This window comes from Amblyomma americanum, chromosome 3, assembly GCF_052857255.1.
Source record: "Amblyomma americanum isolate KBUSLIRL-KWMA chromosome 3, ASM5285725v1, whole genome shotgun sequence".
NCBI lineage: Eukaryota > Metazoa > Arthropoda > Arachnida > Ixodida > Ixodidae > Amblyomma > Amblyomma americanum.
In genome coordinates, this window is record NC_135499.1 from 151813250 (window position 1) to 151885100 (window position 71851).

The 71851-nt window shown below is 47.4% G+C and overlaps 2 protein-coding genes across 2 annotated transcripts in view; one reads left to right on the forward strand and one right to left on the reverse strand.

Annotated features, from left to right (window-relative positions):
* The first annotated feature begins 9803 nt into the window (after positions 1–9803).
* Positions 9804–35373, forward strand: LOC144125200 (guanine nucleotide-binding protein subunit beta-5-like). Its single transcript, XM_077658403.1, has 10 exons — positions 9804–10168; positions 14840–14976; positions 19698–19739; positions 20472–20548; positions 21348–21474; positions 22566–22709; positions 23647–23787; positions 26926–27022; positions 29680–29846; positions 32975–35373. The coding sequence occupies exons 1-10, from the start codon at positions 10039–10041 to the stop codon at positions 32984–32986; spliced, it is 1074 nt and encodes a 357-aa protein (XP_077514529.1). The 5' UTR covers positions 9804–10038; the 3' UTR covers positions 32987–35373.
* Positions 35374–45121: 9748 nt separating this feature from the next.
* LOC144125198 (chondroitin sulfate proteoglycan 4-like) overlaps positions 45122–71851 on the reverse strand; it is a 48119-nt gene continuing 21389 nt past the window's right edge. The window contains 10 exon segments of the mRNA XM_077658401.1: positions 45122–47887; positions 48692–50264; positions 51612–52424; positions 54338–54527; positions 57921–58121; positions 58856–58958; positions 61072–61323; positions 66679–67124; positions 70135–70638; positions 71438–71704. Of these exon segments, the coding sequence (XP_077514527.1) occupies positions 47014–47887; positions 48692–50264; positions 51612–52424; positions 54338–54527; positions 57921–58121; positions 58856–58958; positions 61072–61323; positions 66679–67124; positions 70135–70638; positions 71438–71704 (5223 nt within the window). The 3' untranslated portion in view covers positions 45122–47013.

The following is a 71851-nucleotide window of genomic DNA, read 5'->3' on the forward strand; positions in this document are numbered from 1 at the left end:
AAGTTATTGTGTGTCGACCCCCCATGCTATAATGTCCTCGGGTGCTGCAGGTCTCTGTAACAAATAAATAAATAAATAAATAAATAAATAAATAAATAAATAAATAAATAAATAAATAAATAAATAAATAAATAAATTGTTCGTCTTAGTCACGTTCTAACTCACTAATGAAAGCTGCAGCACTAAACTAGACACCGGCAAAGGCCGTGTTCAAAAGTGTAAGGACACCAGCTCGCCCAGTTGTACACATGCTGTTGAACAACGTTCTATAGTTCACTGCATCTCGGGGCTAAAAATATTTCAAGTGTGTGGTTCCCCGACGAATACGCATTTTCTGCAAACAGATAAACCTGCGTGATCATTTTTACACGGGCTTTAGAGCGTGCGCGGCCACTGCTCATGCCTTAAGTAGTTACGAGCTCAATAAATTCCGCTTATCTATGCATACTGCGTACCTGTTATCATCTTGGATAAGAAATCGATGGACAGACCGTTAGAATTAATAGGAAGACTTCCTGAGCGAGTTCCAGTGTCTCTGAGGGGCTTGAGCGAGGCCAGGAAAGATCGTGATCTTCGATAGCAACCACGGTTTAAATGCCACTCCGTATTAACCCTTTCCTGAATTTTTTATGTTGAGGTTGTTACAAGCTGCAGGTGGGGTTAGCCTTGCGGATACTGACCAGCGGCGAGGTCGGTGCTGCGATCTGCCGAACCGTTTGCCCACAGTTGACACCAAGGCGTTGTTAAGGCTCATGCCCTTACGACTACTTTTCCGGCCAAACTTCGGTCGTCACAAACACAGCAGAAGCTCACAGCTCGGCCTTCACTCACCCTGACCGACGAGAAACAAGTGGACGAGGAGCAGGCCCCTCCAGAGGCGATCCCCGTCCATGGCGACCGTCTAATCCAGGAATGTATCCTCGGAATCACCGCCAGACGAGCTCTGTGGTAACGTTCGTTACCCGTCTTCGGTACGGTCTTCACTCCGGCCTGCAACTAACACGGATACGTCCCGCAAACCTTGCCTCACCGATTCTTCGCCCACTATCCTTCTGGCCTGCGCTTCAGACGTGCTCCGGCGCAGCAGCGCTCTGATCTGGCGCTGCAATGCCTGCAACCGCCGAGGCCACCGTCTTGCGGCTCCCAGAGGACCGCTTCCTGTGCCGTGGAGTCGGTCCGGCCTCGTGGAAGAAGAAGAGCGAGCGGAACAGCCCGTGCTGCTAAATATAGGGGACGAGAAAAATAACGCCCCGCCGGCGCGGCTTGCCTCAGCCCGGCGGTGATTGCGTGCATCGCGCGCGGTGGCATGCTCTTCTTGGCGATGAGTGGCGGGAATCGGCCAAGCAGTGGCCGCAACCGCGGAGCAACGCCATCGAAAGGGCACCGTAGACGCGATGCTTCACTGTTCACCTGCCATTGTCTGCGAGCTTTTTTGGAAGACAAATGGAGATGCCGCTTAGTTGGTGGCGATGCCTTTGGTGACGGCATTCGTGTACATATTTCATTGCGATTTGAACAACAGAGAGGACAGACAGAGGTGATCCGAGCACAAATGTGCTGGCACGCATCTCTTAAGGAAGCCTTTCTGGCCTTTTTCACGAATTCTTTAGTGTTCCGTCCGAGTACGTATGGCTGAGTTTGAGCTCGGCCTTTCTGGTGCTTCATGAGCTTGCTTTCCAGGCGATATGTCTTGCTGTTCGCTTGTCTTTGCCCCACAGCTGCCCCTTGTGTGCACATAAGAATGAGAAAGTGTTACGGTTGTTTTCTCGCCTGATAACGGTCCAACAGTGGCAGTCTGTTGTATTTTTGTGCACAAGAATAGGTGTACAGGTGACTTTTTCGGAGGTAAGTGGTGTGAGTGCCTTTGTCATAGAATGTGGTAAATGATGACTCCGGCGTTCACGAGATCACCAATAAAAATGCTACCCTCCTGCATTACGGGGCGCGCGCTCTGTCGAATATGCCTAATATGAACATGCATGGGATACAGGCGACCGTTGGAGTGGGGGATCTTATGGAAAAGGGCGAATTTGCATGATTTAGGTGACATTATTACAATTAACTCCAGGCTCCAGAAGTGCTGCTTCTTTGTATCTCAGGAAGTCGAAATGTCTGGGAGACATTCTGATGTCCCGCCATGCCTGTATTTCAGCATCTGCTCGCAGTAACACCGTACCTAGGCGATGATGTTTCGGAAGTTCGCGGGTGTACAGCTCATTTTATGCGTTATTTTGCACTTTTTCGCGCATGAGGTGCTCAGAACTGCTAGTGGCACCCTGTCTGCTGTAATGCACCTTTTTCTGCGTGTTTGGCAAACTGCTATTATTTCTTTTGGTCGAGAAAAGTTAATCCGTTTGGTTTACTACTTGCCGAAATAATCTAAGCTCTCGGCTGAGACACACAGGAGAGATTCACGATTGCAGAGGGCTTGCGGTGCTTCTGAACCGGTGCTCTCGCGTTGTGACTGAGCGTGATCCCTCTCTTCATGGTTCGGCAACAAAGAGTGCTAGAATGTATGAATAACCTTTATTGAGGCATAGGAAGACCTGCGTGTTTGGGAAAGGGGAAGAAGAGGATCCATTATATGAAGTAATAGTTCAGCTCCATGTCATCGGGCTGCAAGACGGAGAACGGACATGAGTAACCCGCTAAGTGGGGTGAGAAGCCCCCCCCCCCCCCCCCCCCCCCCCCCACCTTCCTCACACAGCTCGTATACAAGGCCACTTTGTCTACCATACGCACCAAGGCCCTTCTTAATGGTGCGGAGGCCGAAGGAAAGCAGTTGGCTGAAGGCGTTGGCGTCTGTGGGTGTGGCATGTTTGGTTTGCAAGGAGTCCCTGCTTTGATCAAAGGAGGAGCACTGCCACATTAGGTGAAATAGATCTGGCTTCGCAATTAAGGGAACAGCGCGGGCATTTCAGAAACCCGCGTTCATGCCGGATTGGCGGCGACAATCGTGGGCGATGGGGCGCGATCCATTTGCAGGAAATGTCGAGGGCGTAAGCGGCATCAGCACAAAGCTTGCTAATGAAAACTTGGTCCGCTCGAGAGAGCTTTGGAGGTGTCAACGAGAAAACCTTGAGGGGTGGTATCATGAAGACGGCGACGACTGGCGTTTATGAGCTGATTTAATCGAAAATGTGCGATGGCAGTGTTGTCATCACATGGTGCTTCAGGAGACATGCGAAATGCCCTCGTCCGCAGGGTCCAGCGGAGGTGTGGAGGTAAGGAGACGCTCCCCTGCCGCTTCATGAGCGGGCTGATTCCCTGTGCCGGCATCCGTGTGGCCTGGAGTGCGAGAGAACGCCACGAACTAAACGAAGCCGTGCCATGAGGGCAGCATGGTGTTTGATCTCCCCTCTTAATACTCTCAGAAGGTGCCACATTTCTCGGTTAGCAGTATGCGGAATTGTATGCTTTGAGGCCGTTGCAACTCTGGGAGGACGATACTGACAGGAGGAAGCGTGAGAGGAAGAACAAAGAAAGTGCGGGGGGGGGGGGGGGGGGATCACGATGCCTAACAAGTTCAGGATTCTTGGACATCAATTTTAATTGTCAGGCAAGTGTGGGATGTGGTGAGGTACTCTTGTGGCAATATTTAAGGTCGACACAGGTCCGTTCTTCCGATGCGTAGCAAAATCTTTCCTTTAATATTTGTCCATCGATCGCATCGAGTAGTTAAGACTGCCACAAAAACCCAACGGGGAACTTTTTTGACGATAGAAAAAAGCGTTAAGGGTTGACTAGGTGCCCAAGGAATTTGATGCTGGCAACATCAAAGACACTTTTTGCTGTGTTTTTTTCTTCTTAAATTGCTTAGCGTTTGTGATCAAGGTGTCCTTGCAGACTTCACAAGAATTGAGTCTCAAGACTGCAACGTATTTGTTGCGTTGAAAGGAAGCGGCTCTCAATGCTTTAATAAATTAAGGCCACATTATTACACAAAACATTCTGTTCTGCTGGGAGTTCTCTATGTAAATAAATAAATGTGCTGCAGTGGTTGAACATGAGAGGTGCTGAAGCTGTTTTCGAAGAACCACTGCTGTAAGGAAACAATGCCTATGTTATTAGTAAACATATATACGCTTCACCATGTAAACTAATAATTTGATTACAATGCACTTTATTTTCATGTGTACTCATGTTTGACTTGTGTTTGTATTCTCCTGTCGCACCCATTTTTTTAATCTTTATTTTTAATCACTGCAGCATGTAGCTGCACACTGCTTGCCATGTATTGGGGCACGGGCCTTAGTCCTCATAGTAGCCATTTCAATATCCGTGGTTTGAAGACATAATTGTACGACTTAATTTTATGGCAGCGATTGGTCGAGGTTGAACATTTATGTGCTGTCTGTTGGTTTGAAAAACGCGCTATTATTTTAAAGATTCAAAATAAAGAAGGCATGCCCTGGAAGGTCTGCGGATATATTGATTGTTACAGTGGAATCTTACGATATATGAAAACACTGCGTTGAAAATTGGTTTTTGGGGAAAGGAAATGGCGTAGTATCTGACTCACATATCGGCGGACGCCTGAACCGCTCCATAAGGGAAGGGATAAAGGAGAGATTGAAAGAAGAAAGCAAGAAAGAGGTGCCCTAGTGGAGGGCTCCGGAATAATTTCGACCACCTGGGGATCTTTAACGTGCACTGACATCGCACAGCACACCGGCGCATTTGCGTTTCGCCTCCATTGAAACGATGCCGCCGCGGTCGGGTTCGCCGCGGTCGTGGTCGATACAAGGGAGTAGCTCTGTCGCGCGTCGAGTCTCGTGTAACGCAAGGGAGGTGCAAAGGTGCCCGAAGTGCAGAAAGGTGCTGCACCACTAGCTGCAAAGCGAAGTTCTCGTCATTTGGGACAGCCCCTTAAGATGGATAAGAGCGTGCTTCGTGAGCACGAAGGTCTGACACCGTGTTACCTGCGACTCCAACGCCAGTTGGTAACCACTGGAAGCAAACTGTGAATCCTTTCAACTGTAGTTTCCTCAGCCAGATGAGAGCTCAGAGGATAAATTTAGCATCGGAGTCGCTCGTTGCAGGCGCTCTAGCGCAGACTTGGAATAAGACAGAATGACGACTCTCTGTGGTTTGCAGAGAAACAGACGTTTAAGCGACCTTGCGATGGCCAATGATGCAACGGATGTGTTCGACACTAGTATTTGCAGGCGCCCAGCTCAAAATATATTTTAAGGTCAGGCACTACAATTACTCCTTTACGATAGGGTAATGCTGTAACTGATGCCCATGTGTGTAGAATTGGTCTTTCTCGATTTTGCACTCACATATCCCTGAGAGTCCTTACACCACTCTCGATGCAGTGGTGTAGCGGTTGAGCAATGCGCCACTGCCCTGCGATGGCAGGTGCTGCCACCGGTGGGGTTTGTGCGACCCAGGTTGCTCTTCCTGAGCAACCGATAATTAATCTAACTGCCACTGTTGTCTGTTTACTCGCAATCCGGTCAGCAGGTTGTATCTGCATGGTATGTCAATACCATGCAGATGGAACCACTGAAATATGTCTTACCCACAATTTGTCCCTTGCTTTCTCACATCTATAATCTTGCACTGGAATGCGGGGTTTTCCCCAACGGAATGGAAACGGCAAAGGTGTCTGTAATTTATAAAGGGGTCGACCGAAATGTACCAGCAAATTATAGGCCCATTTCAGTACTCCCTGGGTTTTCGAAGGGGCTGGAAAAGGTTATTTCGTCAAGAATAACAAGTTTTTTTTTTGACAAACATAGGGTAATAACTGAATCACAATTTGGTTTCAGGACTGGTAAACCCACAGAAACAGCCTTACTAACAATGAAAGAAATTATTTTGAACAATAATAATGAGAACTTGTATACGATGTGCCTTTTTCTTGATTTCAGTAAGCCGTTTGATTCCTGAAACCATTCAAATGTACGGTATCCGTGGTAAACCACTCAGTTTGCTTAAAAGCTACCTCCAAAACAAAATTCAGTCGGTGTCTGTAGATAATGAACTTTCTTCCGTTTTGCGTATCAGCTATGGTGTCCCACAAGGGAGCGTACTGGGACCCCTTTTGTTTAATGCATGCATAGATGATATTGTTTTCATATATCTTTCCATTGATTTTGTAACATTCGCCGATGATAGCACAATACTTATTTCAGGCCCTAACCTTAACGATTTAATTGTGAAATGTAGTGATATACTCAATAAATTATCTAGGTGGTCAATGATGAATAAATTAAAGATAAATCCTACAAAGTCCAAGGCTATAATATGTCGCACAAGAAACAAACCGACAAAACCCAATTGGATGATCAACTTTAAAAATTTACTAATACAAATTGTTGAAGAGCACAAGATCCTTGGAGTATATTTTTCGTGTAATTTAAACTGGGATGCCCACATCGAACACCTCTGCAAAAAACTCTCTTCGGTCTGCGGAGCCCTTTCGCGATGCCGTGAAACTTTACCTTTGAAATGTAAATTACAAATTTATTATGCATTATTTTTTTCTGACATTAACTACTGTAGATTAGTATGGGCCACAATGACTAAGAATAACATCAATAAGCTTCTAGTATTGCAAAAGAAAATTGTTCGAATAATCGCCAATATTAATAACATGACTACCACAAAATACGCCTTCCAAGCACATAACATTGTCCGCGTTGATCTTGTGTATAATTTTAAATTATTGCAAAAAAATGTTTTTCCAGGGTATAAGTTGTCCATTTTACTCTACCCTAGCATCTTTGGGCACCCGTCGTGCTAACATACATACAAGAAGTACCAACTCATGGAATATACCCCGTTTCGCACCGATTATAAATTACAAACGTTGTCTTATAATCTGCCTCATGTTTTAAACACACATCAACATACAACGGGATATACAAAAGCTTAGCTGCGGAAATATTTTGTTCAAATCCCCATTTTACGTCTCCACTTGTTGATTGTTCAACATTTGCTTGAGTCTTAATGTATTTTTCTTTCAACATATGTATGACCATTTCAGTGTTCTCATTTTTAAACATTTTTCGAGTCAGTGTATATATGTGTAAAGTGTTTTCTTTATTTGATGTAGTATTGCATGTGTGACTACTTTTGCAAAATGTCCTGTACCGCTCGTGTGTTACTGGTTGTAGCGGTTTCTTGGGCCAAGTCAAGCTGCCCAGGCAGCTTTTAGTCAGGAAACCCTCCAGTTGAACCTGGAAAATAAACTCATTGACTATTGACTTGCTTACGACACAAATTCACGTGACCGAGGTGGTGCGACTGACTGCTTTTCCGGGGATTTTTCACTCGCAATGCCAAAGACGCAGATGACGCCGACGAAGCCGGATTTTCTGCACAATGGGCGTCATAACGCTATCGCGTTAAAACGGCTGATCAGGACTGCTCATGCTTGCACTCAGAGCCACCAGTGTAAACGTTTAGGTAGCCTCCATTGGTGCCGTTCAGATATTCAAGAACCAAAGATCTTACTTCCTTCAGCTGTAGCCATCGTTTTGTACGTAAGCCTGGGACACTGAGGCGGCAATTAATGTCATCCTAAAACCATGGCGGGTTCTGCAGATACCTGTGTCCAGTGGGCCGCCAAACCACTGCGCTTAGGGTGCGAAGGGCTGCAGAGAATTGATTTAATAAAGATCATGGTAAATAAATATCAGTTCAGTTCAGTTCAGTTCAGTTCCGTTTTGCGTCCTAGCTCGTAGTCAACGAAACAGGACCTGACCTGTCCGGGTCTCTCCAAGGCGAACTAAAAGCAGACGCAATTTTTTGGAGGAACGGAAGGCAATGAGCTTCTTCTAAGATCTTGTTAGGCCTTAGAAGAAGCGCGTCCTGTTGGTGATCTCAAGGCTCTTATACTGGCTATCTGATGGCGACAGAAAAGGCAGTGAGTAAAGAATTATGCTGTTCCCAATAGTTGAGTGCATGTTGAACCACTGCTCCATGTCGCGCCTGTCAAACGCTTCAGTAAGTTTAGCCTTGGCAGCGAGGAGCAAGCAATGCTGTCCACCGCTCTCTTCCACGTCAGACGTGAGTGAAGGACGACGTCCAGTAACCTCGCATGGCATGCTTGACGAATCTGGGCACCTTGCATTCGTAGGTCTAAGCGCATGCAGCGACACCTTTCGCCCCGGAACAGCACAAAGGAGGACATTTCCGCTGGCAGAAAGAGACCTAACGTGGCCAAACGGGTCTGTATTGCAGAGCACGCTCCGCTGTCATCGCTAGACGCTTACGTTGCTTGTCCAGAATTTCGGTTGTGTACAGAAGAGAAAGTAGCTGAAGTTGTGTACGGGAGGGAGGTCGCTCTACAGATTAAGAGGTCTGCCGCTTCTGTTGCGGAGGGACATCATGACAGAAAAAGCAAGACAGAAAAGGGAGATGGGAAAGCAAAAAACTCGTGGGCCACTTAAGCTTACCCATAAGTTAAGACACGATAGCGTTAATGGGGCCGTGCCCATATATGCGGAATTGATCATTATCTACTTTACATTCATAAGTCCTTGGGTGTTCTCATACTGCTCCTGGCCCAGTGGTGTAGCGGTACGTTAAGCGATGCGCCACTGCCATGTGATGGCAGGTGCTGCCATCGATGGGGCTTCTACGACAAAGGCTGCTCTTCTCGAGGAAACTCTCGCGACCAACCCTTAAAATTCAACTGCTAACTGCCACAGCGGACACTTTGCTCACAATCAGGTGGGCAGGCTGGCATGACATCACAAGGCCACGTGACCTAGGTGGCCCACCTGCCACCTGGGTTGCTTCTCTGGGGATTTTTTTTTTCGTGGGTTGTTCACTCTCTGCCAAAGAAGTGGACGCTTTTATGTTACGCGGGACCTGTAGCGCTTTCTTGTTAAAGCTAGAGGTGGAGAAAAGGAAGCGTCAACGACGAATGTATTAAATCGGGAGAACTCATTCACGTAGAACATTGTACATATTGCACTTGACAGTACTTTCGGAAAGATAGAAACCCTGAAAGCAGGTTTGTAAGTTATTACACAAACGTTATTTCAATACCTCCAATCTTGAATCAGCGGTGCGATGTCAGTGCACGTTAAAGATCCCCAGGTGGTCGAAATTATTCCGGAGCCCTCCACTACGGCACCTCCTTCTTCCTTTCTTCTTTCACTCCCTACCTTATCCCTTCCCTTACGGCGTGGTTCAGGTGTCCAACGATATATGAGACAGATACTGCGCCATTTCCTTTCCCCTCAAAACCAATTATTATTATTATTATTATTATTATTATTATTATTATTATTATTAGACTGATGGATAGCTGCGTGTGCAATTAATTTTTAGAATACTGACATTTTTTTAAGGAAAAAGGGAGGGGGGGTGGATCTCGAAGTGCTATCCCATATATGGGTCACCTTTTTCGGAGTACTTTCTTCCTAGAAAAAAAAAATAGGGGGTGGGGGCGGAGGAGTGCATGCAAATGATTCTTGTGCTCCTTGGGTTGTTCCAGGGACTTCGCGGCCTTGGTCATCCACTGGAGCTTACAGTCGTACGCGAAGGGACACACTGCGCAGTTATGATGTCATTCAATTATTCGTTCATTCGTACAGACAAGGCGAGGAGGGCGGGTGTCAGTGTAATCCTGCAATCGAAATCTCCCCCTCCCCCCTCTCCTCCCCTTTTCCGCATCTGCACTTAAATAACCCGGTGTCTAAATAGGCGAACACCTCTACAAAAGGGAGAGGAGGCGAATCGCGGCATCATGGCTGCGATCCAGAGCACGGCCATGTCGCGCGCCGTCGCCTATCGAGCGTTCGGGTCCACCTTCGAGGTGGAGCAGCCATGATTAAGCCGCGGCTCGGCGCCCCGAGGCGGTCAGCCTGCAGCAACCCGGGCTAGAGCGCCCCGCCCCGGCACAAGGTGGCGTCAGCAGCAGGAACTGCGGCTATCGATCTCCCGGCGCTGGCGCGCGCGCGCGCCGTCACCACTGCGGAGCCTCCGCTGTTCCGCCGTTGCCGGCGGCCGCGTCGGCGGCGGGCTCCTTCCTGCTGCTGCCCTCCCGGGACGGGGGGGAACCCGGGGCACAACATGGCGGCCGAGGAAAACGCGGCCACCAAGGTGGACCACCCGGCGGAGACGGTCGAGTCGCTGACGCGGGAGATCGAGCAACTCAAGGCACGACTCGAGGAAGAGCGGAAAAAGATCAACGATGTCAGCGGTGAGCGTTGTCTTCACCCCCCCCCCCCCCCCCCCCCCCCCCCCCCCCTCGATGGCGGAGGTGGCCGCCAACCCCGCACTTTCTTCCTTCCCTTCATTTTTCTTTTTTCTTTTCCAATTCTTAAATAACTCCCTTATATACGCATCGGGCTCGGAACGCGGAACCGGCGAATATCTTCTTTCCAGCGACCTTCAAACGCTCCGCGGGCTGTGCTATATATCTCCCGATGTGCGCCCGTTCATGTCCGCGACTGCGAAAAGCTCTGCCTACACGCCGCTTGAATTGTTTACAGCGAGCGTTGTTTTCAGCGAGCGCTGAAAAGCAGCGCCCGCCGAGCAGCAAGTTGTGTCCGACTGCCCAGCGGCACCTGTTATTCCTTGGCGGCGTTGCCGCTGACCGCTCCGGTCAACAGCTCGTGTTGGAGCGTTGCGCGGACGAGAACTAAGAAATAAAAGTCTCCTCTACGATCAGATCCGGCTCTGCCGCGCAATGCTGCTTCGCCTGTGCGAAGTGCGGACTCTTCTCATGGTACATACCAGAGATTTATTAAAGCAAATCGCTTTCGCGCAGGGCTGAATTTAGGTCAAGGACAAGGAATGCATAGATCTCTCGGAGTTAGCTATATCGATTTTAATGGCGCAAAAGCAACTGAGGCTATGATGCGCACATCTCTCGGTGTGAGGTGTGACTTATAGTGTGGCTTGTTTTTCGCTAAATAAAGCGACCTCTGCGAAGAAATATCAGCTATAGTCGGTTGAACAGAGAGTAAAGAAATGTGAAGGTCAAAGCGGGCGCTTCTCATGGATATCAGAAAAATCGATTTCTGCGGCAGAGCAATGGCTCCATCAAGGTATCTGCGTAGTTAAGTTGATATGCTTCAGTACTAAGCGTTTAGCGAATGCGTTCACTGTATGATATTTTCCTACACTAGGCGTCGAATAATATTTTCAAGAGAGCAAGTATGGTTTAGCTCCTGCTAAATGCTATTCAGCTGCTCCAGTATCGACCGTAGAGTTACGGTGGCGCGTGTAATGATTTCACCCACGAAAAGATAGCTTGTATTTACTTGAAAAGTTATAGCTATTCAAGGGTGGATAAGCAAACAAGCTGAAAAAGAGCGGGCTTTTCACATTAGCGAGAGTGCGTGACTTTGATCTCGAGAAAATCTGTAGCGCTGAATAGTATTGGTTTCTCTAACACTGGTACCTGTAAACTGGAACCCACCATCTTGACGGCGAACAGTTAGGCTTAAAAAGGCAACTCTGCTGTACTGCGCAATCCTGGCCCTGCTTCCGCTGGCGTCTGTCTTGTAGAATAAATCAGCGTGAAGGAAACAGAACGACACTTGAGTCATGGGCGGTGCATTATGCATGCCGTCAACGTCGTCTTCATATTTAGGCATTCCGTATTCGGGTCGGCTAAAGCGTCTCCTGATCCTCACATGCAGATATTTGCGCGTAGACAACACCGCTAGAAAAAAAAAAGAACAGCCTGAATGCCTCTCCCTTCTCGAAGGAACTAAAAGTCGGTGTAAATAGTTTCTTTATATAATGAGGAAAATGCATTGATAAAAAAAAAACAATTACCATTTTGTGTGCTATCGATTGCTCAGCATCGCGACCGCCGATTTTGTATGCCACCGAAGACTATCACAATCATCAGTTTTGTGTTTTATTACCTCCTCGGTGTTTCCGAAAAACGCTTTTTCCCTCCATAGATTGCAAATGGTCTTGAAGTCCAGTTGTGATGCACTTAATTCTCCAAGGGCCCAACGGGCAATGCATATTCAGGAGAGAATTGGAATGCATCAAATAAGAAAGAAATTGACTTGGCTTATGGGGGTTTGACTTCGCTAAGCGACTGAGGCCGTAGTGAAGGGCTCCGGAAATTTCGACCGCCTGAGAAGAAAGCAGAAGGAAATTATCGCAGCATTAATGAGTTAATACTTGGCGAGATCCCCTCTATCTCGGCCCCACACTCTGTCAGGTGATTGAGGAAGGGGAGGACGCAAGGCACAGCCTTGTTGCAGGAAACGAATACCGGGAGGAGGCAATTCTGTACCACTGTGGCTTAATCCTGCAGGGCCCTGATTACGGAACTCGCTCCGACCGCTCTACAATTGAGAGCGCTCGTAAATGCCCGCTCCTATTGGTCGCCGGCGCCATTTTGAAAAGCTGCGTCGCGGGAAGCTGCAATGGCGTCACGGACGAGAAAAAAACGCATGACGTAGCACACCTAATTATTCGAGATGTCAGCCCTTCATTTGCAGTAATCACTCGTATATACAGTAATTCCAAAGAAAAAAGAAATAAACAGAAAATGGTCGCCATCATGAGAACAACGGCTACCATATATCTCCTATGGTGATCTCCAATTACTCATGCCGTGTACTGGCCACGTTTACTTTACTCCCCCCCCCCCCCCCCCGTTAATTTCGTACCCAATACAATTTTCTTCCCTTGATAGCAATAGCGTCACTCTCATAGTTTGCCTATGGTTACCTGTGTGCGGATTTGTAATAATAATACATTTATTTCTAATTCGGTCGATAGAGAAAGATGGTAAATAACTGGTATGCCAGCTTGACTGGCTGCCTCCTCCACTACAACATAAGCGCATATACAGGGTGTTTCACCTAATATTTTACACAATAAAAAAAAAAAGACTGAGAACAGCGTGTTTTGCGCCATAGCAATGTCAGGGGTGAAATAAATCAGAATACAGCTAATACGTGCTATTTAACAGGCTGGTTAACTAATATTGAATAATTAAATTTTTAGCTATTACTGTTAGGTTCGTTAATTATTGAGAGGCGCGTAGCCGACCGTAAGTAATATCCATATCAGTCTTTAGAATTTCGAAAACGCGATTACCCTCGGCTCTGTGGTCCATGAAATTTTGGCTATTTCGATGCCAGGCCTACGCAAAGGCATGGAAACTTCATCACATGACACGCTTTGTTTTGGAGGGTACCAGGCCACTCGGACGTTGTTATGGACATGCAGCAGCTGACGTCCAGGCACTTTCTGCGCACCAAGAAGATGGGGCCGGCTGCGTTTCAGCCATCTTATGTGCAATTAAGGGTTTCAAGGAAAATTGTTAACTACCACCGAGGCTCATAATAATTTCATGTGGAAGGATCCGGCAATTTAGAGCACAACACCGATAAAGGTCGCCAGCTTACGTCTGGTGAAGGCTACACCATGTGCTACTCATAAAAAATAAAAATGGAGATTGCAACATAAAAAATTTATTTAGACTGTCTATATATTGTTGATAGACTTTTCTCTGTAAAGTCTATTGAATTTCTTTACACAAACTCCATAGACCAGCCTATAGGGAACACATATCCTATAGTCTACAGACAATCTACACATTTATGTCCGTGCACTTTTAGTAGACTTTTGTCTGTAGACTATCGATAGACAGGAGAAAATATCCGTAGGAAGGCAGCAGAGTCTGTAAGAAATTTGTAGACAGTCTATAGAGCATTTTTATGAGGCCGCTCGTGGGATGAATCTGCACAAGACGCAAAACAATTTCTTTGTATACCGACAGCACACTATATGCTAACACTCTCTGGGTGTGAAAGGCTGCTGTACTTGCGGTAAATAGCTTAAAATCATTATTATTATTATTATTATTATTATTATTATTATTATTATTATTATTATTATTATTATTATTATTATTATTATTATTGCCTCAAGGCATAAAGGGACGGGTTATATCTGTGGAAAAAATATTCTGTACCCATCGCGAACACTTATGTTAGGAAATGCGTTTCGCGTGCATCTATTAAATGAGTTTTATGAAATGACCTGAAATGTCGGAAGACTACCATGCATTAACACCCCTTGCTGGACGCTTTGGTAAATCATGCTTACAATCACAGAGCGCAAAGACCATCAAGAACAAGAAAGCAAACACCACAAAGCTCCTTGTGGTGTTTCCTTTCTTGTACTTGTTTGTCCTTGCGTTGTGTTGTTGTTACCATGCATTGCTTTGTCCACGCTTTTGTTTCAACGCATAATTACACTTACAATAATCAGAGAGCTAAAGAACAGTAACTTGGCTCGTGTTTTTGGAGTTGTGTGCAGTGATGCGTATCTTGATGAGGGAAGGGCACTGAAGCTCGCCCTTCAGCATTGGTTCTTCCACAACGTAAACGTTCTTGAGGTTGGGGCCCTAAGGAGCTTGCTTCTTGTGATGATTGCCATGTCTGTCTCTGACTTAGCCTAATTCTACGGAGTCATAAACCGGAAAGAAGAATACTGTCGTCTTTGGTGTCGATCATCTACGGTATATTTAAAGAAAACACAGTCACAAAGAAAAAAATAACGAACCAATTCAAGACCTGGCGCACTCACAGACACTGCAGCAGATCTTGTACAGACTTACACAAAGAACACGAAGGAAGCATTAGAAATGAGCCGACGTGTTCGGTGCATGTCTGCAGGAAGTATTACACTTCGGAAATCATAACATGAGGTATGAGCTAGGGTAATTGTTCATTAGGGTGGGTGTACAGTGAAGCGGGTGCAGCATCGCACGCAACGTAGTCAAAGTTCTGGGAACAATCGGTGCTAAATTTTTATTTCGTGGTTTAACACAACTGCCAAGCCGGGTGCTTTCTTTCCCCTCTTGATCGTACCCCGGTGCTGTGCGCAGTCACCTGTTTGGCCGGCAAAGTGGAACCCATCAAGGACCTCAACATCAAGCTGCGCAGAGTCCTCAAAGGCCACCAGGGAAAAGTGCTCTGCTCCGACTGGTCGCAGGACAAGCGACACATCGTCAGCTCGTCCCAGGTCAGTGCCGTATAACCACGTAAAGCGCCTTAGCACCGGAAGCGCGTCATGAGAGTTGTGAGCGCCTTTCTTCTACCGGGTTTCGCGCCAACAGTCCATTGTGTTTTTTATACCGCATTCATGGTGAACAGGTAAATCAGCCGCATCGCATTCGAGATGATTTTGGACCGGTTCCCCCCCCCCCCCCCCCCCGACGGAGCCCCGCCCCACAAAAAACTTGCCAGTCACAGCGCGAGCTCGCCTCACGTGACCCACGCTTGGTTGCTCCGAGCGAGAGATGGCGCTGGCGAGCGTCGCGGCTTCCCCATCACTGCTTCGGCGGCGGCGATGCGCCGGTGCGTGGGTGCGCGGGCGCAGAAAAAGAAGCCCCCCCCCCCCCCCTTTTTTTTTTCTTCTTTTCTCCGTCGGGAGATGCACGCGTCTTGCGCCCCGAAAAGCTCCCGCTGCCAAGGAACAGAGAGCGGATGACAGTTTTATTTCATTTGGCAATATACGAGTCGTTCCAGGTAAACGAGTCTCCGATGAGTTTTGTGCTTGCACTGGGCGCGGGATATACGATAAGCGAATTTGCATCTGTTGCGCTCAAGTAGCACCACTGTTGTGTATTTGGATTTCTCGCGCTATCTTTTAGAACTTGAAGAAAAAATTACTCGGACGGCACCTTGCTGCGAACAAGAAGTTAATATTTAAAAAGCTAGCTAGTCAGTCTAAACTTATTAATCGACTGTGCAGTGCGAAAAAGAAAGTTAGGCAGGGTTTAATTATGGTTATACCAAAGGTCAAGCGAAAGCATTTTGGCAATGGCCTGGACCAGATGTGGAGGTCGTCATCGTGTCGGGCACGCTCACTTATGGTTGCACGCTCAATATGGTTGGACGCTTAGTTATGGTTGGCCCAAATCGGCCGAGATCAAATTTAGAGACTGCCATCGTATAGAGCACATTGAAATTAGCCTGAAAATAGGTTTTGGTCCAAATCAATGAACGTCAAATTTCGGGGGTGGGATGCGCAACATTTCGGAAACGAACCGGGTCTAATTTGGAGACACCATCGCATTGGCCATAGTCAAAATATGCTTGTCATCTGACTTAAATTGTCGCTATGAAATCGCCAAGTGCGAAGGTCACTTCAATGTCATGTACGCACACCGGACTGAAACTCGAGCTTTGCCTTGAATAGATACTGCAGAGTGGGCCACACGACCCGTAGAAGTACTGAACCCATTTTACGCGCCTAGCACACTCCTTCACTCCTTAAATTGTTAAAAACGTGGTTACATTTAGCTGGACGCCTGTTCTTTTTGCATGGAGAGAGAGAGAAACGTAGGGCAAAAATTAATTAATCCCTGTACTCAAAAAAACATTGCCTAGTTCGAGCACATACAGTAAATACACAACTGTAAAATACAAGCATTTGCGATAGACATGGTTGTACACACAGATGCATATCAGAATAAATTGCATTAAAACAGACAGGAATGTCAGCAAAACGATTCGGTATGGAATGTTACTACTAGCAAGACGGATTTATCTCTTTCAGACACTCATTGAGTTCTGCTATCGAGAAAAATCTGAAAATTTGCATGTGTATTAGCCGATACTGGTAAAATATTCTCCAAACTGTTTTGCTAGCCTAATTCTCGAACGTTGGTATAAAGACAAATCTAGCAAGCCCTAGCAAACCATTCCTGTATTGATAACAGAGTTCATTACCCGCTACATAAGTTCGATTTCGTTCACATTGGCGAGAATAATGTGACTGCAGTGCGCGCAGCGCTTTATTAGTAGCTTGCTATATTCGTATAAATATGTATTGGTGCTCTACGCTTGGTGTTTCGCTGTAAAAACTGTGGAGTTGCGCAAAGTTATTCAACTAACTTCAAACTTTTGCCACCGCTTGCGAGATCGCATTGTTTTTTCTGCGATAATAGTCAAGCAAAGCAACGCGCAAGCAGACGACAGACGACTTTCACCGCACCTTCGGCATCTCCTTCGGACCCCGCCGCCGCTGTTTCTTTTTTCCACGCGAGAGAGAGAAAAAAAAAAAGGCACTGGCGTAGAGTCACGTGGGCGAAGCGAGCGACCGCCACAACTGGTTCGCCGGTGTCCGGGCGCCTCTTTCGATTAGAACACCGCGCCGCTCCGTTGTTGCCGCGGTTTTCGGCTCCGTCTGCGCCACGCCGTAGAGGAGGCATGTGGCCTTAGTCTCTCAGATTTTCGAATGTCATTCTGTCATTTTCTGTTCCGTGAATGTCCCGTGTGTGTATTTTGTACACACGGTGAACGATGCTGGATATCAACAACCCAGACAATAAAGGTCGCCGACGGAGTTTCAGTTTCTAAAGAAAATAAGTGATCGGAACTGGCCTCGGTTAGGTGCAGTCAACTTAGCGTTCGCAGAATCCTCCCCATCTGTCATTCCTCCCTGCTTGCGAATGGAGTTCGCTCTTTCTTAAGTACCGCTTTCCTAGACTGCTCTTTTTTTTTTGTTATGCGCGGTCCATTGTTACTTGCCCTGCCTTGTGCTGAGCATGTCAATGAGTTCGAGGTCCTTTAAGGTTTTGCTGATATTAGCGACTGTCCTTAAGAAGCGCATTGAGGAATGCCTCATCCACATGATGGGAGAGATGGGAAGCATTCCCACTCCAGCCTTAGGTGCAAAGAAGCAGCAGCCAGGACAGGGACAATAAGTAAATAAGTAAGCAAAAAAAGAAAGAAACAAGGAGACAAATAATCATATAAAGTAGATAACACCACAATATAGCAAACAGATAAATAATAAAATAATAAATAAATATGTGATGCTCAACCAACTATTACGGCTCATTTAATCGAAGTTTTACTTTATTAGTGCGTGTTAAGAAAGAAAGGAGAGGGCGATGCCATTTCATATAACACTGCAGGATTGAAAGACAACAGAGAAGATCAGTTTACACGTAGACATTACGCTCGTCAGATGGTCAGTTGCACTGTGCAATATTTCTGAACTAGTTGATGCGCTACAAAAGCTCTGTTAGTAGGAAATGAGTTTTTAGCAGTAGAGTTTGTGTAAAATAACTGCTTTACTACACATTCTGAGTTGGTCAATATCTTTTTCCTTTTTAAATCCAATTGGGCTCCTTTTGTTTTCGAGTCAAAACACAATGTTATCGGTTCTTGCACCTCGAAAATTAACTTAAATATTGGCTTACACGAAAATTCCTACCCTAAATGCACGTTCTAGGGAACATACTTTTTCTAGTGCTCAAAAATGAAAACATCGTACAAAAATTAGCGGATATGTTGTGCCTGTTCCAGAGGGTTGTTCTTGGTCGTCTGCTGGTCTTAAATCTCCTTTAGCTCTTGTTGTTCATGACGTAGATGAAGTTGAGAATACTCGTAAGCTCGACAGGCGAGGTTCAGAAGCGAGAGGCCTACACAGAGGCACTGGCCAAACGTTTTATTGTTATCGTTGTATCAAGCGCTGTCCCTTCCAAGGACAGACGAAATAACTCTATTAGATGAGTAAACAAATTTGATTTAGTAAACTGTTTTAAAGTGCGGCCTACTATTTTCTTGTTTTAAAATATAGAGCGAAAAATGAACATTTTATGTTCTGCATATAAACTACAGAATTAAGTAAATACTATTCGGCTCTAAGAATAACTTAATAATAATAATTGGTTTTTGGGGAAAGGAAATGGCGCAGTATCTGTCTCATATATCTTTGGACACCTGAACCGCGCCGTAAGGGAAGGGATAAAGGAGGGAGTGAAAGAAAGGAAGAATAGGTGCCGTAGTGGAGGGCTCCGGAATAATTTCGACCACCTGGGGATCTTTAACGTGCACTGACATCGCACAGCACACGGGCGCCTTAGCGTTTTTCCCTCCATAAAAACGCAGCCGCCGCGGTCGGGTTCGAACCCGGGAACTCCGGATCAGTAGTCGAGCGCCCTAACCACTGAGCCACCGCGGCGGGGAGAATAACTTCTTCCTATACAAAATTGAAACTAATTTGGGAACTTATTAACAACCTAATTCAAAATTCAATATTACAGAGTATTGAGGCTTTTATCTATTTATTTATTTCAAGTTTCTGCAGGCCGATGCGGCCGAAGCAGGAGGGGCATGTCACATAACAATCACACCTTGATTTAGCTGCGCAAATAAAAATACAACGCACAGCGAAAATCAGTGAGAACTAACAATAACCTAATTGTTTGTAGTGACAAACAATAGCATGCTAAATAACCTAATTTTTACCCGAATTCAAGATAAAAAAAGTGTCGCTGATTTTCACCTCCTGAATTCTGGAAACAAACACAAAAGGGCCTTATATGTGTATAATGGGTCTCTTTTCATGGAGATGTATTTGCATGTTGTCTGCATTCTTGTTTCCTGTTTCTGAAAGCGGTGCGCCCTTTTTATAAGAAATTTTTATTTCCATGCAAATGCAGCTCGGGCCTCGTCGAGCTTCTTTAAGGCTTTTTGCCTCGACTAGTCCTAACAGCCCGCTTTGTAGGAGGTGTTGAATTCACTGAGTGTGACTCTTAGATCACCACAGCTAGAGTCATCATAGATCAAGTGTAACGGTCTCGTAGTAGTGACATGTCTACAGCTCAACTCAAATGATGAGTTCACTGTGCCTCAAACGATTGCCTTCTCTGTACCGATAAGATGCTGCATACTCGTAGTGTTAGTGTCTTCCACGGGATGTACAAATCACCTACTCCTCCTTTTCAGGATGGCAAGATGATCATATGGGACGCATTTACTACGAACAAGGTAAGCTATTGTTGGTTCACGACTCCAGATTCTGAGATACACAGCAAAAGAAAGGAAGAAAAATTATGGAGAAAAGCATTTTTCAAACGGAGATAGTTTATCAACGCAAGCTTTTCATCTGTCGTGAGATTTTACTGTAAACAGTCAATATCTCCCCTAGTCAGGCTTGCAGTTTTAGGCTATTAACTTTTTTTGCCATGGTCAAAAGCGTTCCCCATTGGTTTTCTATGGCAGTCACAACTTCTCCATGCGAGCGATGGAAACACTATAAAAAATATATTTTGCTACTCATCGGAAGAATGAACCATTAGCGTCAGTATTTTCATAACTGTGCCTTACGTTACAATATTCCAATATTCAAAATTTTTTTTTTTGCCCGAGAAAGCTGTATTTGAAATAGTTTCACTGACTAGAGAAGAACTAGGGGTAAATTAGTTTATTGATGGGAACTAAACGGAACTGACGAACTTTAGCTCATTCGAAGACGACCCTAAATATCGTCATGTAAATGGTAGCTGGTGTAAAGGAGTGAATAATACAGGAATAAAGACAGTAACGACTGCGATGAGGGAAGAAAGCAACCATAGCAACAGCGATACTGCGGCAAGAAATAGCAACCAACGGGAATGCGCGCGCGATGGTCAAAGAGATGGGACCGGACTCTGTGTTGTAGTCCGTAAGAACAGCGTTAAGCGAGAAACACGCAAGTGACGCTACGCAATTGCTTCCCAGGAGCACGCAGTGACGATGCCAACGACCTGGGTTATGGCCTGCGCCTACGCGCCGTCTGGCAACATGGTCGCCTGCGGGTGAGTACCCAAGCAAGCAAGCGCGCGTACCTTGTTATGACCTTGCCGACGGCTCAGTACTGAGGAATTCAGTCGCGCATGTAAGAGAGAGAGAGAGAGAAAGAGAATTGGCTGTAGATACATATATTTGCAAGCGTGCAAAATGGAAGGTAGCATCTTAATGTTTTGACTCCAAGAAATTTTATGCGCCAGCCCTGTGCCTTCGCCTTGTACCCCTGTGGGTCCTCAAGAGAGCCCGTATATATTATGATGCTATATTTCTTAAATTTATTTCCGGTAAGGAATTCGTGGCTCACCGAGGCGGTTTCAGCCTGCTCTGTCTAGCACGCGACAGGAATTGACTGATTTGTTTGCCTTAGATTTGTTTACGTGCGTGAGCTGCGGTGAAGAACAGTACACTTTTTACCGACGCTTTTTGAATGAAAGGTGCTTTTCGCTGCGTGCTAATGAAAACAATTGATTTCGAGGCCACCTTTTTTTTTGTACTTCTGCCTTATATCGGCACTAAGCGAATTAAAAGCGAAAACGCGAATAACGGCTAGTCCAATATTTCTGCACACTATACGTACTCTTATCCTTGTCTCTATCGCACATACGACTGATGAAATTTTTGTTAGGCGTGTGTCACATACTGCAGATTTCAGGAACAATAAGAAACAACGACGTAGCAAGGTCGTTTTTCTGTAGTGCTGTAATCGTCGGTCGATGAAAAATGATGTCTGCTGTGTCTTTAAACACTGCACTTGTTGTTAAGGCTACGTTTAAAAGGCTTTTCTTTCTTGTGCTTTGGTGACGGCAGTGGCCTGGACAACAAGGTTACCGTGTACCCACTAAGCTTCGAGGAGGAAGTGTCTGCCAAGAAGAAAGCGGTCGGAACACACACCAGCTACATGTCCTGCTGCCTCTTCCCAAACTCGGATCAGCAGGTTAGATCATGAGCTTACCAGTGAAATGTCTTGATTGTGCACTGTGAAATCAGACAGTTATTGTACTTGCTTATTCTCTAACTACTCACTGGTCGCCGTGCAACTCAATGCAAGTGTGTATAAAGTCGTCTGCAAATTAACAGCTAACGACTGCGCTTCCTTTTCAGACGACATGATCTCTTCGTTACTACTGACATCAGTTTGAATAAGTCAACTTGACCACAGGGCATACCGCTGGCACTTGGACGGCCTCTTGTTTAAAGGAGAAGCTTACTCTCAAGCTTACTTTACGGGCTTCCTTTTTATTTTGTTTCTGGAACTAATTTAGCACGAAAAGACCGTTGGTTTAAACGCGAATGCTATAAATGTCCAAATAAAGGCTCACATATATTGCTAAGCTAGGCATTATGCTTAGACTTCTGCCGTAATTTTCGCAGCTGAAGAAATTTCACAAACGGCACCCAATTCTGAATCTAGCTAGCATTTTCCCCTCGTAACACACCAAAAATAGTTATTGAAGAAAAGGGCAGGCGCTCTCAATAACAGACAGTCCACCGGATTTGCAGCTGGCCTCGTAGTATGGCTTTTGTGGAACCCTTGACACTCGTAAGCTTCGGGGGGGTTGAGGGCTGAAGTTGTCCGAAAGGATGTGGAGCGCTGACGATACAAAATGAGCCTTTTCGTGGTCTGCTGCAAATAGCAAATAAGGCTAAAATCAGGCTGAAATAAGTTTTCTCTACAGAGAGTGATAGCGCGTCTTAATTGTTGCACTCTGCTCTGTTGAAGATGCTTGCCTACCTGCGTTTAGCATACTCCAGCTTCATTGTACTAAGTTTTCCCAGGAAAGAGTTCCATCTCTTGTAGTGGATTAAAAGCCTTCAAATCTATCCATCGTGTGCCGGCATTCAAAAAATGCATTTTCATGCCAGCCAAGCCATTCAAGCCGTAAACGGTAGCGCTTGAAAACTAGTATTTGTCCCCTACCATACTTTTTCGGACATTCGTCATAGGTATTTCGCACTGCAGCTGCTGCCTGATCTGAGTGAGTGCTTTCCTTCGCGTGACGTTGTGCCTACGTCATCGCCCCGCAGATCCTGACTGGCAGCGGGGACAGCACGTGCGCGTTGTGGGACGTGGAGTGTTCGCAACTGCTCCAGAGTTTCCACGGGCACTCCGCCGACGTCATGGCACTCGACCTGTCGCCTACAGAGATGGGCAACACCTTCGTCTCCGCAGTACGTGCTCCAAAGCTGTCGCATAAGAACTATGCCTTTTCTTATGATCTTTGGAAAGCTGTGAGCGAGCAGCGAACGGGACTTTAGTTTATTGGTAGCGGAAAATTGTGACAGGAAAAGAAGTTTTAGTTAGAAACGTTGAAATAGTCTCATGGCACAATTTAAGGGTGTGAAGAGAAGAGAATATCCTGCTACTGTCCATGTACTTTATTGCCGCACTGGAATTACCAGCTGGCAAAAAACAAGCGTAGCTCTGATGCGTAAGGAGTATGCGGAACATTTTTTTTATTTACATGGACATAAAAAGAGATGTTGGTGCCTGATTATGGCGCCGGCTACTTCTTTGCGCATAATTGAAGAAAAACACTTGAACTGGCCACATAGCGCTCAACAAAGCAAACTTACAGCACACACAATCCACAAGACAAAGAATACAATGCACGAGCCAGAAATAAAATTAGGTAATGATATTGCCTAGTGACATGAAATTAGGGTATACCATAGGAAATAGTATGTACTAATCATAGCAAACGGTATAAAAATCACAAATTCAAGAAATTAAAAAGAAACAATGAGCAGCAACAATAAGGATATTACAGACATCAGATACATAATAGAAACACATTTAAATGATTACCAGGATACTAGACAGCACATACCGAGGAGAACAACGACAAAATTTACACAAGCAATATCTAGTACTTCCCGAGGATGCCACTGTCCTCGAGGAAAGATTTCATTAATATGATGGGCATAAATTGAATGAGGGAAAACAACCAAAGAGTCATCCCCCCCCCCCCCCCCCCACACACACACACACACACCAATCCCGTTTCTCTTAGCTGTGAAAAAACTGTACGACGGAGATGACTGCTGCGACGTTGTGACTTACTTGATGCTGACCCTTTCCTTCGTTTCACGTCCCCTTTCCCCGCAGGGCTGTGACAGGCAAGCGCTCGTGTGGGACATGCGGTCGGGTCAGTGCGTGCAGTCCTTTCAGGGGCACGAATCAGACATCAACACCGTCAAGTTCTACCCGAGCGGAGACGCCATCGCCACCGGCTCGGATGACGCCACCGTGAGTGCACGCACTCTGCCCCTCCCCACAGCAAGGGAGGGAGGGTGGGTGGGGAACGAATTTTTGACTGCGCCGAACGAAACTGCGGCAGTCGTGCCTAAGCGAGGAACGTTGCCAAATCAGTGCGGGCTTTATACTGCGGTATGTTAGCACTTCTTACACAATTCGCCACCATCCTCGGACTACGCATCTGTCCTCCCAGCCGGCGCGGAGCCGCCTCCTAGTGACGTGGCGCAGAGCATATGTTGCCACGCATGCGTTAAGGTTCCTGTCGCCGTCACTGATGAATCGTTCCTGCTGCTTTTACGATTCTAAAATCGCTCGCATATCGCTTAATCTTGGTGAATATAAATGAGGTTCGTAGCTTTCGATTTCTCGGCTTTTCTGTTTTACAACGACATAAGGCGTGCCTAGATTCGAAAACGTTGGTGGCGCCTTATCCTGCGGTCACAGTTCTGTCCATGTCACTGATGAGAAAAATCACAGATGCAGCGGTTTGAGGCATACCTCCCTTAACGCGGGAGAACAGCCGTAACATGATTTATTTGTTTATTTATTTATTTATACACCCTAAGGGCCCGAAGGCATTGCAGAGGGGAGTGGGAGGACATACATTTTGGTAATATACGGTCTAGCAAGAAGAACAATAACTGGTGTAATGCGGGGAAAAAAAGAGGAAAATAAAAAAAGTAAAGATTAACAGATTAACAAGGCAAAACAAAAAAAAAATCACTTGCTACCTTTGAGGCCTTTAGTAGAAGTGACAGTGCACAGAAGAAGTTTTGCGTGTCAAACAAGAAGGCAGGTAAGTCATCAGATTGCACAGCCTCAGACGATGCTAGATAAAAAAAGAAGGGATATTTCAAGGGTTCTTAAAAACTTTTTTGCAAATTAGTGCATCCGATCAACACCACCATGGGAAGGCCTATTCATTCACCCCATGACGCCACTGAGCACGAGCCAGACCTTGTCTATGTAGCTATCGAATCAGCGTTGTTCTCCGATTGTCGTCATGCAGCAACACTAGTTTCACGATGGCTGCTGGCAAGGGAGTGATGGCAGCAACGAAATATATTAGGAAACAGTTACTATGGTAACGCATTCCGTGATGTGTGATTTTATATCACATCGAAACTACCTTTCCTTTTCGCCTACTTGCTTCAACAGAAATCTTCACTTTTTATCTGTTAGAGAAAAACGCAGGTACTGCTCAAGTTGTACGTGAGTACTCACGTCTGCGACACATTACTCTTAATGACATTCATATCATCCGCCTCCCTTTTAAAAGCGGTAAACCAGCGATTTCAAAGCGATGAAAGGACAGCTCTACATGAATAAAGAACCAGAATCTGTCCAGAATAACGGAGCGAGTGGGTGGCAAGGGGATTATGTCAGGGTGAGGTAACACGATGTTTTAAGCTATTTGAAAAGTCCGTGCTTTATCAGCATATTACTTTATGTAGCCACATAAAACCGGAACGGTTTGCGCTCATGCAATCTAGCATTTAATTTTCTTTAAGAGCTCTCTGCTTCCCTTGCTAAAATTTGGTTTCCTCGAACTCCTGCTGTACCCCAGCTTCTCTCCTCAGTCGTCTGCGGACGTACGCCCCCGTTACTCACTTCCATATTGTGTCAGTAGTCAGGATGATTGACTCTTAAGGTAGAGTTTCATATACGAGTGGTAAGGCGTGCAGTAGTAGAGTTTTTTCGTAGTGTATCGGGGACTAAGAAAACACTCATCGGCTGTCTTAGAGCTAGGAGAATACAGTATACTTGAAAACTTGAAATGTTCATGAAAAGGCTCCACCATCCCTTTTAGTTGGCTTACTTTCACAACGAGCTTGAAACACTCACTTCGTTATTTTTTACAACTAATATTTTGCATGATACTGGTCTGTAGCTTATAGAAATGTAAGGACAAACTTAGCGATATTCGACAAAAATTCGTGGGTGCGATGTCAAGCTGTGTGCAATGTGAAATGAAAAAAAAAAACTAAATAGTCCTCAGACTTACTCAAAAGGCTACCCTCCTTATTCAGACGGTATTTAGCTCACCTATCAACACAAATACCTAAATCATACGCCTCCTTTTATACATTTCTGCTGGAAATATCACCCAACAGAACAGACCCCAGTTTCACTGCTGTGCTGATAACTTTTAGTTGCTCAGTATGAATTTTTAGTGGTTCCTGCATCTGTTCGTTATCTTCGCGCCCTTTCATGATGCGAGCGGCTTCCGGTAGCTACCCACAGTGCAGCATACACCAGAGGTAGCTTGGGCACGTGACAAAATTGTTCTAAAAATTCGCATTGCAGCCCTCCTGCTACAGTGATGCCGGTATCATTTGTAGCCCCGCGGAGTGCCTTTGGCTTAAAACGACGGTCGCAGATCTGCGTGTTAACGGCAGTGCACGGCCAATGATTAAAACATTACTCGTGGCTTACGTAGAGACATTCACAAACCACTTGTTTACGAGGACTGCTTGCATACCTTAAGATATCCCAGCTCTTGAATGCTAGTATAATGCCATGCCATACTATATACTTGGGCTCGAGATCCAGGTTCTCGTAAAAACACGAGCATAATCTCCGGCTTTTTGACGTGGTTGAAATTTGGTACACAATAGTGTCCTATGACTCAGAAGCAATGCACAAGGAACAATAACTGACTAGAAAGGAAAAAAAAATCGCTATGCACAGTAGAAGTCTGAGACTGTTGTCACTGGCAGGAAACTTCGCCTTGGTGAACACTCGAGGAAAATTGTGGTGACGCCACGTGGTAGTAAAGAAAACGTGACTTTTTCGCTGTGTAGATTGGGATCACCCTGTTCACTTTATTAAACTGTTCAGACTTCTTAAAAGCTATGGGATGTGTTTTACGTTTCTTTTCAGCGACGTATTTGGCCAGGCGTGAATGGCGTAACAAAAACTTGCCAGCCTTGGAAGTGGACCCAATTGCTCTAATCTGAGCTCATTATGAGATGTGCTAGGGCTTTCTTTTTTCCAGTGTTCTGTAATTCACCTCAGTGCAGCATGAACGCTGTACTCAGCGCACAGGGGAATAACAAAGGGAATCCATGCGCGACCTTTTCTAGCAAACAGTTTCACAAGATATTATCTTTTTTATTTTTTTTGCAGTGTCGTCTCTACGATCTACGTGCTGACAGGGAAGTAGCCGTTTATTCCAAGCAGAGCATCATCTTCGGCGTCAACTCAGTGGACTTCTCAGTGAGCGGTAAGAATAATGACGCACGTCTGACGAGTTACTACCATAAACTTTTGCATGTTAGAAAAATAGTGCAAAAAAGACGAAGACGTCGTCGTCTTTTTTTTCGAGCTTTTTTTCCAACATGCAACAACTCCAGCTCGCCTAGTTTTGCATTCCTGTGCACTACCATGCACTTCTTCGATGTCAATAAATAGGTATATGGACTGCCTTTCGACCGCGCCACGGCTCTGCGGTGCTTTGTGGGTGGTCTGCATGCTTCTGGTGCATGAAGAAAGATGGACTCTGGCATAGTGAGTGGTGCCCATTGCAGGTCGCGTTTGAATAGCCGCTTCGATTTAGTGTGCGTTAGAGATTCTGCCGAGACTGCAAAATTTGTTTTTGCTTTTTACTGAAGAAACTGATATTTATTTTTGCCTCACCCGGCAATTTCGTAAAGCAGTCTTTATTTTTGGGATGCCTAAAAACGCACGTTCACAGTACCCTCGTTTCAGGAGCTCACTGGACATCGCGGCAGATCAAAAAGCACTCTCGCGGCCGCCATCCACATGTCCAACATTCTTGGTCAAAAATTTTGAATATTGGAATATTGCAGGGTATTGTTATGAAAATATTGAAGGCAATGGTCCATGCTTCCGATATGTAGCAGAATATTTGTTTAGACTGTTTCCATCACTCGCATCGAGCAGTTAAGACTGCCATAGAAAACTAATGGGGAACACTTTTCACGACAGAAAAACGTTAATAGAAACAAAAAAATGCAAGACTGTCGTCTGGTAATATAGTGAAGCCTTATTATATATGAAAAAATTGCTATCATAAACTGGTCAGCCGTTCAAAAACACTTTTGCCCAAAATTGTTCGGTACGAGAATGTCACTCATACATTTCATTACTGTTTGAGTTTTCCGAAGATGCGGTCCGATCGCCCTCATCCTGCGATGTGGTCATCCGCGGGTGAAAGAGCGATATGGGCCTGCTTCAGTGCCAAACGTATCCCATTTCTCAGCTGTCGAGACGCGATCGCTATTTGAAGACACTGGCACTGAATGCTTAAAAATACACACTTGTTGAATAACTCACTAGCGAAACACATGGGTAAAACTGGTGCAGAAATGCGTTCCTCTCAATTGCTCATAGTATCTCCTGCATTCTATCGACGTCATGTTTTCCTTCGTCTGCCACTTCACTTTTTCATCTGCGTCTTCTTCCAGGCTCACCTGTATAGCATGGCCAACTTATGCCCCTACCTTTGCGGCCGTGTACATCTAGGGCCCTTCGTTTGATGTTTCTTTTTTGTCTGGAATTCGTGGGAAAAAATTAGGCGGTATTTTTTTTATCTCAAATTCGGGTACAAATTCATTTATTGCGCAAAAAGTTGACCATTTCGGGTCTTATCAGTTATTTTTCTTGCAGCAAAAGACAACCGACATTTTTTCTTGTACAGGGGCGAAATACTGTACTTTTTGCTCATTATCTTTATAAACAATACGCAAATGGAAGGTGCACTGAAAACTGTTTACCATATCAGACGTTTCTTATTTTATCTCACAAATTACAATTACTTTGTCGCGCTTATCATCATCTCCTGAATAACACTTCAAACAAGACTTGCCTGCCACTGTACAGTGCCAAGAAAAAAATTATTTCAACATTAGTTCAATCATTTTAAACGCACAAGAGCCTTGGAGTAAGATGTCGTTAGCGTGCGTAGCATTCGGTACAACGATGCCAATAAGACGTCTCGTCAGCACCTGTGCTTGGGACTCTCGGTTCTGAAAAATAATTTTCGACCTGATAACAAATTAAGCCCCGTTATGAATAACAAAATATTAGCTACCTGAAAACACCCGTCCGGAATGAGCGCATGATGGCCGCTAATATTCGTGCGGTGTCTGATAGTGTCTGCAGCTTTTTGTACTCGGGAAAAGGATACGTTCTTTAGAAGGCGAATTTCAGGGTAGAAATCGGGTTTAACTCGATTTTGAAGAAATCTCATCGGGCTCCGGGTGTCACCCCGAATCCTATGTGTACAGTATACGTGGCCACGTACATGCAATACGCGGTATTAGTAAATGCACGGCTGCTATTTTTTGTGATTAATTGTGAGCTCATTCAGTGTAAGCGCAGAAACGTTGCCACGAAGTGCGGGTGCAAGTGGGTCTGCGAGAATCTGGCTTGCAAGCCCTATGTAGACATACTAGCCCAGACGAATGCCGTTTTACCGGACGCGTCTTGCGCACGCGAAGTGACATGGGTGGGATAAGGCGGGGCCACTGCGCATGCGCAGTGTACGTCCACTATACGTCTACGCTAGTACGCCTCCGCTATGCTAAATCTCTGCATTATATAATCAGGAGAAAATTGTTTGTGCGACGATTTAGTGCATTTTTTATTGTTCTCGTTTTGCAGTGTGACCTCTGCTATCTGTCCCTGGGGGTAAATAAATATATAGATAAATAAATAACCCTACTCTTTCGTATAAAGACAGGCGCGACGCTTGGGACACATGGGAATGCACTAGTACTCCTCCTCCCCGAACTCTTTTTCTCCGGGGTGAAAGAGAAAAAAAGAAAACATTGGCTGCTTGAAAATGTGTGCCGATCACCTTGTCCGATGTGTGGTACGTGGCTATAGGGGAGTACAATGGTGCGTGTGGGTGTGCAGGTCGCTTACTCTTCGGCGGCTACAACGACTACACTGTGAACGTGTGGGACACGCTCAAGTGCGTGCGCCTCAGCATCCTCTACGGTCACGAGAACCGCGTCACCTGCCTCAAGGTGTCGCCCGACGGCACCGCGCTTTCCACCGGCAGTTGGGACTTCACGCTCAGGGTGCGTATTTATCTTGCTCTCTGTCTATCTGCCAGCGGCAACTGTTTCTTATCGGTGCATCTTCGGACGTACTTTAGATATTCACTCAAGGTCGAACTGTGGTAGTGAAGTAATAATAATAATAATTGGTTTTGGGGGAAAGGAAATGGCGCAGTATCTGTCTCATATATCCTTGGACACCTGAACCGCGCCGTAAGGGAAGGGATAAAGGAGGGAGTGAAAGAAGAAAGAATAGGTGCCGTAGTGGAGGGCTCCGGAATAATTTCGACCACCTGGGGATGTTTAACGTGCACTGACATCGCACAGCACACGGGCGCCTTAGCGTTTTTCCTCCATAAATACGCAGCCGCCGCGGTCGGGTTCGAACCCGGGAACTCCGGATCAGTAGTCGAGCGCCCTAACCACTGAGCCACCGCGGCGGGTAGGTAGTGAAGGAATAATGCATTTTTGTACATTTAAGATACCGAATCACAATTGGAATTAACCATACGCGCTCTATATTCAACAAAGATGACGCGTTACGACACGGCACTGGTTTTACCTGTACATTTCGTCAACTCCACGTCGATGGATGAGACACTGGCAGCGGCTCTATCTTTGAGGACTGGCTGCACGGTCTTGACACCACTGCAAAGTGCTTGTGTGGGACAAGTGCTATTTATAGTTTTTAAAGGCGTTGTTCAAGCCTCAGCAGTGAAACCTAAGCGCCCCAGGTACACAGGCATTACGAAGCTTTGCTCGTGATGCCAGTTGAGACGAATGCGAGCCTGGAAACCAACACACAGCCTACATTGCGCTGAGGAGCAAAACTTCAATAATCTGTCTCCTGAGGGGAAGTGGTGGCTGCTCTCCTGTCCATGCCTCATCCGCATCTCTTCGTAATCTCATAGCGGCATCAATTTTAGTAGAGCCCCTGATAGCCATCACGTTGCTAGCCAAATTCACTTATGACAAGAAGTGCATAGGCATCTTCCAGCTTTCATTCCCAGATCACATGGCGTTATTTTGTATCAGCACGGCCGCTATTTTTTAGATACACATTGAGACAACCTGAAGTTGACGTGTGCCGACTGATTAGGGAATTATAACGACGAGAGGCTATGTTGACTGAAACGAAGTTTTCGTCAGATACAAAGGACGAAAAAATGAAAGGCAGATAACAATTTTACCCTAATTAACAAGAAAAAAGGTTTTCGCAAGTTTTGAATTGAGTCTGTTCGTTCGTGACTATCTCTCAAACCACCATTTTAGCTCATGTTTCCGGAATTTTGAAGTTTGTACAAGTTGAGGATGGCGTTTGACACAAAGCGTGAGCAGACGTCGCACTTTGACCGTACCGCAGCGTTGCAACAACGTTGTCTTTTTGTTTTGGTGAGTTGTTAATACCAATTAATGCCATTTTTTACCTTCAGAAACGTTGGTATAATGTTTTCCTAACATTGTCAAAACATCCATGCACAATTCAGCGACATTAAATAAAGAAGTTACACTATTGCAGTACCAGACCCATTTATTGTGACAGTATGCAAGTGCACTTTATAGTACCTTGAATCAACTCTGCTTAAGCAACCTACTGCAAGGGCGATAGCAGAGCGCTACAACACAGCTAAACTATGAGGCATGAACACTCATGAACTCGTGTCATTTGTATTGATACCTTGTATTGATCCCTGAATGTGGACCACAGCGGTAGGCCAGTAGTTAGAGCCATAGAGTTTCCCAATATTACCTAGATGGAAAGCAAGGGGCGCAGGAATGTCGGGAAGACGAGGTTTCGCATTTGGCTCGGCTATTATGGGGCATAAAAACGTGGATTCAGCAGCCATAACAATACTACTCTGCTCTCGACAAACCTCCAGAAAATACTGCGTGGGTTTCATTCCAGCCTAACACCAATTGTGTTCAATAGTTTTGAAGTGAAAAGTGCACTATAAAAATAACTTCATCCGCGCGCAGAGGAGAGAATGGCGGCGCAAAGCTGCGCAGCTGCCTATTCAAAGGCAGAATCCACGTCTTCGGCCAATTATTAGCCAAGCGAAAAACGAAACCTCGACTTTCCGGCATTCTCTCCGTGAATGAAGTGCTCTTTAAGAAACTCGCATAGACGGTGGCGCCAGTATTCCTCCTAGGTGATATTTAGAAACTCTATGGTTTGACCATCCGTCTCGTATGCGGGGGTCGTAGGGTTCGATTCCCAGTGCTGCTGGGTACCCACCGGTGATACAGTGAGTACAAATTTTCGTCCGGCCTGATGCTTGGCTTGGTGAAAATGATGGGAAAATGCGTCTTTGATCCCACCTTGTGGAGCCCAAAAATACTTTGTGCCATGGCGCTCTTTGGCCGAGCTGTCCTTGCGCCATAAAATATAATCATGACCCGAAAATGGTGTGGTGAATTGCGATGTAAAATTTTATTAGGGAATTTTGGCGCGATGGTGTAATCTGTGGCTGGCACGAACTAAGAGATGTGCTAGCGATGGGTTGTTTGTTGAAGTTTATTATTACTCCACGAACAGTGGAAAGAAGCTGCGGGTTCGGTGCTTGATGTAGATGCTAGAGGCGAACCTGTATTTATATGCAACATTTTCAACGTTAAAGTAATGTTTTGCTAACGTTATAAGCTATTGTCCCATAAACATTGCTGAAACTTTGTACCTGCAACACAAATGGGTTTTGTGCTGAATATTCCACTACAGCTCGTCACAATTTGTACGTGGAATTGTTAATGTTAAAGAAATTGCTAATGTTAAAACGACCATTATGTGTCGCATTTGCATGCTACAACAGACCTTGTTAATAATGTGAATTACCGGCTCTATCTGGACATTAGCTAAATGCTTTGAACGTAACAAAATCGTTGTTTGGTCAGTTGTAAAAATTTTGCGCCTATCTAAGGAGTTATGTGAACACTTCGAACACAAATACATTATGTATTAAAATTGAACGTTAGGTAGATGTTACCACGCAAAAAAATATGTAACGTTATTTCAGCGTTCATAAGAAATAAAAGAAACGCCATTACAGCTTTTTGCGGTACCTGGATAAGGTCTTGTCTATTGCTTCGTTCTTTGGAATACAGCAAAATAGGGTCAGCCAAACGCCACAATTCGGTCGTTTTCTGCAACGCAGGTATGGGCCTAAGCTGACTGGCGGCTGCAAGGACATCTAGATCCCAAGCACAGCCGAGTGTCCAGTTGCCTCTTTCCGGGTCGTAATGGACAGACCGCAGCATCACACTGACGTCTTCTGCTGCTGTGAGGCCAACGCAGGGCGGAGGAGGAGCAGGAAAGAGCAGAGGTGCCAGGTCTCTCCGATCGGTTCTCGTCGTGACCATTAACTGGAAATTGCAGGGGGCGATAGGAATCGAATACGGGTAGAATGAACGACGAAAACACAGTCTTGCGGGATCTCGGAGACAGACGGTGCAGTTGAAGATCTCAAAGTACCTCTCTCTGCGATTCCACACAGACGCTGCAGAGGCCAATCTGTGGGCCATTGGCTGGTCACTGCCGTCGAAGGGGAAGCTTCGTGAGGACGTCTTCTTTCTGCTGCTTCTGTGACCTTCTGTAGACAAACAGCCCTCACACCTCGGCGGGTCGGCTGTGGAGAAGGCTTGCAAATGCCTGTTTAGTCTCGCTTCCAGACCTGGCTAAGTGCACAGTCTCTCTTCGGGGTCACACAGCTTCCTGCAAGCAGCAGAGCTGACGTCAGGTGGATAGTGATGCTGCGGCTGCTGATGCTGCCCTGTCCTCTTCCGTTTATGTTGACCTAGACTAGGGCCTCATGCTGAGTAATTTTCAAAGCAGGAGGTTTTGGGCACGAAATTTTATTCTAATGCCCTCTTCTGATGAGTCATGCTGAAAAGCTGTTTCAAAAGCCGATAGGAATGCTGGGTATGTTGACTATATGCTCAAAAACAAAAGAGAAACACTGTAAGGTTGAAGATATTGTGGCATGTCCACGTTACAGCACACGTTATTCGTCGGACGGCGCGAAGCGCAACGTTTCAATTTCTATCGACATCTTCAAAATTGCGAGATGCAGATGTGTGACCGTCAAGGAGCCACATCTGATGAAAGCTGTATTGTCGATGTGGCCTCGACTGTAGTTTTATGGGTTCATTAAGTGCTTACGTGCATCGACTATAGAAAAGCCTAGGACAGGACACATTTTGTGGAGGAGGCAAAAACTCTGGCGACACCTCGAACTACGTTCCGCGCTGTGCCACCGGCTGTCAATTCCTGAAACTCACCTCAGCACCGAAGTGTTCTCCATTTACAGACGGGTGAACAGAGAGTAGTGCGTTCACAAACCAGTGACAACCCTGTCACGGGAAAGACCACTGTCGCTACGTGACGGTGGTGACAAACAGCTTGCGCGGCTTCAGACCGAGGCGTCGCCGGAGTAGCCTGTCGTCTTTTCAGTTATCGGCTCTGGTCTCAACGAAAGCGCGGTGTCACGGTATCACCTTAGAAGCTGGGCCGGAGGCGACACGTTCATCCGCGAATCGCAGTGTTTGTCCTCCTGGTTTTCCGCTGTCATCGTGCCGGCTCTTGTCTAGCACGCAGCTGAAAAAAGAGCACGCAAACTTCCGCGAAGGCGTAGCGATGCTGCGCTAACGCGAACGCAGGGGTCGAAGGGTGGTGCGATACCTCACGACGTGCGGTAACCCGTACTGAACAACCAACAGTGCTCCGAGGCGCTGGTTTGGCAGTGAGGTTTTCCGGCCACTTTTCCGTCTCGCCTACGGGAGAAGATGAGACATTTGTGGACGGGAAGCCGTCTCTTCCATTCGCGCCTGCGTGTGAGCGTGGAGATTGCTCTCAGCTCCGCAGTCGTAATGATGCATTCCTTTTGGAAGCAAGCCTCGTTACCTGGCCGCTGGACCGCTCCGAGTCACCGGTCCGAGGATGGGACCAAGGCCAGGTCCTCTACTGGTCCTGTCCTGCTTCTTGGACCAGGTCCGTGGATAGACCTCAGATAGGACCAGGACCTGGTCTCCTTCAAACATCTGGTCCATGGCCACGATAAGACCCTGAATAGGTACTAACCTGGTTCATGGGTAGTCTTTGAATAAGACCTTGGTCCTTGCGCTAGGCCTATAGATAAGACCTTGCTAGGACCAAGATGCAGTTCTATCCTGGCCTTCAGGCCATGTCCGTGGACACGCCCGTGTCCAAGGTGACAGTGTTTTGATAGAGCTGAAGTGTGGTGGCGCACTTGTGCCAGAAATGCAGCACATGTTTAAAAGCGCCCCGAATAGTCGGGACTTATTTGGAGTCCTCAACCATGGGGTGTCTCCGCCAGTCCCGTCGTGAGCGCTACTTGGTGGAAGTTAAATGCCAACTCGTAAGAAAAAAAAACATATACTTTTCGTTCCATCGCAGAGCGGGTCGTTGTTCATCCCTCCTTTCCCTGTAACTTGTTGAAATGTGTGTTTCCTGGTGAAAAATGAGTGCCTCTACGCCTGTAAATAGCAGGAGTGAATGAAAGCCTTAGGCATGTGGAATAAAAGGTAAATGTGATAATCGCATTCTGTCTTGTCTTTTAGTGCGCTAGCATTCATAGTGGCCATTCCCCGCATTTGGGCTTTGTGTGTTTGTCTGTCTGTCGTTTGTGTGAAGCCGGTTCTGTGGCAGTCTGCTCACCTGCCCGCCGTGTCAGGCGGCAGCCCATTTAATCGTGAGAGGCTGCCAGGAGAGAGCAACCTGGGTCGCAACCGAACCCAAGCAACCCTAAAGCCCCTTGGTAAGCAACCCCAGTCCCACCGAAGACAACACCTGCCATAGCACCTGCCTTGTGCCGCTACTCACCTGCCCACCGGGTGCACATGGCTTACTTACCAATGTGTAGCCTGTGGTAACCAGGCTAGAACATGGGGCGCCAATTAGGCGGCACCACCCCTAAGCGCACCGAGCTAGGCGGAATGAGCAGCAGCGGTTAGGAGGAGAACGTGATTCGAATGATGCTTGCACTGCAGCTAAACGGCAGAAGTTGGAGTGGTAATTAGGTGTTAGCCTAATGCCACGTAGTTGGTCGTAACTCCAATCGACAATTCACGTCATGCTAGCGCACGTATCCGCATTTGACCTAATTACCCAAATTGACTAACATTTTTTTGTTTCGATCGAAAGCCAGACCGTATCGTGAGTAGCAGTCTGGCATGCGCTACAAAAAAAAAAAAATTGGTGGTGGTTTAGCTCTGGTTAAACCTGGAGGGACGCGATAGCTACAGCTGGAAGAGTTGAACTTGGTCACGTGACCAACCACGTGACGAACCACATGATCAGCCACGGCGCCGCGCCGCCGGCAGCTGTTCCACACCACGTGACCAACCACGCGACAGCGTGACGGCGCAGCCACAGGATGGCGGTGCAGCCACCGCCACGGCGCCGCCACGCTGAAGGCTTGAAATGCTACCGTAATGTAGCTATCGCTACAAAAGTGTATCGAAATGGGAGCTTGATGAAGCATAACTTACGGCATCCCGAGACGTTTTCACGAGACGTTTTCGTTTCGTGGGAGCCGAATCTCTGTGGGCGAATGTAAAGTAGTTATGCGCTTAAGGACAGTCCGAGAATGGGTTGTATTTTTAGGAAAGACGATTATATTGAAGAAATTCTTGCAGCCATCCACACAGTGGCCAACACATAATGAAGGTCTGCATATCCAGGGTTCTATAGAAGCCTATGGAATACTATCACGGAAATATCCAAGACAGTTTGCTATCTGGAATACGCAAGTACCAAGGAAGGTAAGCATCGCAGATGGCGTAGCTGATCTTTGCTGTCTCGGGTCATCTGCAAACGCGTTAACTATATAAATCAATCACCAACATGCAACCGCACTAGCCTTACTTGAAAGAAATTGTTTATTGCTGCGGTTTATGACCTCACGTACGAGTGGCTGCAGCCTGGGGCCATCGTACGACCACCGCACACCCGCGCTACACAACGACCACAGACGACGGTTCCAGTTGCATGTTGATAAGGGGCCCACAGAGTCGTGCGGCTACCCGTCTTCCTTAAAGGACTATAGACACCCAATTTTATTGCTCGTTTTCTTCTGTCAAACTATGCGTTAGACATTAGAATACATAGGTTACCGGGTAATATTTGCCTTCAACCGCTAAATAATTTATAATTGAATTTCTTCTGTCATGTTGTTTCGGTTTCATCGACCGAACGGCGACTATGGCGTCAAGTTGATGTTTTGGTCATGTGATCCACTAGAAAAACTTATATGTTCGTTGATATGTAGATTTAATTCACTGCGACATTTTATCCAGCCTCTTCCAATACCTTGTATGACAAAAAATGACCTGTAAGCGATTATATTACAGCTCTATAGTTGATCACGTGACCAAAACATCAACTTGACGTTACTGTCGTAGTTCGGTCGATGAAACCGAAATCGAAACAGCGTCAAGAAGAAATTAAACTATAAATTATTTAGCCGTCGTACACGAATACCACAGTGTGCTCCATGTATGCGAATGTCTACCGCATCGTTTGAAAGAAGAAAACACGCAAGCAAAAATTTGGTGCCTGTAGTCCTTTAAGGTTCACAACGAGAACATAATATTGTGTCCTTGCTCACCTTTGTTCCTAGAAAGTTGTTCACCCGCCATTTTGTGGAAATGATGTCCGCACTTGTAAGCATAAAATGACTAACTCTTGTTTTCACAGACACAAGGAGGATAAGTCTAAAAATTCACTGGAAGTAAGGCTACGGCCGCAGCCTGTCAATTACAACGCTCTGCGTCTGCTACAAATGTGGGAGATTGCCAAAGGGATTTTTCTGGGGGTACTTTGAAATCCAGTGTCTGTAAATTCCTAATGCATAAGTTTGCCCACGAGCCACTGATACAGTGCTGCTCTGACGTGTTGGTAAGATCTGTGCGCTGATTGCTCACGTATGTCCGGATATGAATTCAAAGATTAATAAATTTATTATGGGAAAAGGAAAGACGCAGTAACTGGGTCACACTCAGTGACACAACCACGCCCTGTAGAGGAAGGGAGGATGGAGGGGCTGACATGAGGGAGAAAGAGCTGCCGATACTGGATGGCTCCGGTTCAATTTCTACCTTCTGGGGATATTGAGTGTACACTGACATCGCACAGGCAATAACACAGAAGGAAAAGGCGAAAGAAACGGTAAAGAAGGCGAAAGCTGTTTCTTTTTTAAAGGTATGTCTGAGACTCTTCGATAAATGATGCGGAGTGCGTATTTGACCACATGTCGGCGCTGTGCCTACGTACATCGTCGCTCGTCGTTTTTGGAAGAAAAAAAAAATATTTTGTGCGTAGACAAATTCATGTTGGCCTGACACCCCCCGCGCATGAGATCTGGAGCCATGCTCAGAGTGCAAAGCAGTCTTAATCAGTGGAAGATCGAGCATCAGGCTGGTGGAAGCCCGAATCCATGAAAAATTTCGGGTACCTCCCCGCCCTGGGGACCGAACAACGTGCCTTCCGCATGCGAGGCGCAGCGGTCTACATGACATTCTTAATGGCTACCAGATATGGCACAGCGTATGCGAGGTTATGAGAGACGCGGTAGTGGAGGGCTCGGTTTTTTAGCCCCAGTCCCAGATGCTAAAGAATACTGATGCCGCGGCCACATCTGATGCCCCCGCATTGGGCTTCGCAGCCCGACACAAAGCCAATGAGCCACTGCGGCCGGTAAATACTAGGTAAATGCTAGAATTAGGACGCGGCTGCGATGCCAGTGTTAACGCGAACGATGACCTCGCTTAGCCGGGAGAAAGTCCAGTGCAGAAACGTACCGCAGTAGCACGACTGTTTTCATAAGAGTTGAAGGTCGATCCACAAGACGGACCAAACCAGCCCTTTCTTGGACTGAGCGTCACGCCACTCAGCGGCATCGAACCACCGAAGCACTGACACGTCTACGGTCAGACGTTTTATGAGCTCCGCAGTATTGGTACAATGCGCCCAGGGCTCTGATGATGTCTGTTACTGATCTCCATTGGGCCCATGTACCGAAATACAACCGTATGACGGGGCCGAAACTCGGAGGTTAATTGAATGTCGGTTTAGACGCAGCCGTTGGTTAGTAAAAAGCTCAGGGTGCAGTGACGCGCTGGCGCCTGGCGACAAAATCGGTGAAAACAAACAAACGCAGTAACACTGTGTGTGTGTGTGTGTGTGTGTGTGTGTGTGTGCGTGTGTGTGTGCGTGTGTGTGTGCGTGTGCGTGTGTGTGTGTGTGTGTGTGTGTTTCTGTATATAAAAACAGTCTCATAGATGAGAGAAAAAAACTGAGCAATAGATTTCCGCGCTTCCGAACTAATAATGACTAGATGCAACAGTTGTTATTTGCCATAACAGGTGGCGCCACCATCTGGGAACCTCCTTTCAAAGGAGGCGGCTTGGTTTCAAAGCAGACTTTCACAGTTGGTACGGCCAAACAGCTGCGGGTGCCATTGTATCGCTCGACGCTTCGTCAGGTGACGGAAACCGAGACTGGTTTGTCGTGTACACTTTTTCTGCGCCACCGTGAGCCGACACAACCAGGCGTCCGCGCGCTCAGCCACTAATCGCCTCAAAAGGCGGCGTCAGACGGTGGCGCGAAAACATGGGACAGAGAGGTACATTTTTAATGAAAACGAGTGGAAAAAAGGCCTTTATTTCTGTAAGGAAGCCCGAACGGTTCCACCCCCAGCGTCCATCGGCAGTAGTAAAAGTGCGAAAGAGGGGAGGCAGCGTTTTCGGCAAGCCATCGACAGCTCAATTATAACGGGGAGTGCCGAAAGAAAAACGCAGCGCAATACACGTTCTTCAACGCGACACACTGCGCTCAAACAGAGCGCAAGCGGTGTCACAGTAACAAGCCACTGCAGATTTCCATATCTTCAAGAGCAGGCTGAACCGAGTTCAGTTGTGCCTGCAGGATTTTCTTTTTTCTTTCAGCATTCATCTCGTCGCCTGCTTTGAACCAAGGTAAGCACGTAAGTGCGCTGGGCGGCTCATTAAAGTCAGCGGCGCACGATTTACACACACAAAAAAAATCAGACGACAGGCAACTTCAACACAATTATGCATCGTTCATACCACGAACGAGCTGGCCACTTAGTTGGCTTCAATTCTGACCGCCAGATGTAGCTGATTCGCGATAATGAATACTATCTTCTGTTTGTTCCGTTTTCGTCTTGTCCTCTAGTGGTCCCTGAGGTTTAAAGTAAAAAAAAAGTAAGCACTTCACATGCGCTGACAGTGACGCAATTAAAAAAATAAGGAGACATAAAAACCAGTTGCACCGGGAGGTCTTTAGAAAGAGGTCTATACATTTTCAATGTCTTGCATTGCTTACGTGAAACACAAAGGAGCTATGCCCGAGAGCCACGTTTGAGAGCTAGGTTTCCTTACATAGCGCTAAAGCCTTTTGAGACTTCGTTTTGATAATAGCCAAGAGTGTGGCCTGATAGTCCTCAAAACGAAACACTATAGGCGACAGATAAGTAAGATGACGTAGAAAGAAAGTATAAACAAAATAGAAATCGCCTATGTATAAGCTGTACCTTAGTGATGCGATTGAAACTTCTAAGCGTTTGAGTCATCGCCCAACAAGGAAGAAAATCAAGCGTAAAAGGAATTTGCAATTTTCCTTTTAGTAGGACGCGTTCGAGGTGAGGTGTTCATTTTGCCGAAATGCACATTTTTAGTCACCACACGGAACATATCACCACGTTGATAGGTAATCCACGCTGATACAATTGCACAATTCAGCAGGGTCCACACTGATACCCTACTATACAACGAAGAAACAGGAAAACAAACCATGAGAGCTTCGCATGACAAATGAGATCCATAGAAATCAGCTGGCGCTGCTTTTATAATAATGAGGTATGTCCAAATTTTTGTGAAACTCGTTTTGTTTTCGGTTTTCTGTGGCACTACAAAACAACTCTTATGCTCAGGAACGTCATAGCCGGACAAGTCAATTGGTCAGTAAAACTAAACTCATTTAACGCTCACAGCGATTCCTGCGATATGCTGTTCGCACAGTGTACAGACGCTGAACCACACCGCAGAACAAGTAAGCAAAGCCATTTTTGTGATAGAAGTGCAGAAGCATAACTAGATGAAGAATGATTAAAGGAATGACGGAAATAATCCGCCTTTTGTCACGTGCACTTCATATATAATCGTTGCGTATCGTTCGTGGACTTCTTAAAAAAGAATCGCAGACTCACCTGTCTGGCCACAGTGGAAAATTAGTGCTGAGCAATTATTGTTTTGTTCTTTCGCTAATCGCGTTCCATTAAGTGCATGTCCTGTGGAGCCAGGTGTTTTGTTCGCATTTTACAAATAGTCTATTCCGCAACGACCATCAACATCCAACAGTTAACTGATATCCCTGCATCTCAGATCTGTCAATCTTAACGGTACAAACTAGATCAACACGGTAACACAACTGTTCAGCTGCAGCGCAGTATTGTCAACATTAATTACATAGCCCACCGTGTAGCGTGAACATTACTGCCACAAAATCTCGCCCAACCGTACATGAAATGGCTACGATTTCCGTGAGCAGCTGCTACATTCTCGTGATAAGCGATAGTACGAGACAGGACTTTGCTATGAAATACAACCATACGTGCATGTAACCCTGAGGGAGTCCTTATAGCAAACATTTTTCGATATCGCATCAGTGTATGCACTGCTTTCTTTTGTCCTTCAACGAAACGTTATCGCCCTCATTCAATGCCACATCGCAGAAGCCACTGAAGTAACGTCGTGGCCTCTAGAAGAGAAAACGTTAATCTTTGCAACTTTAAGTCAACATTGTTCTGCAGCCGAAGTCACCAGTCGAGATATGTTCCTCACGGGCGCCTCTGGCCCAAACCAGATACACAGGTCATTTTCTCAGCGCCACATTAGTGGACGATCCTTTTTCCACCTTGCAACCTGTTATTTTCGCTGCAGGTTAGCGCTACACCCTGAAGAATGCAGGACAAAAAAAAAATAAAACAACGCACAAAGGGATAGATAAAACTGCCCACGTGTCATTGTATGAGCTGCCAGCTTCTTCCGCTCAAAACTGACATTGATGAAGATGTGAAAATATGCCATAGTTTCTGCGGTACCAGGTAAGCCGTTGTCGGTGAGATGCACGTGAAAGAACAGTCAGTAAGAGGGGGTGTATCTCACAGCTATACCTCATATACCTCACGTCGACACCGTAAATGTGATTGCTAGGAAAACACAAGCTTCCTTTGATCGCCTACCGCCGGAGCGGTGGTGTTAAGTCAGTTCGAAGCGCGTGACTTCAACTTCGCCAGACAGTATACGGTAGAAAGAATCTTGTATAAGGTTCGTATATAAGGTCGCCGTCGAAATTATTGCGTTGAGAAGTCGAAAGAGTTGGAGACAAACGTATGCCGAACGGTACGTTCACGTCGCCCATTAGCTATAAGAAAGTTTTTGCATGGTCAAAGATGTCATCGACTACAAACAGGTGAATGTTAAGAATCGTGTAGGGCTGAAAAAAAAAAAGGATTAATATCTTAGTGCGGGCTAGTGTCATCGACTTCCTGTCAATCGTATAAACCACCTATTCGATGGTTTCGAAAAAATGGCAGTGCACTAGGCGCATTATAGGTGATGGAGAGTAACGAATCTTTGCACGGAGAGACCGCAAGTGAGAGCACAATGTGGTCGTTTGAACAATGTGCCACTTCTAGGGCCCGCAATAAACGTGAGCAGAAACAATGTTGCTGTTGTGCGAAACATGCCGTTTAGCGCCGTTTCAACCTGACTGTAGTATCGTCGCTGAAATATAGAGGGAACTGCAATCACATGCTAGCTATTTATGGTAACAGAGCTTACGGGCCGATATGGTCGCTTGAGTTCGAATTTTTGACTACGGCATGGTTGGTAAAGAGAAACAGAAGGTAAACAGTGAACAACCGGCACTTAAACTTTAGGGAAGAACGTGCTACATGTTCATTGCATCGCTTGCATAAACATCTTGTGGTGAAGTGCATAAATATAGTAGTGAATTTTCGCGCCGGGTAGAGATCCCCTTCACTCTCCTGGCCATGAGTGACGATGACTTTGCACCACCTCGAAAACATTTGGTTAAAGTTTAAAATGCCTTTTACTGCAAACTGTTAGCGCTTCACCAGCACCTGGCAAATATTTCTAACCTAATAAAAGCGCTACAGGGATGGCTTATTGGCGCATTGTACGAACAAACCGTGTTAGAAGATGGGCTTCTCCAGGCGCCAGGCCCGGGTAACGATGCAATTCGCTTCCGGCGGTAATGAGTGCAAGAGATGGCCGATTCTCCCGCTATTTCTTTCCGCAATGTTTATAAGGACTAGCCCAAATCGCATAAACCACACAATATCCCGAATAAACAGCTCATACCAACAAGAAAATCGATATTTTTTAGCTGTTAGACAAACAGACCAGCAGTGAAGGTTCTTGAGGATGTCAATTACGATACGTTTGTCACACTATTCAGTAAGAAGTACAGTTAAAGTTGCACTAGTTAAGTTAGGTTAAGTTAAGAAGTTGCGCTGGAGGACAGCTTACTCCCTTTTTACTCTCTTAAAGGCTGGTTCGTCTTTAGAGTCTGAGTGATAAAAAAAAAAAAACGTGTCCCTGTGCTCAAAACGACTTTCGTGAGGCCAACAAGCGTGCGTTCGATGTTTTTCTCCCGCAAAGACTATTTAGTGATTGTACAACTGCCAGCATCGACCCGAATGTCGCCCCTCGGTTCTTTATATATCTACCAAGTTTCCGTGGCAACTCGAAGGAAGTGTGGGTAAGAACGCTGGAGACGCTCGATGGCGAGTTCAAATTTTAAGACATTTCGACGACTCAGGAGCCACGCAGCTACAAATAGCACAGACACTTCCGAGACGGTGAGCTCTGAGCAGTAACGGTCACTTTTTTGGGCCACGCTTACGTGCAACCCTAACGTTTGCTTCGAACGACAGGACAACAGATCGGCGGGGCTGTAAGTGAGACTGAAAGGCGCTGCAGACGTATCCAGCCTCCGCACCTCTATTACCTTGTACAACTTGCAGGCAGTGTGGCACACGTGGCAGGGTTGGTGCGTTAGAGAGGGGCTGCTTTGTTTGTTCTTGGGTTCTATTTTCTTTTAATGGAGCTCTAAGCGAATTTCAAGAGCTAATGATAGGTGGTTGCTGAAATAGTTCAACAGCTACATGCAAGGACAGCTTTTCTGATAAACATCGGGGAGGAAAGTTCGTCTCAAATCGGTTGCACGCTACTTGCGACGCCTTCGAAGAGAGAGAGAGAAAAAAGAAAAATATGCTTATCTTTTCACCGCGGAAGTTATACGCTGGCTTCAGAAACTTAATCACCGGTTACACAACGCGGCAGCAGGTTGAGCCATACCGTTATATACATCGTATTTCATTCAGATCGAAGTGGAGGTGACGGCCTATTGAAAAATTCGGGGCTCCAGCAAAGCTTATCCTCTTTAGTGCTAGGTTAGCGAAAGCTATTCGCTAGCAGCCTTTCGACAAGAAGATGCAAGACATGAAGTCTTACCTCGTTATACCGAAATGGTTTATAATGAAATAATGGATATAACGAATGAATGACGATTCCTCTTGGCTTCTCGATCAACACAGCCTATAACGAAGTAATCGCCGGGCCCTTCCAACTTCATTTTATTGAGGTTCAGTTGTGTAAGCTTTCATCTTCCAAAAGTTCGTAGAGACAGCGTTCTAGCAAAAGTTCTTCCTTCGCAGGCAGTTTGTTTTTCAAGATGACGCGCTCCCCCCCCTTTTTTTTTCTCCTTCTTTGACGCCATTTATCGGAGCTGCGATGCCGACCCCGGTGTCTAAACTAGACCGCGTGAGCGGGGCAAAAAACGAACAGAAAAAGTGATGACAGCGAATGAGAAAAAGATGAAACTCGTCACCCGTGCATAAATATCTCGTATTGCGCCTACAAAAACCGCGAGGCATCACTCACTGCACGCATCTGCGCGTGAGTTCGGCAGCGCTGGAGCAAGTAGTAAAACTCTGCGGTGAGTGTCAGTAATAAAATAGTGCTTCTGTGTACAACAACGACATAAAAGGCAGTTTCTTGCGGGTTCTCGCCAGCCGCCTCTCGAAAAGCGGGGTTCCACACGCAGTGAATTTGGGCCGCACGCCGAATGCATCCATGCTGTGTACAGGCTGTTTCACCTAAGAATTTATATATTTTAAAAAAATAGGCTTTTTGAGTTAGAAGAGCGCTTTATGGGCGTTGCACTGCCGGCGGTGTAGTACATCAAAATACAGCTAAGAATTGTTAACTAGCTGGCTGCAGCTGAACTAATAGTGAATAGTTAACTTTTTAACTATTACTGTTAGACTCCTTAATTACTGAGCGTCGTCTAGCCTACCGTAATTAATATCCACATTAGTTTTAAAAAACTTGAAAACGCGGCTAGCCTCGGTGCTGTGGCCCAACAAATTTTGGCGATTTCGATGAGTTACGTGCACTGGAGAGGTTGCTTTGCCTGCAAGTTTTTCGAAAGCGCGTGCATTTTGGAGACATGTAGCCAGACTTTATTGGGCCACAGCGCCGAGGGTAATCGCGTTTTCGGAATTTTTAAAACTGATATAGATATTACTTGTCCATATAGATATTACTTGGGCTACATGTCTCTAAATAAGGAACCTAAAAGTGATAGTTAGAAATTAACTATTCAATATTAGTTAATAAGCCAGCTAGTTAGCATATCTAAGCTGTAGTCTGATGTACTACACCGCTGACAATGCTATGCCGAAAAAAAAAGTGCTCTGTTAACTCACAAAGCCTACTTTTTTTAAAAAAATGTGTAAAGTCTTAAGTGAAAAACCCGTATAGTGATACAGGAACCGGGTCCAAAGACGTAGTTGCCAGTATTTCACAACTATGATAACTAAAAAAGCAGGGCAATAATTTTTACAGAAATTACCTAAACGACTGAGTCAGTATACACAACTATTACTAGATGACCTTGGCGGGTAATGCATGTAGCCCGCGAGCGTGAGCCGACACACACAAGATTGCTTGGTTGCTTCGCGTGTGCATTCTGAGAAAAGAAAAGTTGAGAACCCTGCCGTTCGACCGGCGCTGACCGTATGCGCGGAGGAAGACTTGAGATTACGGGAATAACATTGACGAGGTGGCAATAGTAGATGACAGCGGCAATCTTCGACAGGAAACGCCATTATCGCAGTGGCTCGAGATGATCGTCCGTGCTTTCATGCGTGGTGCGAGATGACGGTGAATATTAGAAAGACGAGTTAAGCCCTGAAGTTGCTGGAGGTCTCCCCGGAACTTAACACCAATATATAGGCTTTATATTCACGCAGAATAAGGCTGTAAGCCAGCGTCCGAGTGTTAAATCTACTCGTATTTTCACAGCAACGCAAAAAGCTGGCAAAGCTTGGGTGCTTTATAGTTTACTATTCTTAAGTGCTGTCACAGTGCGCAAATGTAGCAGAGCAACTTACAGTGTTTTCTTTATCAAATAGGTCGGGCTAACCGGCGGCGTAAAAATTTTCCATTACGGAAGCTCGCTGGTGGCAGACAATCATAATCATAATAGATAAAAACGCGATGATGCCCCTACGCTTGAACGTCTCATGTCATTCGGAGAACTCCAGCGACCTCAGGCTTTTTGTTGAGCAATGGCGGAATTGCGTACAAAAAAAACATCCCTTCCACCAAGCACTGACCGACTGGCAAAAAAGCCAGCTCGTCACTATAACGCGGACTGTAACAATGTTTGCACTCTTTGCCTTGCATTTTCCTATAAGGCAGTGACGAACCAATGGCGAAGACCCAGATGCCCAAAACTTTAAAGTGCGAAACGTTAGCGGCTGTTTCTTCCGCTGCAGGATGTGCAGCACACCGAACACCTCCGAGCGTTGCGCACTGACGACGACCCGCTATACTTGCACGTATTGCGGGCGGCCCCAATAAAAAGGAGGAAAGAAATGCACTTGCGGAGATGATGGAACAAAGACTGCCCGCATGAAGTCGCACACAAGCGGGCGGCCCGGATGAGAAGCCACACGCATTCACTCTCACGCACCCAGCACACACTCACGCACGCGGGTCATTGAGTGTGCAGAAGAAGGCCTCTGTCGGAGCACGAAGTCGCACCCCTCGCGGTAACTAGCTACACCCAGTACTGGTTTTTCCTGAGCACGGTGGTGGGCGCCGAGAAGCGCACGTCGCCGTTCCAGTCGTCGCTCTCGCTGGCGCCCTCCGAGGGCGTCTTGGCCGCCTCGACGTGTCCCAGAGGGGTCACCTTGCACGTAGGCACCGCGGGACTCACTTCGCTCCCCACGGCACCCGAACCCGCGTAAGGCGGCAAGCAGTCCAGGTCCGCGTGCGCCGTGGCCGCCACCACCGTCGGGGGCGGCTCGCTGCTGCTGCTCGACGGGGACGTGGGCGGCGGGGCCGGAGGCGCGGGCAGCTCCTCCGGGAACGCCTCTCGCGGAGGACCGCGCGACGACGACTGCGCGCTGCCTCCGGACTTGTCGCTGCCGCTGCGCCGGGAGCGACACGCGCCGCACGCGACCCCGGCCACAGCGACGACGGTGAGGAGCAGCAGCACGCCGGCCGCGACGCCGATGACCACGAGGTGCTCGTTGGTGAGCAGCGGTGCCCTTGGACCCGTCTCGACGACTCCAGGGGGCCGCTCGGGGACCACACTCGCGTTGTCCGCGGGGGACAGGGTGCCGGTCGGCGCTGTCGGTGCTTGAGGCGGCGTCGCCGCCCCGACGCCCGGGGAAAGAGAGCTGCCGCCCGTCTGAACTTGCACCAGGAAGCGGCTGCTGCCGGGCTGCACTCCGGGCGCCGTCAGTTCGAAGTCGAAGTGGTCGTTGACGACTCCGGAGGGGCTGTCAGCTAGCGTCTCCCTCCGGTGGGCCCGGTAGAAGACTGTCTCGTTCAGCACGTCCTCGTGAGTGAAGTGTAAGACAGCCGTCTGCGAGGTGCCGTTGGAGAGGAGCAGAAGGCCGTGGACAGGCTGCCGCGTGACGCTGTACCTGCGTGAGCGTGATGTCACAGAGAAGTGTCGGCAAGTAGCTGACTGGGGGCTGCTTGAGTATACGTCGGTGACTTTAGGAGTCGCCCAGTGCGAGAAGAATAGACAGGGAGCTGTCTTTAAATCTTACTTGCACCTGCCAACCGCCTTTTCTGATTTGATATGAGGAAGACTCCAATAAAAAAATTCGGGGGACACTTAAGCTCCGCCTTAAGGGTATGACGCGACACGTTTGCAGATGAATCACGATTACGTGATGCAATTAAGAACACGAGTGAAACGCAGATCTGCAACATGAAGTTGTATTACTCAGTAGAATGCGAGCCGAATAGACAGAATACGCGGCGAACACTGGTCGCGACTGAGAGCAATGCTGCCGAGGAGAAAAAAACTGATTCGTTCAGCCAAGGTCGTTGGTCGCGCTTGGCGCGAACACTGACTGCACAGAGCAGCGGCTCTGTCTCGTCTCATAGCGGAACCTTTAAAACTATGGTGTTATGGCTTTGGTACTACAGCTATGTTGGAGCGAGGTTTTCACTTCCATATTTTTTATTAATCATACTTGATGGTTTGTATGAGACGGTCACCTGCACTTAGGTCTATTTGCCTCCATTTGCTGATTTCCTTTGGCTTGTGAGAAAAAAAGCAGTAAGAAAAAATAACAGGGGAGAGTACGCTATGAGACTGCTCCTTAAAAGGATGCATATCAATGAATAGCTTCAGGGAGGGGCTTTTGCGCCTGTGCATTGAGCCATTATCTCACTAAGAGACGAATTGCCAAAGTTCGCGAAAAGTCCAAACTTACCGGGGGTTTCCATTTGACCGAGCCGCCAGCTTCGATGCGTCCAAATGGTCCACAGTTATGAGTACCGAGCGGCCTGCCATTGCCTGTAGCGGTCGTTGTCTCACAAGCGCCTCAACTTTCACTTCCACATTCCGAACGATGACTGGACTCGTACCGCAACTCACAGCGATTGCAAACGCATCTTTTGAACTGCTGAGGTCATGCTGTTCGTAGATGACGAGCCCTTGTTCAAGGTCCCCTTGAGTAAAATCGTCCACAGCGGCTCCATCCGGAAACACCAAATTCCCGAACCGCGGCGCAGAGGTGACGTTGTAAAGCAGGTCGTCCATATCGGCGTTAGTCCATGCCCCAAACACTGCCGTAGTTAACACGGCCCTGAGGTCACCTTGTTGCAGAACGAGGTCGGTGCCATTCGCCAGACGCACCTCCACCGGCTCTACGTTTAGAGTCAGAATGAACGCTTTGCTTGGGTGAACGCCATCACTGACAATAAAGTTGAATGTGATGGGTGATTTCGGGGATCCGTTGTGAACTATGTATATCCTGCCTTCGTCTATATCTCTTTGTGTAAAGTTTGTTAGCGATGTTCCGGAGTCTCCTAGGACAAGGGTTGCGGCTCCAGTCTCGTCATTTTTTACCACTCTGTAGACTATCTGGCTGGGGGCTCCGTCGTCGTCTGTAGTTCTGACGACCTCGCGGGTGACAGCAGTTCTGTACCCTTTAGTTATGCGCATGACAGGAGACGGCGTCTCTAAGCTGAACGGCTTATCATTGACTGGTTCTACCGCTACTTTCAACGTGCTGTTGTGCAGTGCCATGTCGCCGTGATCCCCTTCAGCCGCAGTCAGAAACAAGCCCACTCCGAAAGAATCGTCTAACGTCTCAGAATCGTCGTGCACATAGACGACGCGGTCCAACCTGTGCGCTGATATGCATACTGGCACGCTGGCGTTTTTCTGGTCCACTTCCAGCCACCCGCGCACTGGCTGCGATAGCAGGCAAACACGAAGCCTCGGAGGCACGTCGGGCTTGCCCCGCCAGAGTGCTTCCAACGCCCCCACGTCCAGCGCCGAAGACAACGGCACCCTTCCTCCTTCGGACACCCGGAGCTGTCCGAGAACCGAAGTCAGGGAATCGTCCAAGGCAATGCGGATAGCAAACAAGATGTTCTTGACGGGAACCGCGTTGGGAGTCTCCAAGTCAACCACGAATGAGTCGTACTCTACTGGGGCAGACATGGGGGATCTGTGCTCGTACAGAACCAAGTAGTTGTCGATGTCCGCCTGGGTGAAGCGGTTAAGCTGGGCCAGGGTTCCGTCGCTGGGATTTTCACGCAGGAGCCTGCCCAGACGTGGCGTGCGAACGACCGCGAAGGAGACGTCGCGAGTGTGGTCTCCGGTGCGAGCAAGGAGGTGGTCGCGCGTGATGGACTGCTGGCTTCCAGGAAGTACACTGAGCGTCTTGTTGTGCTCCAGGTGGATCTTGAGGGGCCGCGCATTCACGGTGAACACGTGCGGAGAACCTTGATTCAGGCCGTCCGTTACCTGGAACTTGAAGCCTCCGGCGGGTGAACCTGCGTGAGGATAATACGTGTAATGTGACGTGTCGCTCCAACAAGATGCCACATGAACCCGCGCGTGTTATAAGAGGCCCGCCCTTTTAAAACCACCGCCAATCTGACCTTCTCGGTCCTGCGTGCGAACTTTCCAGAAGTACTGTTTTGTCTCAGTTGTCAGCGTTGAAGGTAGAAATACAGGGTGATCAAAGATAATCCTTACAGATTTTCTAAAATTAGGCTAGGGAGTATAAGGCACAACGAACCGATGTTAAACCCGAAACCCTCTCGTCGAGATGGTCCGCCGCTCTGCGCAGCTCCAGCCTCAACGACCAGCTCTGGGCCATTCAGCAGGCCTTCGAGGCGGCGACGAGACAAGACCTCGAAGTCCCTACGATGGAGACCTAGGCCCGGTCGCTCTCAACACTGCCAGACACTCAATAAAGTTATTACTCACTCTCAATCCTAAAATTAGGCGCAGATAGGTACGGTCAATACTCCTCTGCGCATAATTTATACGGCAAGAGGGACAAGAAATAAAAGGATTATTGTCGTCTTCAGGGACCTAATTAACAAAACCTTATAATTAACCTTTTAGTGAAAGCATTAAGCAGGCATGTTTATATTGGAAACTAAGAGGCAGTCGCATTCGAGTTCAGTTCCATTTGGTAGAATTCTAGCATGCCTGTGTTCCCAGACATTAGCGTCCAAATGTTCAGCTCGATCTGTGAAATTGAGCATGCAAGGCGGTGACGATCGGCACGAAACTCCTCCCTTTCGTCTTACAATGCGTAGAGTAACAGGAGACACTGATAACTACTACCTTTTCACTTTCGGCTATCGAAATGAAGGAAGCGCCCAAAGCAACAGCTGCTTCAGATTGGGGAGGAGTTTCGCGTCGACTGTGACCTCCTTGCATGCGTAAGTACGTGATATCAGTGGAAACTTTTGGGGCCAATATCTTGGAACAGGCGTGGTCTAGAGGAATCTTACAAAATGAAGTGGACTAGAAATGTGGGTGCCTCTATGTTTGCAATATAAACATTCACATCAGCCGCAGTGGCTAAAGAGTTCATTATTATATTCTAGTTAATTAGGCATGTTATCATCTCCCTTTGAGTCGCATAACTGACCACCTAACTTATGTGCAGAGGTGGAGCTCACGTACCACTCGGAGCATTATTTAAAGAAATCTGTAAAGCTCAATTTTGATCATCCTGTATAGGAAGCTTGGAACGCAGGTATGGTACGCGTAGAGCGAATTTTGAGAGCCCAACAGATAATCGACTACCGCAAGCGCTTCACGTGCAGGTGCGCGCACTACAGGAACGGTGCCCGGCTCAAGGGACGGGTACCTACACCCACCGGTGTGCACGAAGACGACCGCGCCGCGGTTGAGCTGGTCCTGGGTGAACGACAGCAGCGGTGTCTTCGTGTCGTTCCTCAAGGCCACATATCCGTTGCTCGGCGTCGAGATGTGGAAGCGCAGCTGGGACGCTTCCGAGTCGTCGTCCAGCGCCGCCAGGTGCGTGGCCGAGATGGGCGCCACTGCGCCTTCCCACAGGTCCAGACCCGTGTTGTTGGCGATGTAGGGGGCCTCGTCGTTGACGGGCTGCACGGACACGTGCACCGTTCCGGGCAAGCTCTCGCGTCCCACGCCTCGGGCGACGACCGTGAACCAGTCCCTGATCGTCTCGCTGCCGTCGTGCTGGTACTTGAGCTCTCCGCCGTCCAGCTGCTCCGGAGAGAAGGCCGACGACGAGAGCCGGCCGTGCTGCGGAGGCTCCACGACCAGGAGCTGCGGCAACAGTTCCCGCAGGGCTCCCGCGCTGATGTGCGAACCGTCGAGGGTGGCCTGCCCACCCTCCTGGACGCTCACGTTGCCTGTCTCCAGCAGGATGACCTGGGGCACCACGCGTACGGCGAGGTCCAGTCGATCGCGGGAGGAGATGCCGTTGGACACTTCCAGGCCCACGACGTCTTCGGTGCCGTTTCCGACGTGCTGGTACCGCAGACTCCCGGCGTTCACGTCGGCCTGTGTGAACGTGCTTGTGGCGTAGTCACCCAGCAGGAGCCGCCCGGACAGTGGCGGCTGGACGATGGTGAAAGTGATGTTCGCTGGGTCGAGTGCCTGATGCCTTACCAGGAGGGTTGACGCATTCAAGACCGCGACGTCACCTGCGTTCGTCGTGAAAAATCGGCGCTCCTGAGGAGACCTCATTTCCTGAACTTTAATGCAGTACACGGGACGGTGTGAATTTCGCAGCGAAGATATATGTAATATTGCGTCGCCTGATCGAAAGCCACTGTCGAAGTGGACACAGGTAACACACTTAGCTCAATGTATTTAGGGGAATCCCCAATTTGGAGTACATTTAAATTATGGAGTAAATACTTGATAGCATCTACTTGAGTGCCGCCAAATGGCTGCGCACTAAGGCTTTGCAGCTTTCTCAGAAGCTTCGCAGTTAAAGAAAAATTCGTTCTGGTCTGGGGATCGAACCCAGGTCCATTCCTTTTCAGGTGCAGCTGTTCTTCCAGTAAAGTTACCAAGATGGATAGAGCGACTGCGTCGTAGCTGTTCTACCAGTAAAGCTAAGCAAAATTGCTGCAACGACTGCACTATGCAAGTGATGGTCTCTGGCTTAATCCCCGGACCAGGACGAATTTTTTTCCAACAGCGAAGCTCCTGACAAAGTTGCATAGATTTATTTTTGCCGTTCGGTTGCACTCAGGTGGATTCTAATGAGAAATTACGCATGAATTAGGAAAATACATTTTGTACTAGAGGCATGTTAACCACGAAAAGCAGCAATCACAGCAGTGCTAGCACTTGTTCTCTGGCGGAAAGAAGGTGATAACGGGCAGCGAGCACCTTAGGTGCCCTGCTAAACAGTAGGTATCGAAAAGGAAGAGGACAGGAGAACGATAAGATGGCAAAGTGGGACAAGGTAAATAAAGGATGAGAGGAAAGCTTCGAACATCTTTGCGCTTGTCATTGGTTCATCTTTCGACCCCTCGCACTGTAGAACTCTTTAAGTTGGCTGCACACCTGCTCATTACCTGCGGTGAAGAGCTTGGTGCCCTGGACTCCGATATCAACGGAGGAGAAAGCTACGCGACTTCTGCACCAGTTCTTAAAGTATATAGGCCTAGCTACATGAGCTTATATGCGCGCGATATGCTCTCCGTGATCAGTATGCCTTTTTTATTCCTCGATTTCTTTTCGTTCATTCTTTCCTTTCTCCGTGTATAGGCATATACAGGTCACCTTGCTCCAGTTAGCACAGCTATTTTTCCTTCGTTGCTCTTTCTTTGCTGTTTAAATGATAACAGTCGGCAACAAAAACGAAAAAAAAGATTACGCGAAAGAGATAGAATGTCACTGATCGTCGTTTTAACAGAAGCTATTTTAATTTTAAACAATACTGCACACTTTCCTTTTGAAGCAATCTCCGAGCTTGCTGGTAAAAGAAAAAAGGAAAGCTAAGAAAAAGGAAAGAAAACAAGAGCGAATGTAAGCATACCGAACGGCTCTGCTGTTTCAAGTGGTTAAAATTTCGCTAACATGCTCCTAACAGCAACGTAATAACTGTGAACTTTTCGCGCTACCAAACACGTGGTTAAAAAATGACAGTGGCTTAACTTGGCTAACCTCGGAATTCAGCGAAAAGCAAGCACTCTTGCTAAGCGTCTGAGGCTGGTACATGGCAGCTCCTCTACACGCTCGTGACAGCCGTTCTGTATGTACCTGCACCACCACGTGGCTATGACGTGGTATCACATGGTCTTACGATACCCCCATCGGATGTCATCACGTGGCTCCACCTCGCCCCATCGGATGTTCTCAAGGTCAAAGGTCAACCCAAAGGCCACTCAATGTCAAAGATCAAATAAAGGTCATGGGTAAAAATCAGGGGTCAAGCCTTCGACGCCATAACTGTACCACACATGGTCATACACGACTATCGTTGTTCGGGCTGAAGGTCGTTCAAGGTCGTTGTGCTGCCTACCCAAAGACTGTTTTACCTAGCGTAGTGAAGCTTTCCGCTTCAGAAGCAGGAGGAAAACTTGAAGGGGCCGCTGCTCACCATGGTCGACGAACAGCGTAGAGTTGCGCAGCACCTCGATGGGCTCCCAGAAGCTGTCCGGGTAAACGGTGATCCGAAACACTCCCGGCGCCGAAGTGGTGTCTCCCAGAAAGGCTACGAAGCCGAACGCATCCTGGTAGGCTGCAGTGGGCGCCGAGTCCTGGCCTCCGTCCACGCTCTCGTACTCAACCTGCGGGTGGAAGAGTCCCACACCGAGAGTGAAAGTCCAGCCACTGGCGAACGACTTCCCTCTCCACAAGTGAGCTTCGTTTAACATGCCTGCAATGCTCTACGGATGAAGACTGACGCCGTGGGAGGTTGCAGAGGCTGCAGTCTCGACCTTTAGAGCGCGTTACGGAAGTAAAATTCTTAGGCGTACAATTCCACGAAAATCTCCGCTGGACGTACAGCACATATTCAGCGCATTAAGCGTACCATAGCACAATGCATTGGAATGCTGAACAGGCTTCGCCCATTTCTACCGCTCCGGCTAAGGCGCCAGCTTTATTTCAGTGCAGTTCATTCCAGGTTGCACTATAGTTAACTTATCTGAGGAGTCACTGGGAAAACTAATCTTGAAAGCCTTTTTTTATTGCGAAAGAAATCTATTCGCTTTATTAAAAATTTATCAAGCTATGACTGCACATCTTCCTACTTCAGCAAGAACCGAATCTATCTGCCCTATCTACTGCAAGACCCAGAACAAATTATGGTAAACAAACAACCGATTATCAAATTATAACATTGTGTAATGCCTACCAGTCTCTTACTCAGATTGCTTTAGAAAGTTATAGTGTGTCTGTATTCAAGAAAAAACTGACGATTCTTTTCCCCCCCGGTTAAATTTCAGCTAATTCTGTATACTTAGTTTGAGTGTGTGTTTGTGTTCTGTTTCCTTTATTATTTTTTTGAATGTGCATATTATGAAATGTTTCGTTTATTGTAAATTGATATTTATTATTGTCTATCATTAACTATTTTCTATTGTGATCATGTTTGCTCATTGTTTTTTATCTTTTGTCCATTCGGCCCCCGTTTTTCATGATGTGTGATCGGGGTGTAGGCCTTGTCAGGAGGTATGCTTGGTCTACCTCCTTTAGCCTCACCTCGAGGGCATATTGTATATAATATGGCCAAATAAACATACTACTACTACTACAAACATTATATTATGAGCGACTTTCGCAGGTGGCATTCTTGAAACTCATAGCCAATCGGTAACAATTTTTTTTCTAAATACACGACCGATCAAACACAGTATGAATTTAGCCACACAAATATACAGAAACCAAGAAACAGAACAAACTATGGTATGCAGTCTTTGAACTGGCAAATCCCAAACCTTTTGATCTCAAATCCCGAGTTAATTGATATTATGGAGAAATCTTCCTCTTTCTTTGCTTTTCGTAAGCGGGCGAGAAGTTACTTTCTGAAAAATTCACTATAATTTTTTTTCTGCTTACATCTTTCTATTGATCGCACATTTGTTTTGTTTTCTATGTACGTAGTCAGTTTCTATACATATGTTCGATCTGTGTTTGTTCTTGCACTGCTCTGTTCTGTGATATTTTTCTTTTGTTTTTTCTAGGTATACAATTAGTTTCTATAGATATGTTTGATCTGTCTTCTCTTTCGTTGTCGTTTTCTGTGATTTTTTTACACTTGCTTTCTGAATAATAAGAATAGAATGAATGTTTATATAAGGAAGTTGCGTTGTACAAACATTTACATTGCGATCGTTATATTGTTTATGTATGTGTATATAAGTGCTCCTTGCTGTTGTGTTCGAGTGGTGCTTAGGATCCAGTCAGGAGGATTGATTTTCGCCTTTTGCCCTCTGCACCAAGACACTGTGTTGTCTGCATTTCTTGAATAAAAAAAAGTGAACGCGGTAGGGACATTGCCAAGACTGCGAAGTAGCTACTGTCCGCACCTGAACCATTATAGCTTCACTCCAGTTTCGTCTTTCCAACTGGATTTCGCGATATAGATTGGAACACTATGCTTGCCTCAGGAAAAAAAAAGGGCAAAGTGTCACGAGGAGCTGACGCGAAATAAAAAAAAAAGGGGGGGGGGGGGCAGGGGTCCACGACGTTTATGAGTAATAAGAAAAAAGTGGTAGGGTTTTAAAGCACCTAAGCCGAGCAGACGTGCGAAAGCATGTATTTAGCATGGTTTGCTCATGGTTTTGCTTTGCTAGGTCGATGGCACGACGATATTAGACTCAGGTGAACCTCTGATCGAAATAAAGTTCATCTGATCTGTTCGCGCAGCACATAGAAGGCTGTCGCGTTGGCACAGTGCCCTCGTGCAATAGCCAGTGAAGCTGATCTTTTCGTGCCGCCGCGGATTCAAAACCCAGTCACGGCAATATTTATTTTATTTCTCCACTGGCTGTTACTATGCTAGGTTTTGCCAGGGTCACCTTCAAGGTCAAACTTCACACAAATTCGGTGAGCCGGTTAGGCCTCCTGATTTTGTTCACCGGTCGTGCGAACCTTCTCTCCGCAAAGCAATATAACTGTTCAAGTGATTTTGTATAGCTTCCACGGATGTTTAGGATCTTTTTCACGCCATGCAAAAATGTACTCTGTCACTCGTGCTGCCAGTTCATTCACGAGACATTTTTTGGAATGACCGCAAATAAAGTGGCTTGTACCTGGCGAAGAAGAAAGGGTGAAACATTTATTGCATACTCTCAGCTGTGAAATTCACGAGAAAGTTCAACGTTAAAAAGGAAATCGTTTGATGATGTGGTCTCTCAGATATCGAGGCTTTATAAGTTAAGAAAGGGGCAGTATTAACGGCCTATTTCGGAACCGATAAATGTTAATTGCAGCCACCGCTCTGGCTCAGTGGTTATGATGCTCGGCTGCTGACCCGAAAGACGCGGGTCCGATCCCGGCCGCGGCGGTCGAATTTCAATGGAGGAGAAATTCTAGAGGCCCGTGTACTGTGCCATATCAGTGCACGTTAAAGAACCCCAGGGTTCTTTGGACCCAGGTGGTCCAAATTTCCGGAGCCCTTCACTACGGTGTCTCTCATAGCCTGAGTCACTTTGGGACGTTAAATCCCCATAAACCTAACCAAATGTTAATTGCAATATGGTGTGGGCAGGGATGTAGCTGGAGCACATGGAAAAAGACACTGGCCCGTCCCTTACACAGTGCCCATATCGGGCATGATACAATTTCTTCAACGAGAGCATTTCGCACACGATTCTTATGCAGTAACTAGCTCGGGCAAAGTCAGAGGGACATAACAAAGGCTTTACCAGTGCTAACTATCTACAACTGTTTTCTTAACACCTTGCATTTAACTGGTAAAGTTTTACAACGACGTGTGGCTGTTGGTGTCAGCGCACCAAACTAAGGGTACGCTTCAGCGTTATGACATATCGCGCCGCTGCACACTAAACAGAAAGGAGTAAAAAAGGGACTAAGGTGTCCTCTAGCGCACTAGTCCTTTTTATAAAAAAGCAGTGCTCTAGAGGACAGCTTACTCCCTTTTTACTCCCCTAAAGGCGTATTCGTGTCTAAAGCGTACGGGACCACTCTCCGTAGGGTCGCGGCAACTGACTTACGGCCTGAGCGTCGAGGTCAGCCTGGCTGAACTGGCGGGCCTCGGCGCCTCCGACCATGAGCAGACCACGACGAGGGTGCGAGGTGACCTTGTAGGTGATGGCACCCGCCCCGGCGCGAAGGTTGGTCTCCGCGGACAGATTGGCCGAGCTCAGGGGAGCCGCGTCGCCACGCCGAACCACTAGTCCCGTGTTGACGGCCACCTGCAGAGCGGCCTGGTCTCAGACTCACTTTGCACAAACGAGAAACTGAACACAGGACAAGATGCGGGTCAGCCTTTGTATGCTCTCTACAAAGCAGCGGCGGAACTACCACTAAAGCATTCTTTCGGGGTATACACTGAGAGGCAGTGGCGTTACAATGCAACTGTGATTAATAATAATAATAATAATAATAATAATAATAATAATAATAATAATAATAATAATAATAATAATAATAATAATAATAATAATAATAATAATAATAATAATAATAATAATAGGTTTCTTGGGGGAAAGAAAATGGCGCAGTATCTGTCTCATATATCGTTGGACACCTGAACCGCGCCGTAAGGGAAGGGGTAAAGCAGGGAGTGAAAGAAGAAAGGAAGAAAGAGGTGCCGTAGTGGAGGGCTCCGGAATAATTGCGACCACCTGGAGATTTTTAACGTGCACTGACATCGCACAGCACACGGGCGAACGCACTTTGGTTACGGGCACAGAAGCTATATGGGCATTATTCTGCTCTATGACCCAGAGAATAAAAAACAAAAGGCGGGGAATAAAACACCGAAGAGTACGAGACAAGAAATCGTCGCGAGATTTCTAGGTTTCCCCGCACACAGTGGCTTCTCGTTTATATTTCTGAAAGCTGGGAACACTGAATGTCAGTGCCGCCACGTACTACGGCTGCCGCCGCTTAGAGAAGAATTGAGAGGAAGCTGCTGAGGACGCACCCTGACAAACGGCTTTGAGGCGCGTATCTCGAGCACACCGGACGCGTAGTACTGTCCGTCCGTCACCCACAAGACAGCGCGGGCCGAAGGCGCACCGCTGTGCCTGGAAAGAAAAAAAAGTAAAAAAGAATGGATTTATTCCTTGAGAAACAGCAACTGAACCAGCAGCACTGGTTTACGCAGCCAGGTATAGGAGGCAACACAAGTAGAATAGCGCGAACTATGGAACAACGATCAGGGATCACAGAATAAGAAATGCCCAAGCAGAACATTTTTCTGGGCTATTCTGTCCACTGCGCTGCTTCACTTAAGTCAGAAGAAATGCTCTTTTTAGTAGCAACGACATATTGAAGATTCATCAACGTTAGCATGCTATAGCTGTCCTTGTAAAGAAAACTTGTCGGTGTGCTTTGCTACCAGACACGAAAAAAAATAAATTAGTGCGTTTAGCCTTCTGTTGCATAACGAAAAGCTGGAGGGGACACTTAAGCATGGTGTTAAGGGTATAAAGTGACATATAATGTTAATGGATTAATACTCATAAATGCGGAATTGGGCATTCTCTACTTTACATTCATAGACAGCTGGGAGTCATACCCCTCCTGGCGCAGTGGTGCAGCGGTCGAGCGATGCGCCACTGCCCTGCGATGGCAGGTGCTGCTACCGGCGATGATTGTGAGACCTATACGTTGCTCTTCCCAAGCAACCACTCGCAACCAATGATTAACTTAACTGTCATTTGCTACTGTGGACAGTTTGCTGAACCCGGTGGGCAGGTCGTGATGACGTCACAATGTCACGTGACCTAGGTTGGCCACCTGCAACCTAGGCTACTTCTCTGGACATTTTTCGTGAATTTTTCGCTCACGGCTAACGACACCGACGCCGGATTTCCTGTGACACGGAGCCTTTAACGCTATCGGCTTAAAATATGTGCGAATTTCGCGCAAGGCAGAATTCCGCTCTTAGTGCCATTGTCATGACGGGCACACCACAACCGACACGGAAGTCATTCTCTACTCATCTAACACTACCGTTACCTCTCCTTATTTCTCTTACCCTCCCCCTCCTTTGTGGAGTGCTAGGCCTCACTCGGGCCCAGGAGATTATCAGCGGGATTTGGCGGAGCAAGCGGTCTTCTTCACGGGGCCTTAGTGATGGCCTCAAATAAAGTCTTTTTCCTCATGCCTCCTTCCTACACTAGCATGTTCTGCACTCACTATCGCAAATTCTTTCAATTTTCTTTAGCTCGCAATGACTGCCCCCTGATTTATGTTCGTTTTTATTTTTTTATTCACCTCCCTTTCACTTCACGTAGCATTTTTTTATACTATTGTTCTAACCCCGTAACTGTAATGTGCAAGAAGTCTTTCCCTTGTATATCGAGCGAGCAACATGTGTTGAGACGGCGCGCCGGTAATGCTAAGACGTTAAGAGAAAACGTAGCCTTGTCAAGTGTTGGCAGTATTCCATGTTTCACTCTCCTTGTCGTAAGCAAGCTGTATTCCAAATGACCGAGGCCTGATTAAATGCACAAAGCAGTGTTCAGAGTAAAAAAAAAAGAAACATGCAATCATCTTTCCTGAACAAAGCTTCTTACTCAGGCACTCTAAACTAGGTGTCTTTAATCTTTTATTTCCCAGCTTCAAATTATTTCCCAAATGTGCGCATTCAGCAAGTGTATTTGGCTCTTTTCAGAAAATTTCTCTCGAAATTGCGTTTTTCCTTGGTGCTCCGATTAAAAAGGGCGAATATAAACACCTCCGGTGCATTAGAGAAAGCGCAGGGTACTTAACCGGCTCGCTAAACTAATGCGCACGATCCTGAGAACTGCATGCATAGGTTGTTTATAGCAGAAAGAAAATTGAAATAAAATAGCGGATAAAATATTGCAAAGAGAGCTGCTACCCTGGAAAGCTATAAAGGCAGACCTGCACATCTACGGTGAAATGAAGGACAACTTTTTTTCTGCCTACATGTGGTAGAGCTGGGAGGTATGTGACCAGCACGAATTCTTTGCAGCTGAGTGCCAACGGTATTCTTTCCCGAACAGTTCCTGTTATCTTTTTTTATTTTTGCTTGGCCCTGTGACAAGCTTGCCTATCTTTTTTTGTGGATCAATGTTCATGCTTTGCTGCTACTCTCTCATTAAATGTCCATCCTGCTTCGAGTCTTCTTCTCCTTGTCCGAAAACGAAGCAGCGGGCGATGCCTCACCGGAATATGATCTTGCCGCTGTCCAGGTCGGCCTGCGTGAAGCGGTACACCTGGACGGCCATGTTGTCGGCGTGGAAGAGCGCCCCGTTAGGGATTTCACGGCGCGTGTACTGGATCTGCGAGGGCGGCGAGTCGGCGTCCTCGTAGCGCAGGTCCTGTGACGTCAGTGGTCGCTCCGAGTCCGCCACCACCTGGAACACCCGGTCCACCACGCGCACCGGCGGGTTGTCGTTGCGCATCGTCACCGAGATCCTGCGCCACCAGAGGGCACGACAAGCGCGAAGGCATCAGCACTGTGCGTTGCACTCGATCTGCATACTATACCAGAGTAAAGAAATGTTAGGAGTGCGAGTTGACACCGGCAGAAAATGGGTGCCAGAAAGAAACACACAGGTTGAATGAAAAGTTGTGCGCTAAAATATGAAAGGGACACGGTGAAGAAGCGGAATTTTTGTCTGATGAGCTGAAAAGCGATATGATGTGCTGCCCTCTGTCGACAGCTGTGAACATCAGTCAAAACGGAAAATCCCAACAGTTACTACAGCGTGGCACATCGCACTGTGATTGGTTACTTTTCTTCTATGAGGTTAAAAGTCGGCTGGGTCCCACGGGATCTGCCGGCCTATCAAAGCCAGGCAGATTTAGCGACCCGCCTTGCGAATAGAAACACATCACCGCCTCGGCTCCTTCAGTAGGACAGTTTTGCCCTCCTTTCATCAAGATAGGAACTCCTCCGGCGCCGCACACGTGCTCTCATCCCTCCGTGTGCGGTAACCCTCCTCCGTTGTCTTACCCGTGCAGAGGAGGTTGCGCTTAGGAGGATCCGGGTCAGGGTTGCCCTCACACCAGCCGTCACTCGGAAGTGGCCTCAGTACCGAGAATTGTTTCCTCGGCCAGGGTGTCCGATACGTAAACACGAGGACATTGAGGCCGACATTCATCACTTACTGTGGGACTGCCCAGCTCTCAAGCTTACAAGGATCCGGTACCTGATGGTAGCGGGTCTTTCACCAAGCAACCCTGATTCATACATTGCCTGGACGCAGGGACCCTACCATCGTTCTCTACTGGACTTCATCAAATCAGCTAACCTTTCTCCATTCATTTAATATCTACTACATCATTCATCACACCTTCACCCATCATTGATGCCCCGGGGAAATAAATTTTGCTTAAAAAAAGAGTCGGCTACATCTACGTGGAAATAAAAGCGACGTTACAAGACTGCGGGCTGTAAATGGCCAAACAGTGAAGAGATGGTTGGCTGCGCTGAAGAGAGGACCGCCGTCCATCACGCATGCGCACCTTACCGACTGTCCGCGAAGTGCGACGACTGGAGACAATGCAACCGGTGCCCACGACCTCATCGTGAAAGATCATCGAGGGAACTTGCATTAGACTGTAGAACGTGTGGGAATGTCGCACGAAAGTGTGCATGTCGCTACACATTCTTCGTTGTTCAGAAAGACGGCTTCCCCGCCATGGAGGCCACAAAACTTGAGTGAACAACAAAAGTAACAAAAACTGTTTAGTGCTGCTCCTTCGAAAAGTATTCGCCCCAACAGGAAGGAAATTCTTCGGCCGGTTGGTTCCCGAGATGAAAAGAAAGAACACCATTTTGACTCAGAAATGACGTTACAGTCAAAACAGTAGAAGCATTGCAGCTTTACATCTGTAAAACAGCTCCATCAGAGTTATCTGCAGCAGAGATCACAACCTCCGTCTTTTATGTTTCTGAGGTAATTTTGTTCATCGATCACCTCCCAAAATGGCAGAAAATCAATGCCAAATCTTACCCGAACCTTTTCGAAGAGTCAGTGGCTACTATTAGGAGGAAACGTCAAGAAAAATGTGAGTGATCAGGCATTATTTTATTCCAGGAAAACGCACCTTGCCACACAGCACGCCGGTCTCGGGAAGGATTTGAAATCCTGCGATTTTGAACTGTTACCGGAACGTGTCATATTTACACGATTTTGCCCCTTTAGACTTTCTGTTGTCCCTTCATATAACTCTTGAAAGCGACCCATTTCCTAAGATATGATGGATAATACCTCCGGTTGATGAGTTGTGTAACTTACAAGAGGAAACCTGATTAAAAAGATCTGCCAAACTAGAGCGCAGATGGAAAAAGTGGCTGGCAGTGCAGGCAGACTACAACCAACAGTCCTGAAGTTTCATCGCTCTCCAACAACTGCATGGCATTTCGACGCGGAACGTTTGATTCGTTTATCACATGTAAGGTGTGAACATTCAGAAGTAATAGACCGTCGTATCTTTCACATCAGGAATATCTGTTGACAGCGGTTGACTAGCGTGAGTCTGTAATAACCGAAAGCTAGTTCAAAGGAAGTCTCCATAGATAGCTCTATTATATTACATGTTGGAGACACCCATGGACTGGTCGGCACCACACTTTAGGGGGGAGAGACATTCTGGCCTCTCTGCCATACAGATGACACCTTTTCTGTTCGCCTAGACCACCAGGTGCCACGTTAACCTTGCCTAAAACACAACTGCACGTGTTACGTAGCACGCATATACGACAGTCACTAGTCACCACACTATAAGGTCTCACTTGCACTTAAGCACACAGCGGGTACTTAGATATACAAACTTTCCAAAGGAGAGCTATGGGGCTGATATTTCAGCCCGCGAAACACTGCTGGGTCCTCCCTGTATGCGGATGCACCTCCCAAATTCAACACAATGTGCACTTTAGTCAGACAGCGCGTAATGACACTCTACCGCGGTCGCGACATGCACCTCAGCACACATCACATGCTGACGTCTAGCGGGCAGAGGTTAAAACATGAAATAACGATTTGGGGTTTAACTGATACGTTCCTTACAGCCTACAACATAAGTTACACCATTGATGCCCAAGGCTATCCAAGGTGTATGCACAACACAGCCCACCTCCAGTAGGCCTTCAGCGTATGCCCTGAAATCCACACCTGAACATCGTCCACTCACGTTCGTTTAGCACCTTCCACGGAGCGCCGACCTTTTAGCGTGAAGAAAGTGTCGAGAGAGGAGAGGGGAAAGGTGCGAAGGCGCTGAAATTAAAAATTTGACTACAGATAACTCAGATTCTACAAAGCGCATAAAAACAAAATTCTTGCTGGAGGATATTTATGAAGCCAAATGGAATACACTATTAGACAGGCCCGAAATTGTAGCCTGGTCTGTGAAACAATAAAATAACTATTTAAGATTATTATTATTCTGCTACAATAAGAAGCCATGAAACCATGCGCCACACTGGGGTGTGGGGTACGGTCGCAGTCAGACTTTCTCTAGCCGCTGAACATGCTTCGCTCCACCGAAAGGCACAAAAAACGAACACTGATGAGCAGAAAGAAACCACACTCAGCTTTGGGGTGTCTTTTTGTCCGTCCGCATTCGTTTTCTGTGCTAACGTGAAGCATGTGTAACGAACTAAAGCTCTGGAATTCGTCTTGAGTATCACCGCAGTCCTCGCCTCGACAGTGTAGAGAGCCAAGCGACACGGCTTGTTTCACTCCCAGTGACGTGCCTCCATACACTTCCAATTGTGCTTCAGGAGCTTTGAAACATGCCCCAACCCAGCGACCATTGCTTTCTTGCGAGCAGTGGCCTGGAAGGCATTACAAAGATGGCATCCGACAATGTAGTGCCTATGTTGTGTTGAACAAGGTTATCCAAGAAAAAATTAATGCTTTGGTCTGCACGAGTCACTTCGTTCTCGTATAGTGTGTTGCTCAACGTCTCCGGTGTTTTCAGCACAAAATATGACCTTCCGCCACGTGTTCTCGCTTAACTCATGATGGCCGTTAATCGAAAGCGGAGCACACACGGGGCCTTGCAGACATGCTGAAGAAGGTGCTCGCCACAGTCGTTTCCTCTCGAGCTCTCGGCGGCGTGGTGCCCAGTGTGACAGTCGATTGAAAACTAAACATTTTGACAGATTTGCCTGTCTGGTTGGGTTTGAAGACTTATAATAAACTGCACAACTCCAACCAAAAATTTTAACTTTAACCCAACGTTTCGAAGCCGACTCGGCTCCTTCATCAGGGGTGACTGAGGGCAGTAGCTAAGCGTCTTTAAGTATGGAGGGGAGGAGGGGGGGAGTCAAAGGAACGATAGCTTTGACGCGAAAGGCGCGGAGGAGGGGGAGGGGGGGTGGGGGGGTTTAGGCTGCTAGTCACGCTGGCACACTGCAGGGATGTGGTTACGCGACTTTTTTTCGTTGAGTTGAAGAGCGAAGTCCCTGGGCATATACTGGGGGCAGGTTTCCTTTTATGCGGTTGATATTGTTCCGGGTGGTTTGGATATGGCAGGATTCCAGAAGGAGCCGTTTGTGGTAATTTGTTTCGGTTCCGAGGATGCGGGTCTCTTCGAAGTTGATTCTATGGTCGGAGTCCTCCGAATGTTCGGCTACTGGATTGTGTTCTCTTGCGAAGTTGCGGACATCGTTCTTATGTTGCCGAATTCTTTCTTTGAAATTTTTGGTTTCGCCGATGTAGCTTGCGTCGCAGTCGGCGCATGGAATTTTGTAGACAATGCCTTGGGCTTTTTCTCTCGGTGGCCGGTGTTTGGGAACAGGTAGGCAAAGCGCAGCAGTGTTTGTGGGCTTGTGCGCAACCTGGAGACCAGATTTTTTCAGGATTCGGGCGATGGTCTCGCTGGCACCTCCGACATAAGGTAAGGTGACGTATTTTGGTGGTGGCGTTGGTCTGTGTGCGTTGATTTCGTGACGAATGTTGTGTTTTTGACGTCAAATGGTTTTTTGAATAAAGTCTTTTGGGTAGCCGTTCATGATGAGTTCTTTAAATATCGTGCGTTGTTCTTTTCTTCTGTCAAGTTCTGTTCTGCAGTGTGTCTCAACTCTTCTGTACAGCTTCTTCACTACTGATGCTTTATGGACTGTCGGCTGGTTCGAAGAGAAGTGGAGATACCGGCCTGAGTGGGTTGGTTTGCGGTATACGGAGAATTAAAGGGTATTGTGGTTTCGGGACACGAGGACGTCCAAAAACGGCAGGGAGTTTTCTTGTTCCACCTCTAGCGTGAACTGAACGTCACCCCGAACAATACCCACCCGGAACAATATCAACCCCACAAAAGGAAACCTGCCCCCAGTATATGCCCAGGGACTTCGCTCTTCAACTCAACGAAAAAAAGTCGCCATTCAGCACCTCCCTGCAGTGCGCCAGCGTGACTAACAGCCTAAACCACCCTCCCCCTCCTCCGCGCCTTTCGCGTCACAGCTGTCGTTCCTTTGACCCCCCCCCCCCCCCCCCCCCTCTTCCCCTCCATACTTAAAGACGCTTAACTACTGCCCTCAGTCACCCCTGATGAAGGAGCCGAGTCGGCTTCGAAACGTTGGGTTAAAGTTAAAATTTTTGGTCGGAGTTGTGCAGTTTATTATAAGTGTGACAGTCGCACTAATGTTTTCAGTGCAAAGTCGGAAAAGGCTACTAGTTGATGCTAATGAAAAGACGTCAAAATGCTAGGGCACATAAAAACGCAAGACCAGCGATCCTTGTTCAGCGTTTTCTGCGAACTAACATCGATGCGCCCAGCTCTCTGCCGCCCTGTTTCAAAGAACAGGGACAGCGAGCTCACCGGAAGGTGCCGTAGAGCAGGCGCTCGCCCTGCTCGTACGCCACAAAGTCGAACTCGTCGCGGCTGTTCTCGGAGTCGTCGTGGCGGTACACCAGGCGTCCGGCCTCCATCTGCTCCGAGGTGAAGTTGCGCACGGCCCGCTGTTCGACGCGTTCCCCTGCCGCATCCAGCAGCCGCAGCTCGCCATGGCTGGGCGCGCGCGTCACGTTGAAGCGCGCCCGGCGGCCCTGCAGCAGGGGCCGCAGCCCTCCGAGCGCCGTCTGGCCGCCCTCGGGTACCGTCAGCTCCTCACTGACCAACACGGCGTCCTTGGGCATGTGGCACACGCGGAACTCCTGGTCTCGCGCCTGCGCCCCGCCGTCCGTCGACACCCGGAAGCGGAACACGTCCGACACCCGGGTCAGGGCGCGCCTCTTGAGCTGGTAGCGAAGCAGGCCCTGGTCGATCTGCGAGAGCACGGTGCGCAGTAATGGGTGAGTGTGAGAGCGGGATTCATCACTGGAGATGCATGGTTCTGGTCAATTTGTGGCCGTCCTGTGGCGCACAGAGCGAGCAGGTGAATGAATGAGCGATTGAGAGTCACATTTTCATTTGGTAGCGAAGCAGACCGTGGTCATTTGGGATTCTACTTCGGGCAGAAAGTGAAAAGATGGATGATTGACTGTATGACAGCATTCTTCTTCACTTGGCACCCATGAAAGGCGTGGGAGCGTAAGGTCGCGCGGAAACAGCCAGACCACTTCACCACAGGTAAATGCTCCTCGACGGCGCACAATCCCTGATGCAAGCGTCCCTTATTTCTCAGACGCAGCCGGGCCAGACTGGTTTGGTTACACCAGTTGTGAAACTCCGCTTGGAAACCCGGCTATTCCCCGTGGACACATCCTTGAAATGGTAACAGACCGTGTCGTCGTCTATGAGCCTTGCAGCCAGCTACTAGTGGTGCCCTGCAACTATTGTTTCTCTCCTACATTAGTGTTTTGGGCAGTTCGTTCGAATGTCGCAGGTGGCGTGACAGTCTGCTATCATACGAATTTTCGTCCAATCAGAGCGCCAGACTTCGATACACAGTTTTTATGGGGAACTATACAAATGGCCTAACCAAGGAGCTGTCACCTGGACAACGTTTGTCTTGGGCAGCAAGAGAACGCCGGAGTTTTTCGGTTGCGGCATATTACGGCGCCGACATCGTTTGATTCGGAGAAAGTCTCTAGCAGCATTACTGACGTGAACGAAAGGTTGCAATGTTAAATAGAATCAAGTCTGGTTGACTACTATGCACACGGGGAAGGACTATGAACAAGAGCGGACACACTCGGTGCAATACACGCTAACAAGGGTGTTTACTGTAAGGATATGAAGTTTCCCCCAGCTCTGTCGGCTGTAAACCCTAAAACAGTAGTCAAAAGGCCTTCCGGTCCATTTCACTACGAAGCCAGCGTGTTTCAATTTGGCTTCCGTGAGTGATACGGTGTCCATCCGGCTGGACATATTCTGCAGGCACTGGCTTTGGTAAACTGATGAAAACAATAAATGAAAGGTCGTGTAAATAAGCGAGCAAGCCAGCAAGGGGCTTCTTAGTTTTGTGACTATGCTAATAAGCAAGAAGCCTGACTTGGTAATGGCAATAGATAGCCATAGTAGTGTCCGTCTAATATAATGGCAAGCGTTGAGGCGCATAGTCATAGAAGGAGGGAACTACGGTCCTCCTTGAGAAAAGCGATTTCTGGTGGCGGTAGCTGGCAGTAGTCACGTGCTCTGACTTTCAGTAATACTGATAATTATTATTAGTGGAGTTTTTTGTGCCGAGATCGAAAGAATCGCTGTGAGGGGCGCTTCTTTTGACGGCTACGTATTAATTTCGACCGCTTGAGGCACTTGAAGACCGTCGAAATCACAGCGCACAAGAATTTTTAGTATCCTTTGCATCGAAAGGGTCTCGCCATAGCCGGGAATCGAAGCTGCGACCTCTTCATCAAAAGCAAAACGCCGCAACTACCTAACCTATGGTCACTGCGGAGGGAGCTTACAACGCTCTAGCATTGGCTTATCCATGTGACCTGCTCCTGTTCAGCCAGCTGTGCTACTGCTCGCTGTCATTACGGCTGAATTGCCCGTGCCGTACGACGCCGATCCTCCAGAGAGCAGGAGGAGCACATTTTCTTATATATGTTAGCTAACAGAAAAAAAAAATGCAGCTCTAAAACGCGGCCGTTTGTTCCCTTCAGGCTATAATGAGAATGGTTGCTCATTTGGGCGAACTACTTTGTATTGCTAACTAAGCTAACTAGCTGGCGCTGGGTTTCATGAACCACATAAAGAATGAGGGTTAACGATAACGTTACCAAATGGGGTGCGTCACTCGGGACACCGCATAATGTCTCACAGTTAGCAGGTTCCGAGAAAACCGTAGACGTACAGACTGCGTCTCATGAATTGTTGCGCTTCGAGGCGGAATAAGGCAGCGTCGTGCGTTCTTGTCAACTTCATTTAGAGCTATCTCAAGGCCGCAGATAACAGCGCGCTTACTGCCCTCGCTTCACACTGGGGACCAAGGACCGCGCATATGCCGTTAACCTGATAAGCGACTAAAACAATTGAAACGATAAACTGGTAAAAGAAAGCAGATCTCTTGCCCTCATTCAGAGTGGGGGCAAATAACCGCATATATGCCGTAAACCTTACAAGCGACTAAAACAGCTAAAATGATAGACTGATAAAAGCACTTCTCCCCTGTCGCTTAGGAATCGCAAGCATAAACGAAATTAGCAACACCCTCTGTGAAAACTGTTTAAAACTTCAATAAAGATATTTCATAACCGTCTCAAGTGTGCTGTCTTTTTTACAAATCACGCCTCAAAACAAACTACAAATATAAAAGCCAGCAACAGTGTACATCCTCTAAATACGGGTAGCCAGGTAATGTTCTATTCATCCGACGAAAACGCATGCGGCACTGTTGAGAGCAGAAAAGGACCGCTGCGCACTGAAAAGGGCAAAGTCTGCGGTATCCGGGAAATATCGTTCGGTACGGCTCCCAGCTTTCTCCGTCAAGAACTGTTTAGTCAAATGTACTTTGTGTGTAAAATTTTGTGTTCCTGACGAAATCAGGTGCCATATTTTGCAACGACAGTACTTTGAGTAAATATTGTGCTCCTTTGTCGTTGGTCCTTAAATACCGGAGACGACGACAGGCACTGCCTGCTAGGCGCTGTAACCTTGACTTCATTCCGAACCGAACTTCTGCTCTACTGCTGCACTACCTCAAATTTAGCAGGAAGCAGCACTTATCAATCTACCAGCTGTTGATTCTGTCGCAGTGTCCTTGAACGGAACCGACTGGGAATAGACGCGTTTTTAATAAACCAGGCGTCACAGATGACAGCGAGCAATGCTTCGTATATGAACGGATCTATATCTATACCGCCTCCAGGTCTACTCTTCGACCATCCTCACCTGCAACTGCGTGAAACGGCTTCCCGCCGTCAGGGAGACAGGAGCGCCGGCGCCGTGAGGCAGCGTCGCGAGCAGGAGGCTCCCGGCTTGCGGCGGCTGCTCCAGCGTGTAGACCACGGCGTCGGCCGCCGACGGCTTGGGCCACGAAGCGTACGTGAGGTGCGCGGCGCTCACGACGCCCTCCAGGACGCCCTCCAGTGTTAGCTGCTCGTTGTGCACCGCCTGCACGCTCTCGAACGACAGCCGGAACTCGTACGGTCCCGCCCGTGCGCTGGCGCACGAGATCCAGAACTGGAAGCTGTCCGAGGCCGCTGTCGCGGCCGGGTCGTCGGGTGTCGCCGTTGCGCCTTTTCCCGGATCGGGCTTTGCGTGGTCTTCCTTGGACTTGTCCACGTATCGGACCTTGCCACGCAAGATGTGGCGCTGGCTGAAGTGTCCCACGGGAGACCATCGTCCGGTGCTCTTGAGTCGCTCCAGGGTGCCGCGACGAGGCGGTCTCGTCACCTGCGCAACAAGGGGCACATCACGAAGCGAAGGCGCGCGCAGTACAGATTAAAAGCATCGAGTGATCGAGGGTGATTTCGACTGCGGTCAAATACAACACGGGTGACACTCTTCTGAAATAGCGTCTGTGACTATAAGGCAGAGGTAGGAAACTCCGGTTAGTTTCGGTTTCAAGTACTTCAGCCCAGCTGGTGACTGGAAGAGAAGAGAACTTTAAAAGTGAATGATTCCTGCGCACGCACATAGTACGATAAGCAACGGCGGTGGCCGAATTTTCTGAGGGACCGGGATACGAAGCTGCTCCATTCTCGCCGGCGGTGGTTAGCGCCCCTCCCTGCTCGGGGATGAAGATTTCTTCTGGTGGATACTGTTGTCATGACGACGATACGACGGTCCAGCTGGCTTCCCTCTCGTGCTGTGGGAGGAATTCGCACTGACGTCTGTATTGGCTGGATATTGGTGTATATTCAAGTTTCCAGCTCTTCAAATTATTTTTCACTATTTTGCTTCTTTATCACGCATGCACTTTGTTACAGGCAGAGACAGGCGAGACAAACAGCCAAAGCAGGGACCCAGCCAGCAAGGACTTCGCGACTAAACGCTCAGAGCTTAATCGCCCATTGCTACTTTTACATGGCATTGAGACATCCATGGTCTCTTCGCCATTCCAGTTATTTTGATACACACCGCCGTGTCATATCAGTGCGTAAACTTCTGCGCCACTATGCATCCCGAGCTGGAAACGGCGATGTCGCACACTGATGCGCATGCATGGAGAGGCGAACGGGGAGATGCCCACCTCATAGCGTATCTCGAGGTTCTGGTCGGGGGCGTTGGTGGCGGCCGACAGGTTGGCGGCGCTGATGGCGGCCCACCCTCCGCGGGCCACCATGAGGCCCGTGTTGTTGACCAGCGCCAGCGTCAGCTCGAAGGTGACCACCCGCAGCACCACCGTCTGCGTGTCCGAGCCGGAGGGCCCGCCGCCGTCCGACACCCCCAGCGCCACGTGCGACTCCGCCTCGCGGCCCCGGTGCACGAAGCTCACCAGGCGCCGGTCGATGTCCTCCTGCGAGGAGCGCACGGACGCTCTTGCTGCCCAATCACTGCCTTCCTGAGTTTCATTCAGTCAAAGCTCGGCGACAAGCACGCACGAGCCTGCACAAGCTCGGCGCCCAGATTAAACAGTGCTGCAGATTGTCGTGCGCCACAGGTC

Bases quoted from the DNA above. Each gene is read 5' to 3' on its own strand.
- LOC144125200 (XM_077658403.1), top strand. From the start codon at position 10,039: ATGGCGGCCGAGGAAAACGCGGCCACCAAGGTGGACCACCCGGCGGAG. The intron at 10,169-14,839 runs GTGAGCGTTGTC...TGCTGTGCGCAG, and splicing joins AAAGATCAACGATGTCAGCG to TCACCTGTTTGGCCGGCAAA. The intron at 21,475-22,565 runs GTTAGATCATGA...ATCGCCCCGCAG, and splicing joins TCCCAAACTCGGATCAGCAG to ATCCTGACTGGCAGCGGGGA.